Below are 72,089 nucleotides of genomic sequence, written 5' to 3' on the forward strand. Positions count from 1 at the left end.
ACATTCCAGGTAGGATTTTTAAGAAATACGTTGATTAATTTGCTGTATAAATATAGTACAGAACAATGACAGGATATTGTTGTATCAAAATAGTTACATTAAATATACATATATATGAATACACATTCACACTTTCATGTATAAACATTTCTGTCATATTTTTCATTTTAAGACAATTAGGTTATTACATATAAGAGAAAAATTGCACTCCCTGTCAATTTTTTTTGCCCTAAGTCTTAATAGGAAGATCTTATGGAAACAGACTTTCTTTTTTTCTTTTCTTTTTTTTTTTTTTTTGGTCGGGTCATGGGGCCTGAACTCTAGGCCTGGGCGCTGTCCCTCATGTCTTCAGCTCAAGGTTACCGCTCTACTACTTGAGCCATAGCGCCACTTTCGCTTTTTTTTTTCTGTTTATGTGGTGCTGAGGAATCGAACCTAGGGCCTCATGCATGCAAGGCAAGCACTCTACCACTGAGCCACCTTCCCAGCCCTAGAAACAGACTTTCTACCACTTGTAGCTAATATCTCTGAACAGATCATCTGGTAACTATGGATATCAGATGCCTTTCGATCTACTCAAGTCTCTGCTCTTAGTGGTCAATTCCCTTGAGGATCACTGAGCATAGAGGGTACTGTGCCTTTCTCTAGGCTAGCTGAAGAGTTTCATGGGAGCTAAGCCATGATATCTAAGCCTGCATATCATTGGGTCCCTGATACTGTTTTATGGGGTGAGAGCACGTGCACCCTATACTTCTTGGAGAAACAAAACTTTTACAGTGGGATCCTTCTTTCCAGTGCTGCAGAAAACATGTAATTTTTTGGTTATTACCAAACACTGAACACTTCTGTTGTCACTTTTCTTAGAAGAGCAGGCTTTATCCTCCATTTTTCTTTCCTAAAACTGTTGCCCCCATCTGGCTATTTGCATATTGCTCCCTAAGGAGGACCTTCCTTTCTAAGTCTGAAATAAAGACTGAGTGCTGAACTTGCCTTGACCTGTCAAGACTCCTCATTTCACTTCTAAAAATGAAGTTCTTGTCTCAGCTCCTGTGACTGTTAATGCTCTGGATCCCTGGTAAGAGCAATGGGAGATGAGGAATGAGAGTGGGTGGGAGGGTGAGCTCTTAGCACTCATGGTGCCCAATCCATGTTTTAGACGTGCAGGTCTTGTTATCCATGCTGGGGAAAATGAAGTAAAGGTCTTAGATAGTAAGAAATGTTCCAGAAAGTGCTAGAACTTATGCTTGGATACATATTCTGCTGGTTGAGAAGACTGTTGGTGACTCCTAGAGACTCATTTATGGTTTAAAATGTCTGTTCTTTTAATTTTTGCTGTTTTTACATCTTGAATCAAGGCATGATATGAATAAAATGCAATATATATCAAAACATATGTAATACAAAAATATAAGTGTCTCTCTATATTTGTGCATAACCTTGCACTTCTATCTTATTCTAATTTCAGGATCCAGTGGAGATGTTGTGATGACCCAGACTCCAAGTTCCCTGCCTGTCACACTGGGAGAGTCAGCCTCCATCTCCTGCAAGTCTAGTCATAACCTTCTGTATGAGGATGGACACATCTACCTCGATTGGTTCCTGCAGAAACCAGGCCAGATTCCACAACTCCTGATCTATAAGGCTTCCAACAAAGCATCTGGGGTCCCAGTCAGATTCAGTAGCAGTGGGTCAGGCACTGAAAATCAGCAGGGTAGAGGCTGAGGATATTGGAGTTTATTACTGCTTGCAACGTACACATTATCCTCCCACAGTGATACAGCCCTGAACTAAAACCTCCCTTCTGACTGGGGCAGCTGTGCTCATGCATTGGTGGTCTGGAGAGCAGCTGAGCAAATTGTCTCAGGTACTATGTCAGTGTGAGAGTGACTCTTTGTGGAGGCGAAAAGTCTGTGTCAATGTGACAACATACAATCTACAATGACCAGGAGAATAATCATGCAAGCACAAAAAACCGGAGCTATCAGATAAATCTAGTTGTTTGTGTGGTACTGAGGTTTGAACTAATGACTTCACAAGTTCTCTTCCATTTCTGCTACACATCCAGACTTTTACTTCTTGTTGTTTTGTTTGTTGGTTTTTGTTTTTTCAGGTCAGTTTCTGTGGTTTGTTTGTCTGGGTCACAAAACCAGTCTTTAATTTACTCACTTCATGTTTCTCCTGTTTGACACTAGAAGAGATGGCTGACATAGAAACATTCATGTTTACAGAGAAGTGTAATGTGAGTAGACTTCAGCTAATAGGAGAGGAAATACCTCGGCTTCTGAAGAAGAACATCTTGGAATAAGAAGGATAGAGTCATTCTAACTGGGGTGAGGTAGATTCTCAATGTTGTTTTGATTTGCATTTCTTCTATGGCCAGAGGAGTTGAGCATTTCTTCATGGGTCTATTAGCCATTCTTATTTCTCAAGTTGTTAGCCCACTCATTAATGGGTATGTTGTTTCTTTCAAGATTTGTTTTTAGGGGATTTAATTTTTGTGTTCTAATTATATTTTAGGTATGAGGTCCTAGTCTGTTGTATGGCTAGTGAAGATCTTCTCCCAGTCTGTGGGCTTTCTATTGATCTTGCTTGCTATGTCCTTTGCCATGAAGAAGCCCTGAAGTTTAATTCAATTCCATTTATCCAAACTTTCTTTGATTTGTTTTGTTTATAGGTCTTTTTAAATTTTTATTTTTCTTATGAAGATGCTGTACATAGATGTTATGGTTATATCAGTATATAGATACATTTTTTGTTGGGCATTGTTACCCCTCCTTTATTTCCCCCCCTCTATCCCTTCCCTCCCCTACCTCCCCGACTGTCCATTCCCTCTCATAGCCTCCCCACTCACCCCTACCCCAAAGCTGTAAAGTTCATTTACAACATAGCATCTTGAGAATATCATTGTTGCAATGGATCATCCTGTGTCCTTGTTTCAGCATTTTGTTACTCCCCTTCCCCTCCCCAAATTAGATTAAATGTATATACAAGATGCAAGGTACCAAAATCAAATACAATGACAACAGGTATATGCCACAGGAGGAAGAATATAAAAAAGAAACAAACAAAAATCACATAGTACATTGAAAACACCACCAACAAAGAAAAACCTCTTTTGTCCATATCTTGGAGTTCATTTCACTTAACATCATCTTATTTGGTCATATGTACATAGATTTTGAGCTTTTCTACTCATCTGATAAGCTTATCCTAGACATAAAATAATTATTGCAAACAAGGGAAATCATGGGACCTACATTTCTTTGGGTCTGGCTTACCTCATTTAATATGATTTTTTCCAAGTCTTTATTAAGAAAATTTCAACATGGGCCAAGGAGCCCTAGAGTTTCTTCTATTCCTTCCTGTAATGTTTTCAGGGTGTCTACAGATGCTGGAGAGGGTGGCCAAAAGGGAACCCTATTGCACTGTTGGTGGGAGTGTAAACTCGTGCAGCCACTCTGGAAAGCAGTATGGAGGTTCCTCAAAAGACTCCACATAGAGCTCCCCTATGACGCAGGAATCCCACTTTTGTGCACTTATCCAAATGATCACAAACAAGGCCATACTAAAGCTACCAGCACAACTATGTTTAGTGCAGCATTATTCACCATTGCTAACACATAAAAAGCAACCCAGGTGCCCATTTGTAGATGGATGGATCAAGAAAATATGTTCTCCCTCTCTCTCTCCATATATATATAAAATGCAATAATTAGTATATATCTAGCATAATCTTATCAGATCAGCAGAAAATATCAAAAGCTATGTACATTTGACCATATAAGATGATGCTAAATGAAATGAACCCCGAGATATGGACAAAAGAGGTTTTTCTTTGTTGTTTTTTAGTGTACTATATGATTTTCTTTTGTTTCTTTTGTAAGTTCTTCCTCATTAGGTATAAGCCCTGTTGTCACTCTATTTGATTTTCATACCCTGCATCTTGTATGTTCATTTATCTAATTTGGGGAGGGGAAAGGGAATAACAAAATACTGAAACAAGGACACAGGATGACTCATTGCAACAATGATATTCTCAAGACGCTATGTTGTAAATGAATTTTACATCTTCGGGGTGGGGGTGATAGGGAGTTTGTGAGAAGGAATGGATAGTAGGAGAAAAACAAAGGAGGGGGTAACAATGCTTGACAAGAAATCTACTCATTACCTTACTCATGTAATTGTAACCCCTCTGTGTAGCATTTTACTATGTATCTAGCTATGTATCTATGCATCTAGCTATATATCTTATGTCTCTATCTATCTATCTATCTATCTATCTATCTATCTATCTATCTATCTATCTATCTACTATCATCAACAATCTTAAGTTTTGTTACTATAGGGTAATTATGTTCATGATAACCCAAAAAGAAGTTCATAAAAAACAACTGATGTAGCAGGGAATCATGAAAGAATTAGTTGTACATCTCTGAAACTGTCTTTTCCTGAATGGATGGCTTTATAAAAGGCTAGCATGAAAAACACTTTATGGTTTCCCTTATTTGCAATAGCTAGTATATGTCTGATTCAAGCAGAACAGGTCAGATAAGTTGATGTTAGGGGAAAGAACCCCAAGATAAGTATTAAAATATTTTTTTTTCTTTCATGCAACTGTTTCTAACATATTTATAAGATGATTTCTTTGTTGCTTTGTATGTCCCTCCCCCACAGTATAAGCCCTGCTTTCACTGTACTTGATGTTGGTATAATTTGTGGAGGGGAAGGGAAAAAACAAATCGTTTAACTAGGGATACAGGTGGACCCATTGCAACAATGAGATGTACAAGTCGTTATGTCGAAAAATGAACTTTACAACTTTGGTGGGGGGGGGGAGGATAGAGTAGGGGAAGGTGGGGGAGGTGTTTGGGAAGGAATGGGACAGGGAAACAAAGAGGAGACAACAATGCTTGATAATAAATGTACTCGTTATCTTGCCCATGTAATTGTTACTCCTCTGTATGGTATTCTCTTAATTTTTTAAAAAAAGAATTAATCAGCAACACAAAATTCAAATGCTAATTTTTCTTCATTTTGGGTTATTTTTCTGATTCTCTTTATAGTTTCCTTATGCTGTATTATTAAACAATATGTTATTTAGTTTTATCTCATTTTAAGACTGAAATTACGGGGGCTGGGAAGGTGGCTCAGTGGTAGAGTGCTTGCCTTGCACGCATGAGGCCCTGGGTTCGATTCCTCAGCACCACATAAGCAGAAAAAGCTGGAATTGGTGCTGTGGCTCAAGTGGTAGAGCACTAGCCTTGAGCTGAAGAGCTGAGGGACAGTGCCCAGGCCCAGAGTTCAGGCACCATGACTGGCAAAAAAAAAAAAAAAGGAAAAAAAAAAAAAAAAAAAAAAAAAAAAAAAAAAAAAGACTGAAATTACATAAGATCTATTCTTATAGGAGTTTTATTTGAATTGCTTTTAGATCCAAGCATGTCATGAACAGTTCAATTGTTTGCATTAATAGCATTCAAATGGATATATGTTTTGCAGTGATGTTAGTTCTAATGTAGAGAAAACTGAGATATTTGAAGTTGTTGTGTATTCTGTTCAATTACAATGATGCTATTAAAAGAAGGAAAAACATTTTATGAACAACATGGAAACCACTATTCTCAAATCACAGGATATAAATTCATTTGGTTCTCTGGACTCAAGGCAGAACCATTTTAAGCTAGTACATTTGCACTGCTCTGGTCAGGTAGACCTTATTGTATCCTGGACTTATTGAAGACAATAGCTATGTACTAAGAGATGGCAATCTGCCAGCCTTGCTGCTGTGTGTCCCCTTTTTACCCTGGCTTATGTGCATATGCCCAGAGCACTGCCAACAGCAATTAAGACTTCATGATAGGCTTCTTATTGACTGGGCAGCAGTCAGTCACTTTCAGCACACAACATGGACATGAGGGCCCCTGCTCAGCTCCTGGAACTCCTGCTGCTTTGGCTCCCAGATAAGAGAAGACAATGCCTCAATTTATTCATTATAGCCAAAGCTTCTTCAAGGAAATCTTATAATAAGCAAATTATTATTCACTTTTGTATTTTCTGTGTCAAGTACCAAATGTGTTTTCCAGATGACCCAGTGCCATCTCTGTTGGCAACTCTAGGACGAAAAATCACCATCACTTGCAGGGTCAGACAGGGCATTAGCAGTTATTTAAATTATGATCAGCAGATATAAGAGAAATCTCCTGAACTCTTGATATATTGAACATCCAGATTGCAAATTGGGGTCCCATCAAGGATCACAGGCAGCAGATCTGGAACAGCGTTCACTCTCACCATCAGCAGCCTGCAGCCTGAATGTTGCAACTTATTACTGTCAACAACATAAGACTACCTCCAACTGTTAAACAAGTCATCATATAAACCACCCAGAGGAGCAAAAGTGGAAGTCTGGCTGCCCAGATATTCCTGTTGGTGCATCCCTCTACTGACAGTAGTACTTAATGGAGATTCTGAAATTTTTCATGGAAAGAATCAGTGAAAATCTTGTCCAGCCTTCTTCTCTCTTTTTCCTACTCAGCCCAGCAGCACAGACCTGAGAATGTACTTGCTGTCTAATCAAAGATAAACCTATACTTACAAGGAGTCTGGAAAGTGATATCCTATTGGATTCATAAAATAAAAAGAAGCTGTTTCAAATATACCAAAAATGATTTTATACTGAATTGCTGTGGTTTTTCTGGGTAATCATCTTCTGGTCCAGTGATAGACAGAAGGAAAATAGAGACCTGATATTCCTACCAACTCCTCCCATTTACGTGATTATTTAATTTCTGGAAAGGGTAACAATATAACAGAGAAAAATACATATTTTACATTTCATTGTGAAATAGCCTAGTGTTTCATAATGTTTAGGGAAATTAACAAAATGTTATGAAAACCCAAGCATAGGGTCTAAAATAGTAAAATTCTTACCAGACAACTCAATTACATCTTTGTAATTTTGTATTAGCAGTATTTCTTTAGATACACAAAATGCCAAGACTTGAAGTGAAATGAGGGATAAATTAGACTTCGTAAATTTGATCAATTTCAAAGCTATAATAGATACTTTTAAGAAAGTGAAAAGAGGGGCTGGGAAGGTGGCTCAGTGGTAGAGTGCTTGCCTTGCATGCCTGGGGCCCTGGGTTCGATTCCTCAGCACCACATAAGCAAAAAGAAAAAAGCTGGAAGTGGCTCTGTGGCTCAAGTGGTAGAGCGCTAGCCTTGAGCTGAAGAGCTGAGGGACAGTGCCCAGTCCCAGAGTTCAGGCCCCATTACCGGACCCAAAAAAAAAGAAAGTGAAAAGACAGACAATGAAAAGGGAGAAATGGTATGACAACCATCTATCTGAAATCAGGTTAGAGCTTCTATAGTTTTTTCAATGGTCATTGGAATAGGTCCACACTAGAAGACCGATCTGAAATTTCTAGGTGAGAAGTGCTCTTGTAGAAACATGAAAGACAACCCCTGCCTGTATTTCTCCAGGCTGAGAACTGATAGAGAATCATACAGGACATGAAGAGATCACCAAGTTTGCATGGTTCAATTGTGCAGTGAACACATCTTCACTCTGAGTTGCAAGCTGGTGAGTGAAGTGAGTTCAGCAGAGATCAACATGCAGAAAGGCAAATCCTACCACCCAGTCTTATAACCCAATGAAGTTTCATAGGAGATCTTCTATTTCTTCCAAGAAAAAGAGAAGGAAAATTATAGACACTTATAAACAAATGCAAAACACAAATCAGTACATCTGGAAACAATTAATTAAATAACAATCTAAACACCAGGACAGGATCACAGGGCTCAAAAGCTGTGTGCATGTGATCATATAAAATGATCCTTGTCAAAATGGACTCCAGGAAATGGAAGTAAGATCTTTTTTATTGAACTGTTTGCATTTTTTTACTTTCCTTTCTTCTTTACTTTCTTCTTTACTTTTTCTTTGGTTTATTTCCTTCTGTAGCTGTTTTTTTTTTTCTCCATACTCTTTGTCTTGGTTTGTGGTCATTTGGATAAATGTCCATAAGTGGGGTAGCTTACTATTTTCCTTAAAGGCAGGTTTGTGTGTGCCAATTTTAATTTTGCATATCCAGTTATTTAAAAAACAGTATAAAGAGGTAGTGATTTTTATCCACCAAAGAAGTGGATACAGAATGCACTTCAGGATAATCCATCCACTGCATGAAGCAATAAGGAAAGATAAATCCAGTTCATGGAAATTCCTAATCACCTTGTCCCTATGTGTCTTTCTGACCCAGACACTCCCTGTGTGTCTCTGGGTGAAGTCTTATAGACAGACTAGCCTTTCTATACTTCCTGTCACCTCAGCCTCTTGCCAGTCTCCTGATGTGAGGAGCTTCCTCCTGCAAATGTCAGTCATCCCCAAAATAAAACTGCCATTTGCTCCTGATCACTGATATCATGGGTTTTTTTGTTGATGTTGCTGTTTTTGTTTTATGTGGTCAGCCCACAAATCTAACAATCCTCCTAAAATTTCAAAACTCCCGAGCCCAAATTGTTCACTCCTATTTGATGGACACAAACAACTCACTTTGAAGAGCTTCTGGCCTGACATCAAGATACCATACATGGTTCCAATCTATGGACCCAGACCAAGAACATCATGCAAAGGAGCACGAATGGCTGAATATAAAGTGTTCTCTTTAAGTCCTTCCTCCTTTAATTGCCTCTGGTCTTTAGGAAAGACATTTAGAAGCCTGCATCCCACCTGGGAACAACAGACACTCCTCTTAGGACCTTACTCTTTTTCTTGACCAGCTTGTGGTCCCCATCTCTGGTGACCTCAGCATTATGTGGTAACATAGGACAGTGCCATTTTATGTCAGTCACCAGAGGACAGTTGCCTGCCCATATTCTCCTTTAGTTCTATAGATAGTGTACAAAAATTGAAATGGCTCCTTTCTTTTTCTGTGTGCTGCTTCTGATACTTGTATCCAGAGCCTGGGAGGCATCTTGAGCATTTTTGGCTCAAGGCTAGCTCTCTACCACTTGAGCAACAGCTCCACTTGTTACATATTTAGTAGTTAGACTGGCTTTGAATGGTCATGCTCAGATCAAGGCCTCCTGAGCAAGGAACTAGGATTACAATTGTGAGCCACTAGCACCTGGCTGAAATGGCTTGTTTGGGCCCAAGAAGAATTTTGGCAAGTTTTTATAATTTCTGTAGAATTGAAGTTCATATATTAAGGCTGAAAGCAGCCAATAATAATGACAGTCTCTTTAAAAGTTAGTCATTTATTTTCACAAAAATGGGAATATGTTTACAATAGAAATGTCTTTAAAGGATACATTTCATCTATTATATTTTCCAGCAGTAAGTTCCAGTAAGTGAGGACATGACATACTTTATATTGTTACTTGTTTTCCTAGAATTTGAATTTGGTAATTAGAGTACAGTTTTATTAGATATCCCAAACATGTTTTTTTTTCCATTTTCCTTTAAAAAATAGTATTAGCATTGGGAATTACACAAAGGGATTTCATTAGGATATTTACAACATGAATACCATAGACACTGAGCAAAAATATAAAATATATTATTCTTTATTAAGATATATGTATATGTGACACATACATATATGTCAACCATGTGTTAATAATATATCATACACATGCCACATGCATGGCACAAACATTTCACACATGCATCATATACATATATGAGTCGTCTGGCATACATATCCACATACACACCTCATACGTCATGTATGATGTACATGCCACATATATCATGTGCATCATATGTGTTATATAATATTCATATGTGTTATATAACAATATATGTAGTTGTTAATATATATAGGTATTTTAATAGCATATGTATATATTCTGTGTATATATTTTTTGTATATAATGTACTGTATGTAATATTATATAATAGTCTTTCTATACACAGAGAATATATAATACTGCATTTTACATATAATATTCTTCTATTGGATTTATTATTTATCACCATCTCCCTTTACTTTTCACCTTACATGATGGCCCTCCAACATTTACCCATTTATTTACTTGTTATTTTTGTTAATTTAGTTTAATTTTGTTATAAAGGTAATGTACAGAGAGGGGTTATATTTACATATGTAAGGTCATGAGTACATTTCTTTTTGAACATGGTTACCCTCTCCCTCATATTTCCCCACTCCTGAATCAACTCCCCCCCCCCCAAGTTGCAAAGTGCATTTCCAACTTAGTGTTTTGGGAGTATCACTATGGCATTGGGTCTCCCTTTGTCCTTTGTTTCACCATTTTGTGGCCTTGAGCTGAAGAGCGCAGTGATAGCGCCCAAGCCCAGAGTTCAAACTCCATGACTGACAAAAATAAGGAAAGAAAGACAAAAAGAAAGAAAAGTGTCAATATATTTTCAAATACAAATGTCTTCAAAGAATATTTTGAGTCCATTATATTTTCCAGCAGTATGTTCCAATCAGTGAGGACATGACATATTTCATATTGATATTCATATTTTGGGGGGGTCCAGTCATGGGGCCTGAACTCTGGGCTTGGGTGCTGTCCCTCAGCTCTTCAGCTTAAGACTAGCACTCTACCACTTGAGCCACAGCACCACTTCCGGCTTTTCTCTTTTGCTTATGTGGTGCTGAGGAATCGAACCCAGGGCCTCAGGCATGCAAGGCCAGTGTTCTACCACTGAGCCATCTTCCCAACCAAATTTGGTATTAAGTAGTAGGCCTGACAGTATTTTTTTTGAAACGTAAAAGATTTTTTTTCCTTTTAAAAATAGTATTAGCATAGAGAAACTGTACAAAGGGCTTTCATTGGGATATTCACAAGATGATTAAAATACACATTGATCAAAATTCAAAATATATACTATTCTTTATTATTCTTTATTCACATACATTTATATGACATATATGCCTAGATATCATATATGTCACATATTCCACACAGGACTCCTAGGCCACATATATGTCACATGTGTTACATACATTACATGTGTCACATATGCCACACATTTGTCACATGCATGTTACATACAATATCATTTGCACGTGTCAAATATGTCACATGTGTTATATATGTCACATATGTTTTGTGTGTCCAGTATCGACATGTGCATTATTTACACATGTTTATATGCTAACATATATGGGTATATTGTCCTATATACTCTAATGACATATGTATATATTCTGAGTATATGTTTCATGTATATATAATGTTCTCTGTATACTTCTTCATAATATTCTCTATACACAGAGACTATATAATATTGCATTATAATATATAATATATTCTATTGAATTTATTAATTATCGCCACCTCCTTTTACTTTTCACTCTACCTGATGGCCCTCCAAAATTTATCCATTTATTCACTTTTTAAATTTATTTTTTTGTAGAAGTGATGTACAGAGGGGTTACATTTACATACGTAAGGTAAGAGCACATTTCTTGTTGAACTTGTTTACCCCCTCCCTCAATTTCCACCACTTTCCTTTCCACCTGACTACACTTCCCCACAAGTGTAGTTCAACTTAGTGTTTGTGAGTATTGCTGTGGCAATGGTTCACCATTTGTCCTATTTTACCATTTTTATTCCCTTTTCCTTACACAAATGACTTGTAGTTTTAATTTAATATTTCTTCTGAATTATTTTCTGAGCACTAAATTATTTTCAAAGTAGCACTCACTTTCATTACTGTGTTGATTTCATTTCTGTGTGTGTATGTTTACATTTCTTTTACAACTCCCTATTTACTGATTCCTTTCACTAGAATGAGACTTAGGTTTAAACATTTATAAAATGATAACCAGTTTCAAGTTTGTTAACCTGAGTAATAAAAGTTAAATCTCACAGATCTGAAAAATTATTACTGAAAAAACAGTAAAAAACTTTGTGGGTATATAAAAATTTTATGTAATTTGATGTGCTCATCATAATTTGTTCTCTTTCACAGAAATCATTGCCAATAATTTTGACATACAAAGCCAAAATAGTTTTTATGCAATTATCACTTTTCAGCTTGTTAAAATGTCATGTTTAGCTAAATTTCTCAAAAGAGATTTCAAGGTTAGCTTTCTTGCAGAACACTACCTAGAGTTAGATTTGTTTGTTGGTGTTGCTTTTCAGTTAAGAATGACTTTAAAAGATCTACATTTTATTAGTGTTTATTTTTAAGAGCTGAGGTTGAACATATGACCTCTTATTTATTAGAATGGTCCTTGATTACTTAGGCCTTGCACCCAAAAATGCTTTTAGAGGTCATTTTGGAGATAAGTCTTCTGACCATTTTTTTCTTAGACTGGCCTTCAATCAGGATCCTTCAGATCTCAACCTCCTAAGCAGCTAGGGCTACAAAGCTTATCTCTGCCTCCCAGCATTAATCTATGATTCCCATTGCTCCAGTATTTATGTTCAGTTGTGTGAGCTTTGTTCTGAAGTGAACTAAGGGAAGCAATATTTTCTAGAAGTTGGGTCATTCTACCCTCAAATGCATTAGTGAGAAGTGCAGCATTATCACATTGTTTCCCTGTTGAAATGATTAGTGGTATGAGGTTCTTACTCCTGTTATCATCATTAAGTGAAGCCCAGGAAAATGCGAGGCACAAGCTAATCATAAACAGAATGCTGCATCCTGGCTTGGACCCAAGGTTACTATGCAAATCATGAGATGATGTGAAAGAAAAGTGCAAGTGTGGTACATCTTGGAAAAGGGAGACAAAAATGGAGTTTTCCCAAGAATTGTCATTGTGAGACTGTGAATGGTCAGGATTGGCACAGTAACTGCAAGATTCTTACTAATATTCACCAAAATTTTCAGTAGTTAAATACATTAAACATTAACTAAACTCTTCCAACTGATACACCATGTGAAACATGACATGGTTGGTACCAGAACAGTTGATTACAAAAATAAGGGAAGCAATACTTCTTGTGTTACCTCATGCAAAATATTTAAGTCATTGGACAGGATGAGGACAGAGTGCAGTATTTATGGCTTTGTCTTAGCCCCTTCTTTGAGTTTTAAAGTCATGTTTAAGTTCCTCTTCTTCAGTACATATCAGTTCCGGACATCAGAGCAGACTTCTGATATCTCTTTCAGTTCAAGCACCACTGCAGAACCTTGAGTCACCACATGCTCAGGAGTCACCTTTGTCACTGCTACTCAGGTCAGCCAGACTATCCTGTCCCAGTCTAAGGTTCCACACCTCCCCCTGGTGGTCAAAGGTGAAACAGCAGCAGGTCTCAAGTTGTACAGCTGTTCATTTATTCCTATCATCAACACAAAGGAATTATTTACTGTTATATACTGATAGTTATTATGAACAATCGCCAGCAATGAAGTCATGAGCACATCTAAGAAAATCAGTGATCTCACAGAATTTTCATTTTAATGAGACTGACAGAAATCAAATGAAGAAATACTGTTTCTTTTTTTTTCTTTTTTCTTTTATTTATTTTTTTATTGTGAGAAAACTGTACAGAGGGGTTACAATTACATGGGCAAAGTAATGAGTACATTTCTTATCAAGCACTGTTGCCTTCTCCTTTTCCCCTTCCCATCCCTTTCCATCTGCCCCCCACAACCCCAACGGATCCTTCCCCCCCACCCAACGTTGTAAAGTTAATTTTTCAACATAACAACTTGTACATCTCATTGTTGCAATGGGTCCACCTGTATCCCTATTTAAATGATTTGGTTTTGCCCTTCCCCTCCACAAATTATACCAACATCAAATACAGTGAAAGCAGGGGTTATACCGTGCGGGAATGACATACAAAGCAACAAAGAAATCATCTTATAAATATGTTAGAAACAATCACATGAAAGAAAAAAAAAACATTTGAACACTTATCTTGGGGTTCATTTCCCTAACATCAACTTATCTGACCTTTTCTGCTTGACTCAGACATATACTAGTTATTGCAAATAAGGGAAACCATAGGACCTATGTTTCTTTGGGTCTGGCTTACTTCACTTAATATAATGCTGTTTCTATGGCTGCTCCTAACTTACTCCTTTGGGATTCTCATCCCCATTTTCAATGTTGTTGTGGCTTTTGAACTTAAGGCCTGGATGCTGTGGCTGAGGTTTTCTGCTCAAAGATAGCACGGAACTGCTTGATCCACAGTTTCACTATTGGCTTTTAGTGGTTAATTGGAGGTAAGTGTCTCACAGATTTTTTGTGTGTGAGCACAGCTCACTTTCCTAAGTAGCTAGAATTATGGGTTTGAGTTACTGGTCCCGAGTCGTATTGTCCCACTTTCAGCAATGTCCTTAATCAGGGCACATGGTATTGGGCTTCTAATTTATCATAGTGAACAGAGAAATAGACAAGAAGTTGGACAGTTGAACAATTATTATATTTCATAGAAATTAAACTCAACTGTGTGCTCACTAGTGGCCAGTTATCCAAAGGCAGAGCTCTTCTAATCCATCATGTGTTCACAGCTTGAAGCAGTACACACTGGTCAGTGAGGATGATTACTGTCTGATGAAATCTATATAAACAAACACAGACCAATTTTTAGCAGTGTGTATATTTTTACTATATTCATCATGCGTTTCAATAAAAAGTAGCCTGTCCATTTATTTTAAGGGAAGCATTTGAGGGTAAAAAAAGAGAAAGAAATGATAGTCTCTTATATCCCCAAGATTCTCAATAACCCCTTTTAGTTCTATGACTAACCTTTTCCTTCTCTGATTAAGTCACAGCATTGGTCCTTAATTGTAGAGTGGACACTTGCTTCTCTAAAACACTGATTTTTCCTTCTTAATTCTCAGGTATCATTTGGTGTGCTGTTCAGTTTTGAGGATGTTGATTCCCATCACATTCCATAGATTAGGTTCAGCCTCACTAACTGGATTTTAGAGAAAAAAAAGTCTTAGGAGGCAATGTCATGTGGTTATCTATCCTCACGGGGCATATTACCTGTGCTTCCCTCGTAGGAAAACACTGTGTAACAAAGATTGTTGGATTTCAGTCTTTATTCACATCCCTGCCCAAGCATCCATCTCTCTCTCTCTCTCTCTCTCTCTCTCTCTCTCTCTCTCTCTCTCTCTCTCTCTCTCTCTCTCTCTCTCTCTCTCTCTCTCTCTCTCTCTCTCTCCTCTCTCTCTCTCTCTCTCTCTCTCTCTCTCTCCCTCCCTCTCTCTCTCTCTCTCTCTCTCTCTCTCTCTCTCTCTCTCTCTCTCTCTCTCTCTCTCTCTCTCTCTCGCTCTTTCTCTCTTTCTCTCTCTTAAATTCCAAGGGATTTCTAGGCTTTCATGTCATGGGCAGAGGAGGAAGAGCAAACATACATTTTTTATTGTATCAGAGCCACCTTTAGGAGACATATTTCTTTTTCTAATTCTCACCCATTTAATACATTGTCACAGTTTTCAGCCAAGTGTAAGTAAAAGTTTTCCAAATGGCCATCCAGTTTCTGCTCTTGTTTGGACATAATAATGAATAAAGTCCATGTGGGAACCCTCCTCACTTCACTCTAGCTTCACTGCCTGTGGTCTTTGTCCTTACTGCCTGGAGATGTCCTCTGCATACTGTGTGGCTCCAGTTCCTCATCCTCAATCTTGGTCATGTTGCATTTCACCCCATTTGTTTGCCTGTTTGTATCTCATTGTGTCTCATTGAAAACACCATCACTTAGACACTAGAGAATCTGGAGGGGGATATAAGGATATTCAGATGTATGGAATGGAGTAGACTAAAGTAAGTGTGAGCCCATGGTTTAGAGCACAACATAGTTTCTGAGGGGCCACGGTTTCAGATAATAAAGACAGGAGACATACTGCACTGAAAAGCTTAGAAAATGACTGGTGTTGAAAAGAATAATTGTTACAAAGCAAGAAATAGAACCAAGTTCTTTCCTTCATATGAGGTTGAAAATTAAAAAAAAAAGATCTTATGAAAAATGACTTGGAGGGAGGCTTTGGGAAAGAATATTCACAAGAGAAGAAAAGCCAATATTCATCAGGAGTACACAGGGCAGCATTGCAAACACCATGGGCTGGTCTCTACATTGCAGAGCATGAGTTTTGTTGCACTTGTTTTGTTTTAACATGGTATTTAAAAAAAATTTAAATCCATCCTGCTACCTAGGTAGCTATCTAGATTTTCCTTCCTTGTATCCTTGCTTCCTTGCTTTAATCTATTTTATTTTTTTTATTTTTTTCTACTTCCTTAACTCCATACATTCCTACCTATCTACTTCTACCTAGCCACCTACCTACCTACCTATGATCAGTGTTATCACTTATCAACTTCTGGGTAATGCTGGTTATGATTAACTACACTTTGGGGTAGGGCAGAAAAACAAAAAACTCAGATATCTCGTGCCAAGGCAGCAGTCTTCTAAAATTATTTTCATTCTGATTTTTTTTCTGAGTGACTGACATGAAAAAGCTATTGCGAATATCCTAATATAGATCATGTTGAAAGCAAAATATACTTGAAAAATTTTTTGGTCGGTCATGGGGCCTGAACTCTGGACCTGGGTGATGTCCCTCAGCTCTTTAGCTCAAGGCTAGCACTTGAACCACAGTGCCACTTCCAGCATTTTCTGCTTCTGTGATGCTGAAGATTTGAACCCAGGGCCTCATGCATGTGAGGCAAGCACTCTACTACTGAGCCACCTTCCCCAAGCACTCTACTACTGAGCCACCTTCCCAACCCATAAAAATAAACTTTTTAAAAAACAGTAAAAGAGTCATTCTGTCTTTGGAAAAACATTTTTCAAGGACAAATTTGTGATGTGCAGGTCTCATTGGGACACATGATAACTTTAGTTCTGGGCTTTGACCTTGATTTCCACCACCCTGCATCTGTGCTGGCTCTGTTGCTTTGCCTAGCAGTTGAGGATTTGCATGAGCCCAGAGCACAGCCCACTTGGCCTGAGAACTTCCTTAAGGCTGCTCAAATTCTGTGTATCAGTCAGTTCCAGTCAACACATACCATGGACATGAGGGCCTCTGCCCAGCTCCTGGGGCTCCTGCTGCTCTGGCTCCCAGGTAAGGAAGGATAGTACTTCTTCCACCCTGTGGGAGAAGTCTAGGTCTAGAAGCCTGGGTCTTCATGGAAGGTCTCACAGTATAACTAATTGGGTGGATATTTGTCTTTTGTTTCCATTATCAGGTACCAGTTGTGACATTCTGATGACCCAGTCTCCATCCTCTCTGTCTGCATCAGTAGGAGACAGAGTCTCCATCACCTGCAAGGCCAGTCAGGGTATTAGCAATGTTTTACAATGGTATCAGCAGAAACCAGGGAAAGCTCCTATACTCTTAATTTACTGGGCAAACAGATTGGAATCCGGGGTGCCATCCAGGTTCAGTGGGAGGCAATCTGGGACAGAGTTCACTCTCACAATCAGCAGCCTTCAGCCTGAAGACTTTGCAACTTACTACTGTCAACAGGGTAATAGTTACCCTCCCACAGTGGTACAAGCCATCACATAAACCTCCAAGGGAAGCAGAAGTGACAGGCTGGGCTGCCCCAGCTGCTTCTCCTTGTGGTTTCACCTGCTGACAGTGCTTTGCAGCTACAGCCAGGCTCTGAAGTTCAGTTGGGGGAACATTATATATACATCAAACATATACTCAGAATATATACATATGTCATTAATGTATTTAGGACAATATACTCATATATTAGCATATAAACGTGCAAATAATGCACACGCCAATACACATGAAACATATGTGACATATATAACACACGTGACATATTTGACATGTGTGACTATAGCATATGCAACATGCATATGGCAAATATGTGGCATATGTGGTGCTTGTAATGAAGGTAACACATGTGACATATGTGACCTGGGTGTCCTATATGGAATATGTAACATATGTGGTATATAGGCATAAATGTCATATAAATGTATGTGAATAAAGAATAATATATGTTTTGAATTTTGATCAATGTATATTATAATCATCTTGTAAATATCCCAATAAAAGCACTTTGTACAGTTACTCTAATACTATTCTTTAAAGGAAGAAAAATAAAAAATCTCATCAGAAATGACTTGGAGGGAAACTTTGGGACAGAACATTCACAAGAGAAGAAAAACAACCATTGATCAGGAGTGCACAAATACTTCTCATGCTGTCCTGTTTCCTGAGACTCCAGCCATCCCACCCCACCTGCTCCCCTTTCACCACTCTCTCTAGCAACACTATTACTCAAGGAAAGAGGGTAGTGGGCATTGGGAACACATTTTGTCTCTTCACCTCTTAGCATGATTAGAACGAGAGGAAGAAGAAATAAGTTAAAATTGAACATCTGTGGTTCATTAAATATATCCTGTGTGATCTCACTGAAGCCCATTTAACTAACTCATCTTCTGAATAAGGATATTAATTTTTCATGCCATCATGCCCATGCAATTGGAAATCAGCAAACACACAGATGAGTAACATGAACCAGACTCTGACTCTCTATTCAAAACAAACCTGGATTCCCTTGTAACAGAGCATCTTAGACCATTTTTAATATCTCTGTTAATGAAGAGAACCAATCTTCATTTTAAGTGGTTTGTTCACAGGCAAAGGGAGAGAAATTATGTTTGATCAATTATATTCCTAAGATTCATAATGATACTTCCTTCAAAATGTAACTTACTTTCCTTCTTTAATCTATAATTTATGGCCTTGGTCATAGATGAAAGAATACACATATATGTTTGCTCTTCCAATGCATCTGTTATGCACAACTATTGTTTGTATGCAGTTTGCTTTTAAGGATGTTTAAATTAACCCCATTGCAGGACAGCTGATTGCCTGTTTGAGAAGACATTCCCTGGGCAGTGATTGTCTCCTACATTTGTCCAAGTTGATCTTACCTGTCTTGACCTCATGGAGAGAAACAGATCCTAGTGGTAGATAGAAGCCTGTGGGTGGCAAGGAGAATACACAGTCATACAATTTGTTAACAACAAGGAAAATCCTTCTCCTAATTACAGAAGTAGGATACAGGAGGACAGAGGAGAGAGGTAGGAAAAAATCATATCTTGCTATAACAAATGAACCCCTGGATTAAGTTTTGTTTGAGCTCCTCCTTGAATTACCTTTTGTTTCTCCTGAATGTCTCTCAAACTAGATTCATGCAGTTTTCCTCCAGGTTATATTCAATAGTGCATATATATGTGAGCAAAGACCAGAAGTGCCACTGTGTTCTTTTTATGGTGACTCTTAACAGACCCATGGTTTGAATCATCATTAATGGTGATCTTCATTTCAATTCCAGACTAGGTGATGGCTGCCAGATTTCTCTGGTGTATAACAATTCTTTCCCTTTTGCAATTTATGAAAATGTGTGGAGAAGTTTTTGATCATTTTAGAATATCACATTCCTTATGAAAATATCATGGTGAATCCAAGGATTAACAATTGATTCCATGAAATCGGCTAGTGGGCATCCCTTGCTAGCTGATTCTCTCCACTTTTTCCTTTATCTCACACACCAGGAATTTTTTTGTTTTGGGCATAAAATGGTCCAAAATTATCTTACACTTTCCTAGTTTTGCTTAAAAAAACCGGATTATTTCCACAAGGGTCACTTGTTTCATTTACTGGAGAAAGTTTACAGGTGCATTAGTGATAGTGCTATCTTTTTTTTTTTTTTTTTTGTCGAAGTGGGGGCGGCTTGACCTCTGGGATTGGGCGCTGTCCCTGAGCTCTTCAGCTCAAGGCAAGGGCTCTACCACTTGAGGCACAGCACCACTTCCAGTTTTTGAGTGGTTTATTGGAGAGAAGAGTCTCACGGACTTTTCATCCCGGGCTGGGCAGAACGGTGACCCTCAGATCTCAGCCTCCTGAGTAGCTAGGATTACAGGCATGAGCCACCAGCGCCCAGCTTTGGTGCTATCTATTAATGGAACTAGAGCATCATTATTTCTAGGCTGTGAAAAACTATCCATCCACTCATTCATTCATCTAGTCTTACATATACATACATATATGTGTGAATTTATGGTGATTTGTCCACCTGAATGCACAGCAATAGGTTATTCTGAAATACATTCTTAGACAAAGTTCTCCTGTAGTTAGATTATAATACTTTCCCTCAAGAATTTAGCCACATGATCAACTTTTTTGGATGATGAGAAATACCAGCTGTCACTGTCACTTACATGATCACAGCATACATCCCCCCTCACATATTTGCTCATATATTACTCACACTGGATAACACTGCTGAGATGAGTCAACTTTGCATCCCATGCAGTAATGATTTGTGGGCCCTGACAACTGCACAGGCCCATAAGGATGTCCTCGTGTCTCATTCCACCTCAGCACCTTCAATGCAGCCTGCAATGCTCTTTCTCCCTGGCATAGACAATCAGCTCTCCTCACTCTTGCTTCTAAGCCCCATGTTGACTCCTCTCAATATGAATGACATTTCCATGTACTGCTGGCTCCTAGATTTTGTTAAAAAAATTCCAACATGATCTTCCTTTCCATGGTTCTACTTGCTCTACTTGGGCCCAATATCTTTAACCCAGCTGTTAAACACAGTGTTCTCTTCTCAAATAGAAGAGACTACCAAATGAAAGGAATATATGCAAGTTTAGGCAACTCAGTAGGCTTCAGCATAACCCAAGTTTATCCTTCTTTTCAAGGAGAATCTCTGATTCAAACACAGTAGCTTTGGTTAAGATGTTTAAAACCCAGAAGGAATATGAAGACCTCAATAATGGACATTATAAACTATACACACCCCTAGGATGGTGGAAAAGATTGGTCAGGTTTGAAGAGAAGAAAATGTCTTGCTTTTATGTATCTGCTGATGCAAGAAATTCAGAGATATAGGAGAAAACAAGGCTGTGCTGCACAAGTCACAAGGTTAACTATTTTCTAATCAATGTAATAGCTTTACATTCTTATTTCATCTCTAAGGATCGCATTACAGGGCAGCAGTGCTGACAAATTGCCACATAAAGATGATCAGTAAAACAGAGCAATTCCCAAAATTCCTGCTCTGGATAATAAATGCCTGTGCCAAATGAGTATTGTACAAACGTATGTAAATTTCTGGAACTAACCTTTTGATGGATAGGTCTTGTCTCAGATAAAGAAATAAAAAGAAAAGAGATTTTTATCCTCAATGGGATCAGTGGTGTGCTCCACCTACAGGAAAGAAATGTGCTGATTCTCTTCTGTGGCTACAATACAGACTGTTGCCTGACCTAAGTCTCCTGAGACTCAAATTTGTGTAGATCTACTGAGATGAGGCAGCCGTACAGTTGTGTTTAACCTTGTCCAGATGCTGATGATTTGCATGTGCCAGCAGCACAGCCCACTGCCGTCAGGACTTCTTCATAGGCTGCTCATAGTCAGTGTAGCAGTCTGTCCCAGTCAGCACACAACATGGATGTGACGATCCCTGCTCAGCTCCTGGGGCTCTTGGTGCTCTGGCTCCCAGGTAAGGATAAAGAATATTGGGCATTAAAATTCCTCAGTGTGATCCATGATGCTTTACTTTTCAGGAGAGCTTTCTTATAATTCAGTTAATAATGTGGATATTTGTTTCATGTTTCCCCTGCCAGATGCGAGGTGTGGCATCCAGATGACCCAGTCCCCATCCACCTTGTCTGCATCTGTAGGAGGCACAGCCACCATTACTTGCAGAGCCAGTGGAAACATTTATAGCAATTTAGCCTGGTACCAGCAGAAACTAGGGAAAGCCCCTAAACTCCTGATCTATGGTAGTAGTAATTTGGCATCGAGTGTTCCATCCAGGTTCAGTGGCAGTGGATCTGGGACAGATTATTCTCTCACCATCAGCAGCCTGCAGCCTGAAGATGTTGCCACTTACCTCTGTCAACAGGATCTCTACTTTCCTCCCACAGTGAGATAAGCCATGACAAAAACCTCCCAGGGTAACAGAAGTGAGAGTCTGAGCTGCCCCAGCTGCTTCTCCTGGTGCCTCCACCTGCTGACAGATCTGCTCATATATAGACAATATAGACTTGAAGAGTGTGAATTGTGTCAACACCTGAGATGCATAAAACAATAACACAAGTAATAGATGTCTAAGCAGCAATGGTTTTTGTTATTGTTATTGCAATCTTGGTGTTTGAGTTTTTTTGTTCAAGGTTAGCACTCCAACTTATTGAGACACAGCTCCATTTCTGGTGTTCTGGTGGTAAATTGTAGCTAAGAGTCTCACAAAGTTTCCTGCCCAGGCCAGCTTTGAACTAGGATCATGAGAGTCAGTTTCCAGAATAGCTAGTATTAGATGTATGAGTTACCATCAGGAATTATTTATAATACAAAGAACAGATTCATTGTTTCAGATTTAGTCATTACTTCTCTGATATCTATTGTATTAACATATTTTAGCAGTATCTATTAATAAGATTCTGGGATTCTCCATATACATCTATTATGTACATTGATCACGTCCTTCTACTTTTCCCCTGTGCTCACCTTCCTGCCTCCTGAACTGGAGCCCGTTTTTGGCCCACATAATTACTCTTCTATTTTAATTGCTTTAAGTTTGTTTGAATGAGAAAGACCATACATAATGGCCTTTTGTTTTACCTGTTTTTTTTTAATTTAATTTTATTTTATTTGAGAACATACTGTACAGAGGGGTTACAATTACATGGGCAGGATAATGCATACATTTCTTACCAAGCATTGCAGCCTCCTTGTTTTACCTGTTTTAACAGAATGTCCTCTTCCATTCATTTTGCTGCGGATTACAGGATTTTCTGTTTCTTTAAATATGTTGTATACATGTATATATATACATATATATGTACATAGAGAGATATATGTACATATATACGTATATATATGTATATATATATATATAAATATATATACACACAGACATATATACATATATGGACCAGTTCATTACTACTTTTAATTGATTCTAGGACACTTGATCAATTTCAAATTTTCTCTAGTGCTAACAGTATCACAATAAATCTATATATGTAGAAATTCCTTTATAAATATCACTTTTGTGTGTTGGCTTTATTTCCTTCAGATGTTTCCCGGGAGTGAGGTAGCCAAGACATCTGGTATGTCTCTTTTTTGTTGTTGTTTTTTAATTTTATTTTTTTTATTGTGAAAATAGTATACAGAGGGGTTACAATTACATGGGCAAGATAGTGAGTACATTTCTTGTCAATTATTGTAGCCTCCTCCTTTGATTACCCTTCCATTCCCTTCCCAGCCTCCCCCCCTCCCAACCCTCCCCTCCACCAAAGTTGTAAAGTTTGTCTTCTACATGACAACTTGTACTTATTGATGCAACAGGTCCACCTGTATCCTTATTTAAATGACTTGTTTTTCCCCTTCCCCTCCACAAATTATAACAACATCAAATAAAGTGAAAGCAGGGGGTATACTGTGGGGGAGGGACATACAAAGCATCAAAGAAATAATCTTATAAATGCATTAGAAATAAATGTATGAAAGAAAAAAAACATTTAAATGCATATCTTAGGGTTCATTTTCCTAACATCACCTTATCTGACCTTTTCTGCTTGACTCATCCATATAGTAGATATTGCAAATAAGGGAAACCATGGGATTTATGTTTCTTTGGGCCTGGCTTACTTCACTCAATATAATTTTTTCCAAGCCTTTCTATTTCCTAACAAATGGGGCAATGTCATTCTTTCTGATGGAGGCATAGAATTCCATTGTGTATATAGACCACATTTTCTTGATCCATTCATCTACTGAGAGGCATCTGGGTTGTTTCCATATCTTATGGTATGTCTCTTTTTAGGTATTTTAGTAACTTCCTTACTGTCCTGTAGACTGGCTACGCTAACTTGCCTTCTTACAAACTGAGTTTGCCTAGTGTTGAAAGGAAGTTTAAAGGCAGATGGGAATGTTGTCTTGTGTACTAATCTGCTCAACCTTCTCTATTGGATCACATCATTCCACTTTTTTTCTGTTCTGTTCTAATTTATCCACAGGCAACAAAGTAACAGTGTATTAAATCACGTAGTTAAACATTTACAGATTTGGTCTTAAAGGAAGATCTGGAGAACCTAGATTGTGGAGATTTAGTAAGGAAAAACATGGGTCCCATATGTAATCTGTCAGTAGTCATCTTTTTTAATACATTTTTATTGTAAAAATACTGTAGAGAGGGGTTACAGTTACATGAGTAAGGTAATGAGCACATTTCCTATTGAGCATTGATGCTTCCTCCTTTATTTTTCCCTACCATCCCTTCCTTCCCCAAGTCCTCAACTAATCTCCCCCACCCCTCCCCACCCTTCCACTTCCTCCCCTTTGCCATTCCCCCCCACCCCACCCCGGCCAAGTTGTAAAGTTCATATTCAACATAGTGTCTTGTACATCTCATTGTTACAATGGGTCAACCTGTATTCCTATTTAAACATTTGTGACCCTATCTTGGGGTTTATTTTACTTAATATCATTTTATATGATCATATGTTCATAGCTTTTGATCTTTTCTGCTTTTCCTAAACTTATAGTAGCTATTGCAAATAACAAGATTATTATTTTCTTTAAAAGTCTATAAATGAAATACTACTTTGGATTCATCATTATAATTTAGTCCTGGGATTACACTTGAGACTTCTGAAGGAGAACAACCAAGTGGGTTTGGGTTTTCCCATCATCTGAATTGAGATAAGTAATTTTTGTTTGTAAAGTATATGGTTGCAATGTATTCTGTGGTCATGTATTTCTCCTGATGTTTCACAAAATGTGAATTTGTATATGGGACAATATGCATTGCATCTATATCCAAGATCAAATTGGTGGTTTGAGATAACAGAATGGATGAATCTTCAAGAAATACAAATGGTGATATAGTCCATACAGGAAAGGCTGCAGGCCAAGAGCCCTGGTCTCTGGTATCTGTACTGCTGCAGAGTTGTAATCCTTCTGAGTTACAGGAATATCCTTCTTCCCTAGGGAGTTGCCTGAAACTGAAACCACAGATGTTGGGGTCCCTTCCACAGGCTTAATGAACAGTGGCCTTGTTGGATCTGTTTCTTGAAGCTTTGCAGGAATCTACTCCATAACAGTTCCTAAGACTGTGTACTTTGATATTCCAGATTGTGCACTTTTCTGCCTGTTATCCATATTTAAAATTATCAGCAAGAGTAGCCACTCCACACAGGAGCGAGGGAAGCCAGTTTACTCCAAGAACATCACCTAAACATTTTGTTGCTAATCAACATACTATCTAGTGGTCCTGCCAAAAGTGGGCAGTTTTGCAGGCTTTCAAACCTGAAGTGAAACAAGAATAGAGGAACAACTGAGCTCTCTTTCCCTGCAGCAGGGTTGGCCCCACTGTGGACCTAGGGAATGGACTACTGCTGTGATCTATCCTCTGAACAGGATAGATCCAATGAAGAAACACACAGAGTCCACATCCCCTCCGGCATCTGTTCTTATTAGAGTTCTTACTACATTGTTGGTGGGAGCGTAAACTTGTTCAACCACTTTGAAAAACAGTATGGAGTTTCCTCAAAGACTCCACATAGAGCTCCACTATGACCCAGCAATCCCACTTTTGGGCATTTACCCAAATGAGCACAAACAAGACCACACTAAAGCTACCTGCACGAGTATGTTTATTGCAGCATTATTTACATAGCTAAGATATGGAACCAACCCAGATGCCCCTCAGTAGTAGAATGGATCAAGAAAATGTGATATATATACCCAATGGAATTCTATGCCTCCATCAGAAAGAATAACATTGCCCCATTTGTTAGGAAATAGAAAGATTTGGAAAAAATTATATTAAGTGAAGTAAGCCAGGCCCAAAGAAACATAGGTCCCATGGTTTTCCTTATCTGCAATAATTAGTATATATCTGAGTCAAGCAGAAAAGGTCAGATAAGTTGATGTTAGGGGAATGAACCCCAAGATAAGTATTCAAATGTTATTTTTTCCTTTCAGGCAATTGTTTCTAACTTATTTATAAGATGATTTCTATGTTGCTTTGTATGTCCCTCCCCCACGGTATAACCCATGCTTTCACGGTATTTGATCTCGGTATAATTTGTGGATGCGAAGGGAAAAAACAAATCGTTTAACTAGGAATACAGGTGTACCCATTGCAACAATGAGACGTACAAGTCGTTATGATGACAAACAAACTTTACAACTTTGATGGGGTGGTGGGGGGAGGTTCGGGTGGGGCGGGAGTATGGAAAGGGATGAGAAGGGGAAAGAAAGAGAAGGCAACAATGCTTGATAAGAAATGTACCCATTATCTTGCCCATGTAATTGTAACTCCTCTGTACGGTATTCTCACATTACAAAAAAGAAAGAAAGAAAGAAAGAAAGAAACACACAGAGGCTATGAAATTTAGGCTTGAACTTTTTAGTTTGAAACTTTTGTTGCCACAGGGTAATGATGATGAAAACAATTGTAAATTATGTTTTTTTTTATTATTTTAAACTTTTGCATAAGAAGGTATCATTCTCCAAATCAGTTTATTAGTTCAATACATCATGTCAGCCCCTCCATCATTCTCCCTCATTCCCCCAAGGAAATTTGATATTTGAATTGTCCACTCTGTCAGAATGACTGAAGGAGCACTATGTGAGAGGTCTAATTTCTGAGAGCAATGAAATATATCAAAGGGTTATACCACTTTTTCTGGGTCTCCAAATTCTTTCTTGTTGACAAGATGCTCTGATTATTGTTGTGACATTATAAGGCTCCAATTGATTGAAATATAAGATAGGGACTTGAATGAAGACACTGCCTTTTTCATAGGGTCCTTTGTGATTCATCAGGTGTCAGGACTTTCTGGCATTCTTACATTCCTAGTGGAACTTTTGATCTCTTCTTCTCTCTTCCTCTCTATGTTTCCAAACTCAGTGATGTGATGTTGATTTGAATCTTACTTGGGAGTCATTGTTTTGTAATAGATCATGACTAGTCCAGGGTTTTAGGTCTATCCTAATCCTGGTTCCTTCTTGCTTGGCTGAAGAAGTGAAAATTAATTTCTCTTTGACAAATATGTTTAGCATTACTGGTAAGAACTTCCAGGTTGCTGAATAAGGCCATACTCAAGGGACAGAATATGGAGTTCCCTAAACCAAGAGCAAGACTTAGGCAATTATTAGGTGGGCATTAAGAAACATATGGCTTTTGTAAGGGTCATATACATCAAGAGGGAAAGGCTCCAACAGCACTGGTATTGCAAAGTCCCCCTTTCATTTTCCCTAGAATGCCAGAGATTGGCATGTAGGATATAGAGAGGTGTTAGCTACTATTGACTTCATGCCTTCATTCAGTGGGCTCTGGTGGGAATGTGATGGCTGTCAATGACATGAGAGCAAAAAGAGGTCAAGGGTATTTCTTGTGAGCAATGAATGATGAAGAGGCAGTAGTCTGACTCTCATATAGTGTCTGAACATCTGCAAGATTCACAGGAGTGTAATGCATTGTAGCTAACAATGTCCTGTGCTGATCCCATGCAAAGAAACCTGATACTCTGTCACTCCCCTCACTGCAGGTAAAAAGAGCTTCCAAATGCTTTCTTCTTCAAGGGGTGGACTAGCACAGCCCACACAGCTGGGTTTATAAACATGCTGCATGCATGCTGTGACATGATAACTGAAGATCCATCAGGGTTTTCCCAACATGGAGCAGAGGCAGTAGAAATCCATGTTCATCAGTCAGATCTGCATTAGGAATGATCTGTGTAACCATAGGAAGCAAAGACACCTGAGCCTGTGCAAGATTCTATCTTTCTCCATAACCACCAGCAGCCTTCTTGCACACTGTCATTAGTTAATATCCCATAGCAGACACTGACCCTGTAACAAAGCATATACTGGATTACGGCTCAGATGTTTCCTTTTACCTTTACCCCCCAGAAGTTTCCACACCAAATGTAACCTTGTGTCGAATATAAATTTATCAAATAATTGGGGAAAATAAAAACTTAGTGACCATCAGCTTAAATAGAACCAATGATGTTTACTGTGATGTCTTAAACTCACTGGTCCTTTTTCTTCTGCTTTCTGGTTATGACATTAATATACAACTTTATTTTATTCTTTAAATATTTTGTGTAGGCAGAGTAATTAGTTGCTACTTCCATGACATCAGCGTTATAACGGGGTTAAAAATCCCTTTCAATAATGGTTTAAAGTGATTGCATTTTTTATGATCATCACAAAAATAAAAATGTAATCAAACAATATATCAATACATTATTCTGACAATATTACCATCCGAATTTGAAAATAAATAGGATTTGTTTATTTGGTAGGAATTTATGCAAATATATGCTTTCTGTTTGATTTCTTTTAAAATAGTGCTGTGTGATGAGTTCTTAATAATGCTTGTCATTTCAAAAATTTACAGGGTATAATGAAAATAAAGGAACACTTCCATCACCATGGTAAGATAAAGAAGACTTTGGTCAAGACAGTAAATTAGTTTAGAGAAATATGTCAAGATAATGGAAATTCCTACTAATTCTAATTGAGAAGAACTGGAATTTGACAGTATAGCTTCCTGAATTCAATGGTATTTACAATCATCTGGTCCTTATACCAGCAAAACACTAGGGGTCACTCAAGTCATATATGTCCAGACATTTTTCTCATTAAAACTTCTGGACTAACTTTTTCAGACTTCATTCAAAGGATAGGAGGAGAAAAACAAAGGTGAGGCTAATAGTGCTCGACAATAAATGTACTCATCTACACAGCATATTTGCAATAAAATAAAATTTTAAAAGGCACCAATGGCTCCCACTTCTAATTCTACCTAATTGAGGGTTGAGAATATTTGGTTTGAAGGCCATCCTGGACAAAAAGTTCACAAGACCCCTTCTAAGCTGATACTGGTGCACACAGTGCTGTGTAGCTTTTTTCCTAAGCTATGGAATGGGGGGTGAGATTTGGAGGATTGCATTTCCAATTGTGTTATTTGGAGCTCATATTCACCTTTTGTTGCAACCTTATTTTTGTAAATTTTATTTTATTGTAAAAAATGCTGTACAGATGGGTTACATTTACATGAGTAAGGCAGTGAGTATATTTCCTGTTGAGCATTGTTACCTTTTCCCAAGTTTTATTCCCTCTATCCTTTTCCTCCTCCACCACCCTCACCCCTTCCCCCACCCCTTCCCCCCGCTCCCCTGAAGTTATAAAGTTCATTTCCAATAAACTCTCTTGTGAATATGTTGCAATGTGTCATCCTATGTCTTTGTTTCACAATTTTGTTATTCCCCTTCCGGTCCCCAAATTAGACAAATGTATATACAAGATGCAGGGTATCAAAATCAAGTACAGTAACAACAGGGGATATACCATAGGAAGAAGAACATACAAAGGAAACAAAATAATCACATAGTACATTAAAAATAACAACAATAAAGAAAGACCTCTTGTGTCCATATCTTGGGGTTCATTTCGCTTAGCATCATGTTATATGGTCATATGTACCTGGCTTTTGAGCTTTTTCCTGGTCATCTGATAAACTGTCCTCTACACACATGAATTATTATAAATGAGGGAAACGATGGGACCTATATTTCCTTGGGTCTGGCTTACTCCACCTTAGATCGCTGGGACTGCCTGTCTTTTTTTGCCAGTCCTGTACTTGAACTCAGGGCCTGGATGCTATCTCTGGCCCTCTCTGTGCTCAAAGTTAGTGCTCTACCACTTGAGTCACAACATCACTTTTGGCTTTTTCTGGGTATGTGGTACTGAGGAATTGGACTGAGGGCTTCATGCATACTAGGCAAGCACTCTACCACTAAGCCACATTCCCAGCCCAGGACTGACTGTCTTATTTCATAATTAGTGGGGTGATTCTTTCTCCATCCTCATATCCACTCTTCTTCCACCTGCAACTGAGAGCTATTCATCTAATTGCTCTTCTCTCAAACCCACATCAGAGGAATGATAATCAGGAGACCTTGTCTGCACCAGGAGTGCATGTTTACCATAAGCCAGGTCCAGCATCAAAGCTCTACTCATTATGTGGAAGGGGGAGAGGAAAACAGAATTTATTTCTATAATCTGCTTTGACTCCAATAGTGTGTGAAATAGTGCAGTTAGCAGGGTTGCTATAGGTACCTGTCATGTAGGGCCTGGTACAGATGGACTCTGACTTTGGCAATGCCTGGTCTGTGAGCTACTGGCCTTTGGGGAGCATTGCTATCTTCGTGCACCTGCAGCAACTGCTTGGACTCACAATAAGATGGTGGATTCATTGTCAAGCAAATGTCCTGTCCCTGTCTTCCCAGTTGTGACATCCAGCACTAGGATGAACAGCTTCCTCACATGCTGGACTCCAGGTGGGAGCCTTCCTCATCATACTCTGGATTCATCACCTGTTGCATTTTCCCTTGTCTTCTCTGGGCTTTGCAGCTCCGGTGTCCCACTTCATACTTCACTATGCTACATGTCATCCTTTCAGAGCTTGTTTATATCATAAACTCTAAGTTCAATCACTGAAAACTTCTTTAATTACAAATTCCATTAAATGGGAGGTACTGTAGGAATTTACAGAGTAAATTGAAGTTTAGTTCAGCCTTGGTTTAGAGAATAGCTCAGGTTCTGAGGAGGAATAAGTTAGATTAAGAACAATAAGGCATGAATGTCATCAAGACTTCAGGAGACTTTCAGCTCAGAAATGTACAATGATAATATGGCTATGCCTGTAGCCAGGTCTGATGTTAAGTCTACTGGGTGATGGTGGTGGGAAAGTGCATTCAGAAACAGAGGACAGCAACCTGGAGTTGATAGCAAAACCCAATGGCTAGCCTGTACATTGTACATCATAGCACAATACTGCACATACTTTAATATCGTACTTTTCATTGTCTTTCATTAAATCTTAGTTGATACTTGTCTATCATCTATTTATTTAACTGTCAATCTCTCTATCAACCTAGATACCCATGTAGCTTGAGAAATTGAGTGATTGTGTCCATGATTAACAAATGGGTTCAAGGAAATCAAAGACTTAGAAAATCCCATGTAAATCATTAATTCCTCATTTTGGAACTGTTTTTGCTTGAAAAAATGACTTAGATAAAATGCTATCATGAAAAGCATGTCATGACCCATGTATAAATTAAAGTTCATTGTATTTAACCCGAGAGGTATTCTGTCCCCTGAACCCCAGAGAGGAACATTCTCTTCAGGCACATCAGTGCTACCCTGGTATGGTTTTTTGTATTTGGGACATTATGTCTGGGCTGAGATACTGAAATCTGGCATGCTGGTGCAGCTGCCCTGGCCCCTTCCAACCCCTACTGATTTGCATGTGCCCAGAGCACAGCCCACTGCCCTGAGCAGTTCTTGAAAGCTACTTACATACTGTGCAAGAGTCAGTCCTAGTCAGCACACAGCATGGACATGAAGGCCCCTGCTCAGTTCCTGGGGCTCCTGCTGCTCTGGATTACAGGTAAAAAAAGACTATGAGGTTCTCCTCAGTCTGCTGTAGTCAGTGATGTGTGGCTGTTTATGAAGTTTCTTATAACATGCTTGATTCTTTGTATACTTATTACTTTTCCAATGGCAGGTACCAGATGTGACATCCAGATGACCCAGTCTCCATCCACTTTGTCTGCATCTCCTGGAGACAGAGTCACCATCACTTGTCGTTCCAGTCAGGACATTAGCAGTTGGTTAAGCTGGTACCAGCAGAAACCAGGGGGAGCTCCAAAGCTCCTGATCTATGATGCAAACATTTTACAATCCGGAATCCCCTCCAGATTTAGTGGCAGTGTATCAGGGACAGAGTATGCTCTCACCATCAGTAGCCTGCTGCCTGAAGACATTGCCACTTATTACTGTCAACAGCATTTTATCCCACCCACAGTGATACAAGCCATAACATAAAACTCCAAGAAGCAGAAGTGTAAGGCTAGGCTACCCCACCTGCTTTCTTCATGCTTCCTCTTGCAAGAGCTGTCCTAGAATCATAGGACATGAATCCTGCCCAGGATATCCTGGACCAGTGAGCTTCTATGTCTCAATCTTTAGAGTAAGTATAATTATAGATGTGCGATACTGGCACTGGGCTGAATGTTGAAATATTAAAATGACATTCCAGACTATAAACAAGGAAATACTCCGCCTTTGTTCTGGTTTCATTTAATCTCGAATTGATTTTCACAATGTGCAGAGAGACACTCGGAAGTTATTTCAAAATTTTATTTGAGATTTTTAAATACTTTATGCACAAATTTCATCAGCAAGTAAAGACAGCTTGCCACTTCATTTTTCTGCTTCATGACTTTTGTGCTTTTTTTCCAGTTAGTTTTAGATTTTCTTATTGCATTTGGAGAACCTCAGTACAATTTGAGGTACAAAAGGTAATAGTGTACATTTCGTTCTTGATTTCTAGATGTTTCTTATGAACTCTAGAAGTGACTCTTTGGCCACTGAGGAAGATCAAACAAAATCCATGTCAAAGGCAAGCTGAGTGACCTTCAACACAAGAGCTCCAGTCAGATCACCAGTCATTAAGAGTGTGACTAGTCTTGAGCGGGTGGCTCGTTCCTTTAAATCCTAGCTACTCAGAAGGCTGACATCTGAGGATGTCAGCAGGAAAGTCCATGAGACTCTTATCTCCAATTATCACTGGAAAACCAGAAGTGGACATGTGGCTCAAAGTGGAGAGTGCTACCCCTGAGTTCAAGCTCCATGAGTGACCAAAAAAAGTATGAATTGCTGATGAATATACGTACTTGTGTTGTATGTCAAAAAGTTTTCGAGTAGTTCATTGCACACTATTTTTGTTAAAAACCAATTGCTTCACTATAGATATTTATAAAACAATCGGAAACAGGGGAAATGAAAAAAAAATCTACAAAATATATGAATAAATAGAATACATTATGGTTCATTTATGGAAACATCCAAGGAATAGCTAGTACTATTACAAATATTATGGAATTATATAATGTAATATACAGTAATGTATGGTAATATATAAATGGAGCAATAAAATGTTACTTTATATGTACAATGAAGACTTATCAAATATCATTATGTTCACAGTTTAAAAAATGAGTGGCATATATCCTTTGGGCCATATGTTTTAAAACATGAATATAGACTTATTTATTGCTGCATACATACATACATATGTCTTTATATTCATAAATATCAAGAGAAAGATGCATCATGTGTAGATATACACACACAAACACACATACACAAACACAAATTATGAGGCATTTGATGAAACATAGTTTAGTTTGTCCAGAGCCTGTCCTAAAGACAGAAATGTAAGAATGCAGAGCATGGAACTTTTGAGGAAACCTCTATATTGCTCACCTATATTTTGCTAAATAATCTTATTTCTACACTTACCATTTTCATGAAAATTTCAAGAAAACAGAAATACTTTGGATGACCTTTTGTAGTAGTTCTTCTGCATTGACAAGTGGGTAGAATAGCTTGCAGATTAAGAAAGTGTATTTCTGAACCTGTCTGTGAGAAACTCTCTAGAGAGAATTGAGTGAGACAGGAAGATCCACCTCATAGTCCACAGCTCCTTTCAATAGGATGCAGTCTCTTGTGCAATAAAACAGCAAGGAGGAGGAAGGAGAACATTCACTTTGCTTCTTGGGTGACATGATGTGAGCTCCACTGGACTCTGCCCATGTGGCAGAGTAAAATTTCTAATCTAAGATTAAAATAAAGAATTCTTCCCTTCAAGTTGCTTTTTATTAAGGTCTTGTCACAGCAATTAAAAGCTAAGTACACATCTTTATAACATGTTCTAACTAACGTTGACCAATGATATAAGATGAATGCTGTACTGAGAGCATTTGGCATCACCATCTCTGGGTTGAGAGGGATGGCTATTATTGTAGTGGAAACTATGGCAATTTGTTAGATAACAATGTGGGGAAGTAGATTTTTTTATAAGTGTGGGAAAATAAGTTTCTAAGCTGAGGATGTAGAATAACATACCAAACTCATCTATTTAGCCTCAGGAGGATGAAATGTGGTTTGAATAAGGCAGGAGTGCTGAGGCCAGGACGTGGGGTCGTACTCCATATTCTGGGAGTAGGAAGAGAGTGGCAGCTCTTCTCTGCAGGAGGCAAGTGAGTATAGAGCAAGGTTTCCCCCTATGGCTCCATGTACAACTCAACTGTTAAAACTGAGTTTCTAGATCCTTTGCCTTAAACTTCTCAATAATTTGTGAACAAATCCACATCCCATGATAAGTCCATTGGCACTGAGTGCACTTGACATCTGTAACTAAGAATAATGATGAAATCACACAGAGAATAACAGGCTCCTTTTTTATAATTATAATACTTTTCCAGCACACTGGCTTCGGGAAGTCAACACTAATAACCTTGTAAGTTATCGGGACTCAATGACAAATAGACAAAAAAGAAATGCAAATCAAAACAACATGGAGATTCCCCTCACCCCAGTTAGAAAAGCTATCACCAAAACCTCTAATAACAACAGATGCTAGAGGGAATGTGGACAGAACCATACTGTACTGCTGGTGGGAGTGTAAACTTGTTCAACCTCTTTGGAAAGTAGTATGGAGGTTCCTCAAAAGACTGCACATAGAGCTACTCTATGACCCACCAGTCCCACTTTTGGGCATTTACCCGATTGATCACAAACCAGACCATACTAAACCTACCAGCACAACTATGTTTATTGCATCATTATTTACCATAGTTAAAATATGGAACCAACCCAGATGCCTCTCAGTAGATGAACGGATCTAGAAACTGTGGTATATATACACAATGGAATTTTATGCCTCTATTAGAAAGAATGACATTGCCCCATGTTTTTAGGAAATGGAAAGACCTGGAAAAATTTTATTAAGTGAAGCAAGCCAGGCTCATAAAACATAGGTCCCATAGTTTCCTTTATTTGTAATAACTAGTACATGTCTGAGACAAGTAGAAATGTTCAGATAAGTTGATGTTAGGCAAAATGGACCCCAAGATAAGGACTCAAATGTTTCTTCTTTTGTGCTATTGTTTCTAACATATTTATGAGAATTTATTTTGTTGCTTTATAAGGTCGCTCCCCATTAATATAACCCCTGTTTTCACTGTATATGATGTTGGTATAATTTGTGGAGGGGAAGGGAAAAAACAAATTGTATAAATAGGGATACAGGTGGACCCATTGCAACAATGAGATGTACAAGATGTTATGTCAACAAATGAACTTTTTTGGCACAGGGCAGGGCACGAGGGGTGGCAATGGGGGTGGTGCAGATGGAAAGAGATGTTAAGGGAAACAAAGCAGGTGGTAACAATGCTTGATAAGAAATGTACTCATTACCTTGACCATGTAATTGTAACCCCTCTGTACAGTATTTTCACAATAAAAAAAAACTAGCTCAGGGGGAACCACTGATTCTCCCCATTTGGACCATGTCATGCATGAATAGTGATAGATTTTCCTTTACCACTTAAGCCTTCCACATGCCATGGGACCTATGTTTCTTTGGGCCTGGATTACTCCACTTGATATAATTTTTTTCCAAGCCTTTCAATTTCCTAAAAAATGGGGCAATGTCATTCTTTCTGATGGAAGCATAGAATTTCATTGTATACATGTACCACATTTTCTTAACTACTCATTTGTTGAGGGGCATCGGGATTGGTTCCATATCCTAACTATGGAAAAAAATGATGTGATAAACATGGTTGTGCTGGTAGCTTTGATATGACCATGTTTGTGTTTGTTTGGGTAAATGCCAAAAAGTTGGGATTGCTGAGTCATAGTGGAGCTCTATGTGGAGTCTTTCGAGGAACCTCCATACTGCTTTCCAAAGTGGTTGGACAAGTTTACACTCCTACCAACAGGAGGGTTCCCTTCTGTCCACATCCCCTCCAGCATTTGTTATTAGATTTCTGGATTATAGCTATTCTAACTGGGGTGAGGTGGAATCTCAACATTCTCTTCAATGATCTTGAAAGCAAAAATTCAATATCACACTCTTTTTATGAAGCCAGCTTAACCCTCATCCAAAACCAGGCAGGGACTCATCAAAGAAAGAGAACGATAGACTCATTTCTTTGATGAATATGGTCGCAAAACTTCTCAACAAAATATTGGCCACTTGACTTAAACAACTCATCAAAAAAATCATACACCATGATCAAACAGGATTCTTTTTAGGGATGTAAAGCTGGTTCAATATATGCAAATCAATTAATAAAATTAAACAAGAGCAAGGATAAGAACCACACAATTATCTCAATAGATGCAGAGAAAGAAATTGACAAGATCCAACACTCCTTTATGATGAAAGCTCTGGAAAAACTAGGAATCTACAGAACATCCCTCAATACAATAAAGGCTGTATATGACAAATCTACAGCCAGCATTATACTAAATGGCCATTTAGGTCATACCAAAGACATTTCCTCTAAATTCAGGAAAGAGACAAGGATGTCCACACTCTCCACTTCTTTGAACCAAGTATTAGAATGCCTAGATCATGGGCCTCAAGCAAGAAAGCTCAGGCATCATGTCCATGTCCTGGAGCTGTGCCCAGCTCCTGAGGATTTGCATGTGCCCTCGCACAGCCAACTTCCTGACCCATTCTTCATGGTCTGCTCACACCCTGTACATCAGTCCGTCCCAGTCAGCACACAGGATGAGTGAGGGCCCCTGTTTAGCTCAGGGGATCCTGCTGCTTTGACCCAAAGATAAAGAAGGACAAGACTAGGAATTTATTGAGCCCAGGGTAAACAGAGATGCCTTACTCCTCATGGAAACTCCCAGAATATAATTGATTCTGTGGATATTTGGTTGATGTTTTCAATATCAGGTGCCAGATGTGACATCTCCATTTTCCAGTGTCCATCCTCTCTGTGTGCATCTGTAGGAGACAGTCTCCATCACTTGCAAATCCAATCTGGGATTAGTGATGATTCACAGTGGCATCCTCAGAAACAAGGTGATGCTCCTAAACTCTTGATTTATTGGTCATCCAATTACAGTCTGGTGTGACATCCAGATTTAGTGGCAATGGATGGGGAAGAGAGTCTACTTTCACTATCAGCAACCTGCAGTTTGAAGATATTGCTACTTACCACTGTCAAATGAGTAATAAATAGTTCAACCCCCATGGTGATATAAGACCAAATATAAACCTCCCTGGGGGAGTACAAACATGAGAGGCTGAGTTGTGTCAGCTGCCCCTCCTGGTGGGTCGGCCTGCTGACAGTGCATCTCAGCCACAGCCAGGCTCTGAAAGTCACTGGGGGATTTGGTAGAGGGGGGGTCATTGACAACCCTCTCAATCTCGTCTGTCTGGCTTCCATCTGCCTCAGGAGCACCAACCAGATAATGCTTCTGATTTCTAATAAAAAAAACACAGATCTGTCCTTCTGAGCCTCTGAAATATAATATCCAGGTGGATATAATTTGCAGTTTGTCACACAAGAGGCCTTTGCTCTTCTTGTGCTCCCTTTACACTGCTGCACCCACCTGCTAATTTGCATAGTGCTCCCTAAGGAGGACTTTCCCTTTTGAGTCTGAGATGAAGGCTCAGTTTGCCCTTGTCTTGTCCTATCAGGACTCTTTAAAAAGAATTCTTTTAGTAAGCTCCTGGGCTGCTAATGCTCTGGCTCACTGGTAAGGACAGAGGGAGAAGAACAATGAAATCAAGTAAATTGCAAGGAAATGAAAAGAACTAGATCCTCATATTGAGTGATATAGGTCAGGAAGCAAAAACAAAATAGTGTGGTCCTACTCACTTGTGGATTCTAGATTTAATGATGGTAGTGATGATGGCATTGATGATGATGATGATGATGATGATGATGATGATGATGATGATAATAATAATAATAATAATAATAATAATAATAATAATAATAATAAAACATGAATTCCAAAATGGAAAAAATCTGAAGGGCGACAGGTGAGGGTGAAAGAAAGGGACAAAAGCACACTAAGTGTAGAAGATGCATTGGTATATAAATAAATAGATATACATGTATATACACTCACATGTGCATTTGAGATATGAAGTTCCTTTAAACAGTATGAAAAATGATGGGAATGGGAGAGGAAGAGTACAGCAATAGAAAGGAGGTGGTGATTTTTTCAAAATAAGCTGCATTCAGGTAAAGATTCTCATCTAACCTCGTGTTGTTAATATATGACAATGACAAGTTATCCAACAATAAAATAAGTAAAATGCCATGATTATGCATATAAAACTCCTGGGAATTTGCACAACTATTAACAAAGAACGGTAAAACTCCTAATGAAAATCTTGTCAGCTGCTATGTCATAAAAAGGCCACTAGATGGCAAACAAACCTCACAAAGAAAAACCTGAAACCTAACCTTGTCAATAGGAGCTTGAAGCCAGGGAGTTCATCTCATGCTTTCATGGCACACATGGCATGTAAGACCATGGTTACAGAAGGTATTGTGTCTCCCCATGTCCACTTTGTAAACTGTTATCAAACCTCACAAAGATGACACACAAGTTTCTTGTAGTGAAGTCATTAAGGGCAGGTCAGAAAGGTGAGGGGAGGAGGGTGGGCCCTGCAGATATGCAGCCCTGAAGGGAACATGTGCACACACCCTGTCCAGCTGTGGGAGGTGAGAGGGGGCTGCAGTGTCAGTGCTGTCCCCAGCAGTTCCCAAGAGTCCTCTGCAGTGATCAGGCCACTGATTGTCCTTAAAGGCACAGATGGTGTCCTGAGCTTCATGATGTCAGGCTAGAAATATAACTGCTCATTGTTCCTAGCATTCTTTTTCAGTGTCAGAATTTAAAATGCTGAGTTAGAACTTGTGACTTTAAATGAGCATCATTATTCCACAATACTGTGAATTTCCGGAAATTAAGTAATCACTTAATCACAATCAAAAAAAAAAAAAAAAAGAACCTTGGGGAAGGGAGGGAGGGAGGGGATGGTAGGGGGAAAACAATGGAGGGGGTAACAATGTTCAAGAGGAAGTGTACTCATTACCTCACTCATGTAACTGTAACCCTCTGTATAGTATCTTTACAATAAAAAAATTAAAAAAAAAAAGAAAAAGAAAAATTGGCAGCTTGATCAGAAAAATAAAAAAATAAAAAAATAAAATGCTGAGTTAGACAATTAGAATTATATTAATTAATGTGCTAGTTTAATATGTAATTTACTACATATGAACAATAGATTTATAAATTCTACATTCATTTGTGAAGTGCTACTCTCTATTCTGAGAGGAATAGACTTTTTCCTTGGACCCAGGCCTCACTCAGGTCCATGGTCCAGACCATTAACACCTTTCTTTCCTGTATGCTCTTTCTTCTTCCAGGAAGATCCCCAGAAATGTTTTCCTATGTCCTCCTTGGTCTTCATCTCTTTCCTTAGTTTTCAGCCTCATCTCTCTGTCAGGTGGCTACATTCCTCACACCTCAGGGCAGTGTAAGTCTACCTGCAGCTTTGATATGAGCCTAGTTTTCCAACTCTTCCATGTATTTCAGTACCTAAAGTCTGTGCAGATTTCAAGTTCACAAGTCCCATGCCACATGGCCACACATGCTGAAGGCAGCCCTGGAGTGTGGATCTGGAGAATGTAATGTGTTATCCCCAGAGCCTGGCTGATTTTAACCACACTGAAATAGATACTCTTGGGGTCTCTCTTCCTCATCCTATTATTATGGCCCCTTGAATTTACCAGATGGCCTTCACAACTATAGCAGCCAGCTGCCTTCTCCTGGTTTTATTTAGTACCAGCTTTGTCCTTCAGTGCATGTAAGAGACAACAGATCTCTCCCAGCAAGGGCAGTAGGAGTTATTCATTGGATCATGTAATAAGATTGGAAGTGATATTTCAGAACAGTGAAGGAGGTGGACATATCATTTAGGGAAGCTAATAAATCATCATCAAAAGAGGGAAAAGAGCATTGTAGAAGAATTATGTGAGCATGTGGTACAGAGAACATTAATTTTTTTAAAAGATGGAGGTCATAAAATCAAGACTCAGATGGAGTTATGGTAGTAAATGATACTGAAGAAAACACTGATTGGGTATTCAGTTACTCATGGTCTATTGGCTTTTAAAGAGCAGTGTTATCTTTGCACATCATCTTCTTGGACTTTCAGTGTAAGTTCCATTGGATCACCCTGTTCATCTAACTCTGGTATGACAATCTATACAATGGGATGAAGTATATCTACATGCTAATCTCTATGTGGGGACTTTCTTCACTTCACTTTGGCTTCACTGTCTGTGATTCCCCAGGTTGAAGATGTTCTTTGCAAACTGGGTGGCTCCAGTTTCTCAACCCCACCCTTGACCTCATTGCAATTTATCATTTGTGTACCTATATGAATCACATTTCCTAAATACAACTTGTGAAAACTGCTTTATTGGTGTTCATGCATATAAAACTAGCCACACAGGAGGCTGAGATCTGATGATTAGCGTTGGAATTCACCTTGGACACAAAAGTCTATGAGTCTCTGTCACCAGTTAAACACCAAAAGGTTGGAAGTGAAGCTGTGACTCATTTGGCACACTCTCACCCTTGAGCACAAAAGCTAGGGACATAGTCAAGACCCATGCCAATACACAAAAAACTGCTTGACTTAGGAACTAAAAGACATGTAATTTGAAGGACTATGCAGCTTAAGGAGCATAATGAAGTATAAGTAAAGTTGAGTCCTCGGTCTAGAGAACAACTCAGCTTCTGAGAAAGAAGAGTTTCCATTAATAGATGAAACAAATGTCCTCTAAAAGTTCAGAAATATCTGGCACATACATGCATAATATCCACAAAGCTAGATATGATTCCAGGTATTATCCTAAAACTAAAGAAGAAATACCTGAGGTGAACTGTTCCAGAGGGAGATGATAGGTAAGAATATTCAGAAGAGAAGCAATCCAGTCATTTATATGAGTTCACAGGACACCAATGAATGTACCAATGGATTGTCCATATACCTCGATCATGACACCTTATTGCACATATGTTTTTCAGTACTACTTTCCATTAAAAACTTTGAAAACTGTCCACTTCTCTCTATCAATGCATCTATCTGTCTTTCTACCTACACAGATATTATTACTTTTATAATACACATGTCTGAGTAATAATGATCATTATTAAACCATTTAACAAGGTTCAGGCAAACAACCTGAATATTCTTAAGAATTCTGTGTCACAAACTCCACTGATACCAGAGCTAGGGGCATTTTAAAATTAATTTTCTTTGGAAATGTTTGTCTTTGAGTGACTACTTTTAGTGAAGGAAAAACGAATCAAGTCATGAATAAGTTGAAAATGTTAAAAATTCTATTTGGGGTTGGGAATTGAGCTCAGTGGAAGAGTGCTTACCTGGAAAGTGCAAGGCCCTCAGTTCAGTCCTCAGCTCTGGGAAAAAATCTATTTTTATTACAGGCCAACAGAATCATAATGTTTTCTTGTCTCTAGAAACACAATGTGCTTGTCTCTATAAGCACATTGGACATCTGGGTTCTTCAGGTGTGTGCTTTGTCACTGAGATCTGCCAGCTGAAGCTCTGACTCTCACTGCCCAAGCCATGTTGATTTGCATGTGCCCAGAGCACAGCCCACTACACTGGGAACTTCTTCATAGGCTGCTCACACTCTGTGCAGGAGAAGTTCCAGTCAGCACACAGCATGGACATGAGGGCTTCTGCTCAGCTCCTGGGGCTCCTGCTGCTATTGATTGAAGGTAAGGAAAGATGATACTGGGGAATATTCGTCCAGTATTCAGCTGAGCTACCTGGCTGTTCATGGAAGTACTTGGGCAGCAGAATTAATTAAACTGCTAATGGCTTTATATTTCCAATGTCAGGTGCCAGATGTGACATCCAGCCACCATCCCTGTCATCATCTCTGGGAGACAGAGTCATCATCACTTGCAGAGCCAGTCAGGGCATTAGCAATTATTTACATTGGTACCAGCAGAGAGCAGGGAAAGTTCCAAAGCTTCTGATCAGTTATGCAACTACTTTGCAATCTGCGTTTCCACCAAGGTTCAGTCGCAGTGGATCTGGGACAGAGTTCACCCTTGCCATCAGCAGCCTGCAGACTGAAGTTGTGGCAACTTATTTCTGTCAACAGAATTAAAATTTTCCTTCCATAGTGATACAAGCCATGACAAAAACTTCCCAGAGAAGCAAAAGTGAGAGGCTGGGCTGCCCCAGCTGCTCCTCCTGCTCTACCTGCACAACTGCCTCTACTCTACACAACTTCTCAGATGCAGCCAAACTTTAAGGTCACTGGAGAGAGAGAGGTCATGGAGGCATTTGCACACCCTAACTCTGTCCTCCTGCTCATCCCATGCAGCACACACCTTACAACGACTCTTCTGACTTTAAAAATCACTAACCTTCAAAAAGGGAGCTAAAAAAAATAGAATGGAAGAAAGACAGCCTCTTCAGTAAATGGTGCTGGCAAAATTGGTTAACTACTTGTAGAAAACTAAAGCTAGATCCTTCACCCTGCACCAGAATCACCTCTAAATGGATCAAAGACCTTGGAGTCAAAGTAGACACTCTGAAAACATTACAGGATGGAATAGGCGAAACTCTAGGTCTCCTTGGGACAGGCCAAATTTTATTAATAGAAACCCAGAAACACAACATATCAAAGAAAGGTTGGACAAATGGGATTGCATGAAATTGCAGAGCATCTGCATGGTAAAGGACATAGCTATCGAGATCAATAGAAATCCCACAGATTGGGAGAAGATCTTCACTAGCCATACAACGGACAAAGGTCTCATATCTAAAATATACTTGGAACACAAAAAATTAAATCCCCCAACAACAAATCCTCAAAGAAACAACAGCTCAATAAATAAGTGGGCTAAAGACTTAAAGAGAAACTTCTCTGAAGAAGAAAGAAGGATGGCCAATAGACACATGAAGAAATGCTCAACCTCCTTAGCCATAAAAGAAATGCAAATCAAAACAACATCGAGATACCACCTCACCCCAGTTAGAATGGCTATATTCAAGAACTCTAATAACAACAGATGCTGGAGGGGATGTGGCCAAAAGGGGACCTTACTTCATTGTTGATGGGAGTGTAAACTTGTTCAACTACTTTGGAAAGTAGTATGGAGTTTCCTCAAAAGACTCCACATAGAGCTCCCCTATGACCCAGCAATCCCACTTTTGGGCATTTACCCAAATGTTTACAAACAAGACCACACTAAAGCTACTAGCACAGCAATGTTTATTGCAGCATTATTTACTATAGCTAAGATATGAAACCAACCAAGATGCCTCTCAGTAGATGAATGGATCAAGAAAATGTGGTCTATATACACAATGGAATTCTATGCCTCCACTAGAAAGAATAACATTGTCCCAGTTGTTAGGAAATGGAAAGACTTGGAAAAAATTATATTAAGTGAAGTAAGCCAAGCCCAAAGAAACATAGGTCCCATGGTTTCCCTTATTTGCAATAACTAGTATATGTATGAGTCAAGCAGAAAAGGTCAGATAAGGTGATGTTAGTAAAATGAACCCTAAGATATGTATTTAAATCTTTTTTACTTTCATGCATTTGTTTCTAATGCATTCATTATTTCTTTGAATGTGGTATGTATATACAATGGAATTCTATGCCTCCATCAGAAAGAATGACATTGCCCCATTTGTTAGGAAATGGAAAATCTTGGAAAAAATTATATTAAGTGAAGTAAGCCAGACCCAAAGAAACATAGGTCCCATGGTTTCCCTTATTTGCAATATCTAGTATATGTATGAGTCAAGCGGAAAAGGTCAGATAATGTGATGTCAGGAAAATGAACCCTTAGATATGTATTTTAATGTTTTTTTCTTTCATGCATGTGTTTATAATGCATTTATAAGATTATCTCTTTCTTGCTTTGTATGGCCCTCCCCCACAGTATAACCCCTTCTTTCGCTATATTTGTTGTCAGTATAACTTGTGGAGGAGATGGGGAAAAACCAGTTGTTTAAGGATACAGGTGGAACTGTTGCAACAATGAGAAGTACAAGTTGTCATGTCCAAAATGAGCTTTACAATGTTGGTGCGGGGGTGGGGGTAGTGGAGGGGGGGAAGGAGAAGGATTGGGATTGGGGTGGAGGGGGAGGCTGGGAAGGGATGTGAAGGGTAAACAAAGGAGGAGGCTGCAATGCTTGGTAAAAAATGTAAGCATTATCCTGCCCATGTAATTTTAACCCCTCTGTACAGTATGTTCACAAATAAAATTAAATTAAATTTAAAAAATACAATTACAGCATTTTTTAAATTTTATTTTCTTGTAAAGATGCCATCCAGAGAGGTTACAGTTACATCAGTAAGATGATGAGTCCATTTTGTGCTGGGCATTGTTTACAATATTTAATGTACATATGTGAAAGAGAAACTACGCAACTTAGTGGGGGATGGATGGGGTTGAGCGAAATGCATCCAGATGAATTGTACTCATAAAGTGATATGTGAAACTCCTTTGTACAACTACTTAAAAGATAATAAAAACTAAAAAATGAAAAAAAAGATTATTTCTTTGTTGCTTTGTATGTCCCTCCCCCACAGTATAACCCCTGCTTTCACTGTAATTGATGTTGTTATAATTTGTGGAGGGGAAGGGGAAAAACAAGTCGTTTAAATAAGGATACAGGTTGACCGGTTGCAACAATGAGAAGTACAAGTTGTAATGTCAAAAATGAACTTTACAACTTTGGTGGGGGGGGGAGGATTTGGTGGGGGGCAGGAGGAGGCTGGGAATGGATGGGAAGGGTAAACAAAGGAGGAGGCTACAATGCTTGATAAGAAATGTACTCAATATCTTGCCCATGTAATTGTAACCCCTCTGTACAGTCTTTTAACAATTATAAAATGTTTTAAAAAAAAGATGTCAGTGAGACACAAAATGTTTAGTAGAAGTGAGCACAAATATATTGAATACTAAGATACCAGCATTGCCTGATAATCCAGGGAAAAATAGTATAGAACTTTACATTCTCCATGCAACAAGATTCTGGCTGGATTCTTCATAGCCAGATCCCATCAAAGCACAAGAGATACAAACTCACACCTAGAGATGCCTACAGCAAAGCTGGGTCCTGGGTCATCTCCTTACTAGAACACATGGGAACAAACAAATAAACACCAAAAACCTAAACAACAAGGAAAAATAATAGGCATATATGGTGAATGGAGAGGATAAGCAGAGGGTATAGAGATGTTTGCTAATGTGAACAGATCTGGTATCAGTAGTCAGAATTTCATGGTGACAACTAGAATCATCACAAATGACAGACATGGCACAATATAAACAATTCCAAATTAAGTGAAAAATGTTGCTCATTTATTATGGAACAGTAAAGAAACCTATAGTTCCAAAAGCTGGTGAGCCTGTGAGTGAGTCACATTGGAAGAATTAGGCAGTGTGCTGCCTCCCCTCTATTACTTCATCTGATGAATTATCATTTTACATAAAAATGAACAAGACTTTTAAATGCATAAAATCCTTGTAAAACGCAAACTAGAAACTGGAATTATGTGTAGAGTGTGGCAGTGATAGGATGTTGCTCACTTGCCAAATTGATTACAAAATGCAGAATTTTACTTTGGGTGTTATGGAGATTGAAACTCAAAATTTCCTGTCTGCTACACAATTACATGGTCACTCTGAGTTATTCCTCATCTGCTTTTGTTTTTCTGACAGGGTAACATGCTTTTACTTTAGTTGGTCTGGCAATGCACTTTCAACTTCAGACTTTGTGTTTGTTCATCATAATATGTAAGAATGTTTGGATTTTTTTAACAAATATTCACTGAATCTTAAAATCAAGGATTAATTTGGTTTGGAAAGGGGTACAAGATGTCCCCTTCCTCCATGACCACCAGTCAGTCACCACCTTGAATCCCAAAGATTATAAATCCATTCAAGTTGAAATTCGGATGGAATTGAGACCGCTGTAACTATCATTTGTTTATGCATTATACAGCCCATGGATGTCTACAAACTCCATTGGGATTTCAAGGCTTTCTCTGGAAAGCCCTTGAGAATTTATTTTGCCATTAAGATGTTATTCAGAGAAACATCAGGTCTGGAAACAAGTTCCTACAAACACCATAAGTAAGGAAGTAAGGCTGAATAGCAGTTGAAAATACATTTAATGGTCACATAGATCTCAACCGCTCGCAGATCTGACCCTTTTCTCTTCCCCAGGACCAGAAAAAAAGCACAGTACCACTGAGGCAGTGTGGCATTGGTTTTGGTCCTGTCTTCAACTTGATTCCAAGTTACAATAAGTGAAAGTCATGAGCATTAAATTAATAGCCCTCATTTCCCAAATTGCCAAATTTAGCAGTCTCATTGAAATAATTACAAATTTGCCTTCATTGTCATCCTGAAGGCCTATCTTCTATCCCAACCACTTCAGGAATTTCACCCAGAGATCTGTGCCTCCCACCATCACACCTAGATGAATTGAGAAACAAAGTGATATTTAAAATGAGACACAATGCTACTAAATCTTTAAAACAGCTATTTTTTCTTCACCCTTGAAGTTGCCCAGTGCTGACCAGCTGGTTTTAAAAAGTATGGATGACCCTCTCCATTCTCCAGGTAGTAGCAGAAATTTGGACACATGTATCAAGAAAGAGATACATGAGGACTAGGGAGTTTGAAAGTAAGTTATTTGCCCTGAATTTGATGTGGAATGATCAGAGGGTAATGGATATATGAATGTACTATAGTTCTTGGATAATATGAAACTGTAAGTCCAAGTAAAAATTGTACCTGGTGATGTGGCAAATCACAAAAACTTAAGAAATTTTGTACTTTTCTAGTAGCAACATGTTTTTGCTTCAGCCCTCTAGCCATCTAACCACATGACATGCTTACTAAAACCCTTGGTATAGTTGTTTTCTCTCATTTTGAAAATTTTCCTCTGTAGCAAAATTTTTTGTTTATGCAGTAAATTCAGTAAGGAAGAGTTGGACTCAGTCTTTATACCTACTCTTGGGAGGAATCACATTTTACTTTGTGTATATGTTTGTTTTAGAAGAGCCTGAATTATAAATTGCTTGAAAATTTAACAGCTTATATATGTCTTGCTATGCCAGTGAGAAGGTTTCAATGCATAGAGATATTAAACCAGTTAAAAATATCCACAAGGGCTGGAAAGGTGGCTCAGTGGTAGAGCACTCACCTTGCATGCCCTGGGCTCGATTCCTCAGCACCACATAAGCAGAAAAAAAAGCCAAAAGTGGTGCTGTGGCTCAAGTGGTAGAGTGCTAGCCTTGAGCTGAAGAGATGAAAGACAGTATCCAGAGCCAGAGTTCAGGCCCCACAACCCAACCCCTCCCCCCCACCCCCATCCCCACAAAAAAAATCCACAAATTCTATTCTTTTCATATCTTCACTTCTCTACATGTCCTGAATATGAAGCACTCAATTATTACTTTACTCTTCTACCTTTCAAGCGTCATGACATAAGGATTGAAAAACTCAAGAGAAATGTTCATCATCCCTGAATGAACCAATAGATCTATTCAAAGGACAGTAGACTCACCACAGCTTCTGCTGTATTGGTGAAACAAAGTCTCTGGGCTAAACTAAAGTACGTAGGCACCGTGGAAATATGAGGATTTCCTGAGTTGAGCTGGTCCTATAGCTATTATCAGCTTTACCGACCTTTGCTGATTTGCATATGCTCAGAGCACAGCCTTCTGCCCCAATGACTTCATAATAGGCAGCTCACACCCTGAACACAGTCAGACCCAGTCAGCACACAGCATGGACATGAGGACCCCTGCTCAGCTCCTGGGGCTCCTGCTGCTCTGGCTCCCAGGTAAGGAAGGACAGCACTCCTCCCATCCTGTGTTCAGTGCTGCCTGGGTCTTCAGGGAAGTCCTCCTATAACATGACTAACAGTGAGGACATTTGTGTTTATGTTTCGAATGCCAGGTTTAAGATGTGACATCCAGATGACCCAATCTCCATCATTCCTGTCTGCATCTCCAGGCGACAGAGTCTCCATCACTTGCCGGGCCAGTCAGGGCATTAACTATTATTTACACTGGTATCAGCACAAACCAGGGAATGCTCCAAAGCTTCTGATCTATAATGCAAAGAATTTAGCCTCTGGAATTCCATCAAGGTTCAGTGGGAGTCAATCTGGGACCGAGTTCACTATCACAATCAGCAGCCTACAGTCTGATGATTTTGCCACTTATTACTGTCTACAGGGTAGTAGTTACCCTCACACAGTGATACAAGCCATAACATAAACCTCCCAGGGAAGCAGAAGTGAGAGATTGGGCTGCCCAGCTGCTGCTCCTGGTGCCTCTATCTGCTGATAGAGCTTCTCAGATGTAGCACGGCTATGAACACTTTTGAAGTTTTCCATTGAAATGTGAAGGCTCCCCTGAATCTTTGTCCCTTTTCTCCTTCTCTAGCAGAAGCACAGACATGGCCATGTGTCTTCTCATATAAAGTCATTCTTTCTGATTCACACAGTAAAATAGAAGCTAGACAAGAATCTCTAAGAAGGAATTCTTTTAATTCAGGAAATGAGTCTAATCATTAGGTTCTTTAATCCTAGGTCATCAGAGAATTTGGAAGGAGGATTGTGGCATTCTCTGGTTGAGTGAGGCTGTCCTAGGGTTTTGAGCACATAATCCTGTGACTCTCCACCCTGTGGAAAAAGCCAGGTTGAGTGGCTGATGCTCTCACCTGACCCAACTGTCTCTCCAGGGGAATTCTCCAGGCCTCAATGATGATCAGATGTCAGGCAGCTTATGTCAAAAATTATAGAAGTCTCGATTTTCTGGGAAGTTGGCAGAGGAGAAGCTGGAGGCTAAACAAGCTCTCCCATAGAAAGCAGTTTTAGTGTTCCAGTGAACAGTCCTAGGCCAGAGAATCACACCAAGTGGACCATTACAGTACAGAGAGTTTGGCCAGAGAAGGAAAATCCAGGCAAGAAGACAGATCTGAGCACTTTCAGGTAGCCAGGCTGTGGCAGCTGCAGTAGCATCCATAGCCACCATACCTACAACACAGAAAGTCCGGGACAAAGGTGCCAGATACAGTGGATGAGTAGATTCTACTCAACACCAGCAAGAACTGACAAAGAATCAATACTCTGGCATGAGTAGAACTCTGACATCCTCACTCCTTCTCAGGGAGCAGAGGAGGGAAGGCTGTCCCTCCCCAACCCCACCATGGAGATCTCCATCTTTGATACAGACAAGGGCCTGGCTGAGCAGCTAGCTCCCACTCAGGCCTTGGAAGAAAACAAAAGCCATTTAGCCTATCACAGAAACCTGTCCAGACCTGCCAGGCTCAACTCCACCCAGGGGAAAGTCACCCAGACCAGGCAAAGGAGGCCCTGCCCCCAGAGGAGTGGCTTTCTTCACTGGGTAAACAGAGCCAGAGGATCCCCCTCCCTACAGCAGCCTTGACAATCAATTGAAATTCAGTAAACATAAGCCCTGAGAATGGCTCCAAGCTGGGCTCTGTGAGTTTCTCTGGAGCTAGACCCTCAGGGAAAAGCTACTATTTGCTGAAAGGCCTCAGCACTACCCAGAACCTAGATTCATCATAGAATCTCCAAACTAGAGGAAACAACCATCTCCCTCTTTTGTGATACTCAAAGCAGATCTCTCTCAAACTGAACTAGCCTGGGAGGAGAATCACAAAATCTTGGGAAAAGCAGAGCATTTTTCTGCCTCCTCAAACTGACTTAGGAAACCAATCAAGCCACAGGAAACCCTAACACCACAAGCAGACCAGAGACTCCACCAAGAGACTGGTTACGGACACAAGGGACATACAGGATCTTTCCATCACCCCCACGCCCCCCCAAAAAATCCAAGAACTCTTTTTGTACCTTTAAACTTTTTTTAAATTTTTTTCCTCTTATAATTTTTATTTTAGGTTTATATGTGTGTCTGTGCTTTATTTTTATTTATCTCTATTGACCTTTTGGTGCCTTATTTTTTCTGTATTTTTTCTTTTTTTCATTCTTTTCAATTTTTTCTCTTTCATTTTTGCGTGACTTAATTTCTGTTCTGTTCTTCCTCAGATATATCTGTCATCCATTATTAGACCTTATCCCCCATTGTGTTCACATTTAATCCAGAAATTTATTACTCATTTTACAACCTCTTATGCTTAAATTCTTTAATAGCAGTATTATCTCTTTATCTCTATATAATTTTTTAAGAATTTTTGTTTTTCCATTTTTTCTTGTTTTTTTTCTTTTCTTTTTAAATCTCTCTCATACATTCTCTCCATTCCCTCTCCAAGATTAGGACTTGGTTAAATTCACTCTCCTTTTACCTCTCCATACCCTCTAATCCTATTTTTCCCACATTTCTCCCTAAACCTAATAATTTCTGGTTTTCCAAATTCTTCCTTGCTTTTCTTATCCCATTAATCAATAGTTATTTGATGTTGAGCAGGTTGTATCTGTTGAACTATATTATATCTGCAGCCTTGTGACTGTGCAACTACAGGACTTTAGTTGATGGTTGCCTTAAAATAGTGTTCTTGCACAAAATTGATGCTACTTTCATGCCAAATGGGCAGAACAATCCGGAAAAACAAGAAAAAAATGGCAAGTCCAGGTATCTCAACTTCCTCTCATGATAATCAGGTGACAGAGCAGTTAATGAAAAATCCAGAGCAGAGTTCCCAATGAGCTCTACAAACACTTCTGGTAAACATATAGAATGAAAAGAACGAAAACCTGGAAAGGACTCAGTGTGAGCGTGATAGGGAGAGAGAGGAGGCAAACCAAAGATCAATACAGGAATCTCATGAGCGTGAGGAAGCTATTCAAAGATTGATACAGGAATTGCATGAGCAGCCTGGGAACAGACAAATAGAGACACAGGAATTGTGTGAGCAGGCTGAGAACACTCAAAGAGAACTACAGGAATTGTGTGAACGTGAGGAAGCTAATCAAAGAGTAAAACAGGAAGTGGGAGAGAGGGATGAGAATAGACAAAGATCAATAGAGGCATTCATGGAATCCATAAACAGCTGAAAGAATTCAGGGGGACTACAAAGGGAATGCTGAATGGAGCCTGACAGAAGGAAGGGGAGTCCAAGGAAACCATAACAAATCAACTAAGTGATTTGAGAATAAACATTGAACACCAAATTAAGGAAGTTCATACAAGATCTAAAACAAAGCTCCAACAAAAAATTTGAAGCTATTAAAGCTGACCAATTAGAAGGATAAGAAATAAAAAACAAAGTAATAAGTCTTGACAGTAGGTTAGACCATGCAGAAGATCGACTCTCAGGGATTGAAGACAGCCTAGATATTATAGAGAAAGAACATGCAACTATCCAAGACAAATCCAAGAAATATGACAGATCTATTCAACATTTGGAAGACACAATCAGAAGGCCTAATCTGAGGATAATGGGTGTAGAGGAGCACCTAGAGACAGAAGTTAATGGTCTAGGAAATTTGTTTAACAGGATCCTAGCAGAGAACTTCCCAAACATGCAAAAAAATAGGCCTAATCAGATACAAGATGCTCTTAGAACCCCAAATAGACCAGACTAGAACAGGACATCCCTAGGTCAGGTTATAATCCACACAGGATCAATTCAGACCAAGGAAAAGATCCTTAAAGCTGTCAAGGAAAAAAGATTAATCACCTATAAAGGGAAACCAATTAGATTCACCTCAGATTTCGCAGCAGAGACAAAGCAAGAAGAGCCTGAAATGATATATGCCATTCCCTAAAGACAAACAATTATCAACCAAGAATACTGTACCCAGCTAAACTCTCCTTCATAACTGAAGGTCAAATAAAAACCTTCCGTAGCAAAGAAAAATTGAAGCAATATATCTCCACCAAACCAGCCCTACAAAAGATACTTAAAGATGTCCTACACATAGAAAACCAACAAGATCACAATAAAGGACAACAAACCTCACCCAAACAGAATCCAAGAACCATAGGAAGGACCCAGTTGCCGCAGCCCTAAAGAAGATGGATAACATGGAAGGAACTCCCAAATACCTCTCAGTCTTATCTCTCAACATTAACAGACTTAACTCTAAAATTAAGCGAATAGACTGTCTAGTTGGAATAAAAAGTAAGATCCTTCTCTCTGCTGCGTTCAAGAATCACACTTTGCCCATAAAAAACAAACACACTTGAAAGTGAAAGGCTGGAACAAAATCTACCAAGTAAATGGCCCCCATAAACAGGTGGGAGTTGCAATCCTAATATCAGATAAAATAGGTTTCAGATTAAAATTAGTGAGAAAAGATAAAAAAGGTCGCTACATACAAGTTAGGGGATCTCTCCTTCGGGAGGATATTACAATTCTAAATATCAATTCACCAAACAACAGAGTACCCAAATTTATCCAAGAAACACTACTTTCCTTCAAATCTCACATAGATCCAAAGACATTAATTGTTGGGGATTTTAACACATCACTATCCCCACTAGATAGATCAACTCAGCAAAAATTCAACAGAGAAACTGGAGAGCTAAAGAACTGCATAGATCAACTAGATTTAACAGACATATACTGAATATTTCATCCAGTAGCATCAGAATACACGTTTTTCTCAGCAGCACATGGAACATTTTCCAAAATAGACCACATTTTAGGTCATAAAGCAAACTTGTCCAAATTCAGATACATTGAAATTATACCTTGCATTCTCTCAGACCACAAGGGAATAAAAGTAGAACTCAACACCAAAAGCCATGAAAGAAAGTCCTGTAACACATGGAGGCTGAACAACATACTGCTGAATCACCACTGGGTCATGGAAGAGATTAGAAAGGAAATTCAAATCTTCATGATATTCAACAAAAATGAACATACAAATTACAAGCTCTTCTGGAACACAGCAAAGGCAGTACTCAGAGGCAAGTTTATAGCTCTGAGTTCCTACATCACAAATTGGAGAGATCTGAAACTAACAATTTAATGAGATATCTGAGCCTCCTTGATAAAGAGCAATAAAATAAAACCCAAACCAGTAGATGGAAACAAATAAAATTAAATCAGAATTAAAAAAATTAGAATCTAAAAAAAAACCATAGAAAGAATCAACAAAAGAAAGAGTTGGTCCTTTGAAAATATTAACCAAATTGACAGACCCTTAGCAAATCTTATCAGAAAAAGGAGAGAACACACCCAAATAAATAATCTCATGGATGAGAATGGAAACATCACCAGAGATACAACCATAATTCAGAACATTAAAGGGAATACTTCTCAAACCTTTATGCTAAGAAGTTTGAGAACTTGGAAGAAATGGACCTTTTCCTAGCAAATATCCACATGTCAAAACTAAACCAAGATGAATTAAACCATCTTAACAGGCTCATATCAAGCATTGAAATAGAAACAGCAATAAGAGCCCTCCCATCTAAAAAAAGTCCAGGACCAGATGGATTTACAGTGGAATTCTACAAAGTCTTCAAACAGAGCTAACACCAATACTCCTCCAACTCTTCAATGAAATTGGAAGAGAAAGTTCACTACAAACTCATTCTATGAAGCCATCATAGCCCTCATCCCAAAACCAGGCAGGGACTCATCAAGGAAAGAGGACTATAGACCCATTTCTTTGATGAACATTGATGCAAAACTTCTCAAAAAAATTTTGGCCAATCGATTTCAACAATTCATCCAAAAAAATCATACATCATGATCAAACAGGATTCATTTCAGGGATGCAAAGCTGGTTCTATATACAAAAATCAATTAACATAATTCATCACATCAACAAGAGCAAGGATAAGAACCACATAGTTATCTAAATAGATGTAGAAAGTATTTGACAGGATCAAATAACTTTTTCTATTTTTTTTTTGTTTTTTTTGGGGGGGGTCCGGTCCTGGGACCTGCACTCTGGGCCTGGGCGATGTCCCTCAGCTCTTCAGCTCAAGGCTAGCATGCTACCACTTGAGCCATAGCACCACTTTTTTTCTGCTTATGTGGTGCTGAGGAATCGAACCCAGGGCCTCATGCATGCAAGGCAAGCGCTCTTACCACTGAGCCACCTTCTCAGCCCATGATCCAATAACTTTTTATGATGAAGGTTCTGGAAAAATTAGGGATCCATGGAACATTCCTCAATACAATAAAGGCTGTATATGAAAAACCTACAGCCAGAATTATACTTAATGGTGTAAAACGAAAGCCATTTCCTCTTAACTCAGAATGAGACGAGGATGTCCACTCTCTCCAATTCTCTTCAATCTAGAATTAGAATGCATAGTTACAGCAATAAGACAAGAGGCAAACATGAAAAGGATCCAAATAGGGAAAGATGAAATACAACTCTCCCTCTTTGCAGATGACATGATTTTGCATCTAAAGAATCCCACAGACTCCACTCCCAAATTACTCAAGCTGATTCAAAACTTTGACAAAGCAGCAGCATATACAATTAATCCTCAAAAATCAATGGCTTTTCTGTATGCCAACAATGAGATAAGCATGGCTGAAATCAGAAAAGCAACTCCATTTGTAAGAGCCCGACAAAAAATAAAATACCTAGGAATTAACTTAACCAAAGAAGTGAATGACCTCTATGATGAAAATTTTAAAAACTTGAAAAAGGAAATCACAACAGAACTTAGAAAGTAGCAAAACATCCCATGCTCCTGTATTGGAAAGATCAACATCATGAAAATGGCAATACTTCCCAAGGCTATCTACACATTCAATGTGATACCTATAAATATTTCAACCTCATTCTTCAAGGAAACAGAAGAGGCAAGCCAAAAATTCATATGGAACAATAGAAGACCCCGAATAACAAAAACGATCCTTAACAGAAAGAACAGTGCTGGAGGAATATCAATACCAAATTTCAAACTCTACTACAAAGCCACAGTAATCAAAACAACTTGGTTCTGGCACAAGAACAGACCTCAGGACCAATGGATTAGAATTGAAAACCCAGAAATGAACCCACAGATCTATAGCACTCTAATCTTCAATAAGGGAGCTAAAAAATAAAATGGAAGAAAGACAGTGTCTTCAGGAAATGCTTCTGGTAAAATTGGTTAATCTCTTCTAGAAAACTAAAGCTAGACCCTTTTGTGTCACGGTGCACTAGAATCAACCCCAAATGGATCAGACTTGGAGTCAAAGAAGACACTCTGAAAAGATGACAGGATGAACTAGGAGAAACCCTAGGTCTCCTTGGGACAGGCCAAATTTTCTTAATAGAGACCCTGAAACACAACAAATCAAAGAAAGGTTGGACAAATGGGATTGCATGAAATTGCAGAGCTTCTGCATGGCAAAGTACATAGCTAGCAAGATCAATAGAAAGCCCACTAGCCATACAATGGAGAAGGGTCTCATATCTAAAATATACCTGGAACTCAAAAAATAAATCCCCCAAAAACAAATCTTCAAAGAAACAACTGCCCAACAAATAAGTGGGCTAAAGACTTAAAGAGAAACTTCTCTGAAGAGGAAAGAAGGCTGGCCAATAGACAAATGAATGCTCAACCTCCCTACCCATAAAAGAAATGAAAATCAAAACAACATTGAGATACCATCTCACCCCAGTGAGAATGGCTATGATCAAGAACTCTAATAACAATAGATGCTGGAGGGGATGCAGACAGAAGGGAACCTTACTGCATTGTTGGTGGGAATGTAAACTTGATCAACCACTTTGGAAAGTAGTATGGAGGTTCCTCGAAAGTCTCCACATAGAGCTCCCCTATGAACCAGCAATCCCACTTTGGGGCATTTACCCAAATGATCACAAACAAGACCATACTAAAGCTACCAGAACCACTATGTTTATTGCAGCATTATTTACCATAGCTAAGATATGGAACCAACCCAGATACCCCTTAGGGAATGAATGGAACAAGAAAATGTAGTATATATACACAGTGGAATTCTATGCCTCCATCAGAAAGAATGACATTTCCCCATTTGTTAGGAAGTAGAAAGACTTGGATAAAATTATATTAAATGCAGTAAGCCAGGCCCAAAGAAACATAGGTCCCATGGTTTCCCTTATTTGCAATAACTAGTATATGTCTGAGACAAACAGAAACTGTCAGACAAATTGATGTTAGTTGAAATGAACCCCAAGACAAGGATTCAAATATTTTTTTCTTGCGATTTTTAACGTATTTCTAAGATGATTTCTTTGTTGCTTTGTATGTACCTCTCCCATAGTATAAGCACTGCTTTCACTGTATTTGATGTTGATATAATTTGTGGAAGGGAAAGGAAAAAGCACATTTTTTTAATTTAGTTTACAGGTGGACCAATTACAACAATAAGATGTACAAGATGTTATGTGGAAAAACAAACTTTACAACTTTGGTAGGGTGGTGGATGGGAGGAATGGAGGTGGTGGGTGGAGAGGAGAAGGGATGGTATGGGGAAACAAAGGAGGATGCAACAGTGCTTGATAAGAAATGTACTCACTATCTTGCCCGTGTAATTGTAACCCCTCTGCATTGTATTTTCACAATAAAAAAAAAGAATTATAGAAGTCTATCCAGTTCACCAAATCTCGTCAAAGAATGATCTAATCAAGAACTCTACAGGAAAGCAGAGAAGGAATAGGGATTTGAGTTTCCACACACAATCATAATGATCATAATGATGTATTGTAGCTGACTGTCAACGATGATCACTTTTCCCCAACTGTCAGAAATAGTCCACCTAAGTGAAGGTATTAGGACTCACTTAAATTTGATTCTAAGTTGTTTCTACAAATGTGGGAATATAATTTTTTAACTAACAAACTTCATTAATTCTTTTACATGAAACTCAGACTCTGGAAATTGTATGAAACCTTACAAGTTGTTCATGATCTTACACATCAACAAACAATTGGAAGAATTTCTTGATAAAGCAAATGAGATACAAAACAATATTATAATATATAAAAAGGGAAAATACATTAATTGGGTTAAGATTTCTTTTCCTTCTATTCACAAGTGACTCAAGCCTGCAATCCTAGCTACTCTGGAGGCTGTGATCTGAGGATCACGGTTCAAAGCCAGCACGGGCAGGAAAGTCCTCAAGACTCTTATCTCCAATAAACCACCAGAAGTGGCTCTGTGGTTTAAGTGGTAGAGTGCTTGCCTTGGGCTTAAGAGCTGAGGGACAGTGCCCAGGACAGTGCCCCATGACCAACAATAAATAAATAAATAACAATAAAAAAGAAAGAAAGGAAAGGAGAGGAGGAAAGAAGAAAACTAAAGGAGGGAAAGTAAGAAAAGTTTCAATGCATAAAAAAACACAGGGATTTTAAAAATAAGTTTTGTATTGTGAAAATACTGTACAGAGGGATTACAGTTACATAGCAAGGTAATGAGTACATTTCTTATCCTGCATTGTTGCCTCCTCCTTTGCCAGCCATATGGCAAGAAATCCAGGGTTTGGAGGAGTTCAGGTCTGGGTGGAGCTGAGAACCTAACATGGGCATAATGCTTACAATATCAAGATTGGCTGATAACCCAGCTAAAAATAATGTAGAACTTTACATCCTTTGTGCAACCAGATTCTAGCTGGATACTTTACATTCAGTTGTCATGAAAGTTTGGCATTAATTAGGTACCACTGTAATATTCTGGCCACACATCAGTAAGAAATCCAGAGTGTCCAGGCTCCAGGGTGTGGAGGTGTGGAGACTGAAGACACTCACAGTCCCTGTTCCCATGTTGATGACCTTGGATAGGATATCCAAGTCAAGGGATAGATATGACATTTGAGTTGATAAAGCTATGTCCAAATTTTACCCATATGCAAGACTTTTCTAAATGCTTTTCTGCCTTCACTGGCTTTACAAAAGATTCAGAACTTCACTCCTAGAGATGCCCACAGCAAAGCTGGTGTCTGGGTAAAGATAATGTGCCTAGTACACTACAGGGAAAACAAAAACATAAACAAGCAAAAATAAGCAAAGCATGTATGGTAAATAGATAGGATGTGCATCAATTATGGAAATGTTTGCTAAATTGAACAAATCTGATGTTACTAGTCAGACTTTCAGGGTAATAACTGGAATTTCACAAATGGCAGATTTGAACAATATAGGAAATTCTGACTTAGAATATGATGTAGGCAATTTAACATGGGACAGAAAAGACATCCCAAAGAAGAGAAGGTGACAGACTGGTGAGTTATATTGGAACAATTATGCAGTTTCTTCTCATCATATAACTTCTTCTAATAAATGATGATCACTGCACTTAAACATAGTAAGAATATCTAAACACATTGTAGTAGAAAGACCCCCTACTCAGGCAGGCAAGCCCACCTAGTCGTCCGGAGTGAGAGAGCCCACCGCAACAAAGTTGTTATTAAATAAGCAACTTTATTGAGAAAGTTCCTACACTGACCAGCCAGGGCCACAGCACAGGCTTGGGAGCTGATACTGAGACCCGAGCGGCCCATGTCCTTACGTTTTTAAAGGCAAAAATCACAAGGTGAAGCCTGGTCACGTAGGCAACCAATGAGATTTTCACACATCCAAAAGATTGCACAGACATACCAGACCACACACAGGTGGCCAGTGAGGTTACACTTTGTCACATAATGGCTGTTTAAACCAGCCTGTCACTTTTGGTTTAAATGACTCAGGAATTCAATGGTAAAGCAGAGCTTAAAGTAAACATACACAAAGGAGTTTAGTGGAGTTTAACATAAGCATGTGAAAAAGGTGGAGTTTATCATAAACTTGGGATGTCACCAGCATGCCAGCATGAGCCAATTACTGGCTACCTGTTTAGTGGGTCAGTCCTTAACAGAACAATGAAGGTGGGTTAAGTTGTTAAGGGGAGGGGGACCTAGAGGCATTCTTTTCATTCCAAGAACTGGGCCGGTTGGAGCCAAGGTTTTTGTTTTGTTTTGTTTTGTTTTTCTAAAATCCCTAAAACAAAAACAAAACCTGTAAAGAAGCTGTCCCAGCTCCAGTCTCCTGTCAGGGCCTACTTCAACATAAACACTTTATAAGAATAGATATTTTTTCCCCATTATCATTATATGATGAGAAGAAGCTTTGGCTTACATAGTAGAACACCTCACTTGGGTGAAAAAGATTAGAGACTGAATCCAACCCTAAGCTACAGCCACAGTTTCAGAACAAAACATAAGTGTTAGGTTTTTAAAAAGAGGTAACCGAGTAAGAACAGCACCAGCACGCATGTGGTATTCAGGTAAGGGGTAGGTTTATTCAGTAGACCTGCTGGGACCAGGCAAGGGTGGCACTCCACGTGGCTGGGAAAGGCCTGGGAATGAGAGAGAGCTGGGAAGAGAGGAAAGAGAGAAAAGAGCAGAGAGGGGTAAGAACAGTAGCACTCACGTGGTATTCAGGTAAGAGGTAGACCTGCTGGGACCAGGCAAGGTTGGCACTCCACGTGGCTGGGAAAGAGAGAGAGCAAGAAAAGAACAGAGAGTGAGCTAGAATAGAACAGAGAGAGCAAGAAAAGAGCAGCAAGAGCAAGAGCTAGAAACGAACAGAGAGAGAAAAAGGGAGAGAGAGAAAAAGAGAGAGAGAGAGGGGTCTGGGCCTGGGCTAGCCCTTATCTAGGGTATGGGCGGGGAAAGGTGTGGCCAGGTAAAGGGAAGTGGGATCAGGTGGGAGAAAGGTGTGGCCACATCAGGTTAGGATGTGACCTCAGCAGATGCGGACGTGACCTCTTCCAGGTATCCCAGTTGCCTAGGTAACGCAGGTACTGGGTGGAGACTTCACTGCGAGGAGGGTGGAGTCTGCTCGCCATCCAGGAGCGGACCTTACAATAAGAAGAAATAAAAATAAAGGAATTACATGAGAATGAATTTAAAAGTCAGTAGTTCAAACCCTAAGAATATTATGTGTGCCTCCTTGAAAATAAAGATTATGTTCTTCATGGTATTATGCTAAGAGTTAAGTTACCCTAGCTAATGCTTATGTATCATGCATTTCAACTATAATCTTCAAAATATCTACTGTAATAAAATGGTGTCAGGGAAGAGAACTCTGCCTGCAAAACACTGTTTGCCCTGGTGCAGCCTGAGACACCAGCATACACCAGTGTGGGAATATTGAAGTGAGCCATCCCTTCAGTTGCACCCAGCCCTGCCCAGCACCTGTTGATCTGCATGTGCGCAGAACAAAGCACACTTCCCTGAGTATTTCTTCCTAGGCCATTCACACTGTGTGCAGTCAATCCCAGACAGCACATGGGAAATCAGAGAGGGAGAAGGGTTCAGGGAAATAGAAGTTGAGAGCTGGCTATCTTTTGTGGTCATATGACCCAAAACTCAAGGATTTGTTCATGATTTCATTACCCAAGAACATTTCCATGATTCTAAGTATCATCAGCATATTGCAAGCAAAGCAAGAAAGTTTCATTAAGTCACAGATCAATGGAAAATGAAATTTTTGCATGAAATATGTAAGAATCTCTTCACAAACAAACCAAATTCTTTCTTAACAATATATAAAGAAAACTCAAATAGGGATGCAGTATTATTTCTTTCTCTTCAGAATTTGTACAAAATTAAACATCATTAACATCATGAAGACCATGTGACAAAGGCAAAATTATAAACCATCTCAGATCTACTGAATGTGAATATTCAATTCAGCAAGATAAGTATTCCTTGTTAGGTCTAAGAAGCTTTGTGCAAGCCAGGGTCTGGTGGCTCACAACTCTAACTACAGCTACTCAGGAGACTGAGATTTGAAGATTGTGATTCTAAGCCAGCCCAGAAAGGAAAGGAAGACTCATATTTCTAATTAACCAAAAACATCTGGAAGTAGAACTCTAACTCAAGTGGTAGAGCACTAGTCTTGAGTTCACATAGTGCAAGGAAAATGCCTAGGCCCTGCATTTCAGCATGAGGACTGGCAGAAAATAAGTCAGCTATGTTTACAGGATGAGTAACAAGGGTAAGATATTCTCCTTACTTCTCTATTAGCCCCATTTAAGAACATGTCTATTTAACTGACATGTTAAACATACACAGATGTGCAACTGCATATACATGCAGATGCACACACACTTACACATGCCTTCATTAGCTCATTCCCAGTTGTTAAAACAAAGTACCTATGCACTGTAGAAAAAACAGTTTTGGTTAATCCACACTTTTAGAGTTAGAATGTCCTAGGTGCAGTGTCCTTATTTGTCTGTTCTCAGGTGAGGGCTGTCATGTCTGTATCAGGACATGGTGTGTTATTAGAAAGCCACACGTTGAAGAGGCTGATTATTTGGTTGTCCTCATGTCATAGCAATTGACTCTTAAGAGATCTGACTTACTCCTTTAACCCTCCCAAAGGCAGCACCTTCAGTGATCTAAGCACTTCCCACAAGTCACTGACATTTTTGGTCTTCTAGTTATTAGCATAGACACACAGGGGTCCACTGAGAAAAATCCTTCTTTCACAGACTTTGTGGAAAAGGCACATCAAAATGTTAGTAGTGCCTGTCCATATGCTAATACATTTGTATTAACACACAATTAAATTGGAAACATGTAAAGTTACTGTCCTCAAAGAAAGAATAATATACTTAGTACTTGCCAGTACCATAATGATGCATTCACTTCTACAGCTTGAGTAGTCACTGGGTTGGGAAAGTTTCACATTTATAAATGACATCATAACATTGTGATCTGAGTGTTCATGGTTCTTCAGCCTTAGCTTAGATATAATATGGGGATCATCCTAGTGTACTGCAGGGCAGCCACAAAGAGGCTCTGTCAGCACCAGGTAACTTTGCACATGAAAATGTATGGCATTAGTTTTAAGATGCTGGTCTTTGTTTTTTCGTTTTTTTCAGTTATACTAAAGATTGAACTCAAGACTTCACAAGTACTCTTCTACTGCTGCAACATATCCAGATCTTTTTGCTTTTGGTCATTTTTTTCAAGTAGAGTTTTTGGGTTATGCTTGTCTGGGTCACAAGCCAGACATTAGTTCAATCACTAAAGTTTTCTTCATTTTGAAAGTAAAAGAGATGGGTAACATAGTAATGCATATGTTTATAGAGCAGAGTAATCTGAATAGACTTCAATTTATAGGATAGAGAATATCTCAGTTTCTGAATGGGAACAATGTCATCCAAAGGTGAAGGAGACTTCTACCTCAGGCATGTGGAATGATCACAAAGCTGTTCATGAATCTATGTCCTTCCTGAATATAGAGAGCCAAAGTCTGATGTTAACTATTCTAAATCCTGGTTATTGAAAAGTTCATTCAGGAGTGGAGGACAACAAATGGCTTATGTCTACCCAATACGTAGACTGTACTTTGAGAATGTAACAATATATTTCACAGAGTGTATTTTGACATATGTCTTCATCATTCACTGAAATATTTTAGGTTTCCCTCTAATCATCTATCTATCTCTCCATCTATCTTCAGTCTTAAGTCTCATTCTGTCAAGAGCCCTGCAGGGAGTCTCTCTGCATGATACGCTTGACTATCTCTCTGGAACATATCTCCAGGCTATTTACAGAATCTGGTCTTTGCATCCTGTCCCAAACAAAGACCAGGTAGCTGCTATTGACCACCTTTTCACATTGCCCTAAGCAAACATCTTGCAGTTTTTACGGCCAATGAAAAAGCTTCCTTATTCTAAGCATATAAATACCCCTGCGTGAAAAATAAAATTTGGCAGCTTGATCAGAATCCTTGTCTTGCTGTCCTTCTTCGTGTCTCTTGTCCCTTCATTCCTTCTCGCTTAGGTTCATTGCCCTGGTTGAAGTCCTGCGGGTCGGGACAACTGGCACCCAATGTGGGGCACGAGCCTCTGACTAAGGAAGGAACGCTGTCCTCCGGGAAAACTTGGCCAAGTACAGTCTGAGATCGGGAGATCGCCTCGACAATCTGGACAACTGGCGCCCAACGTGGGGCACGAGCCTCTGACTAAGGAAGGAACGCTGTCCTCCGGGAAAACTTGGCCAAGTACAGTCTGAGATGGCGAGATCGCCTCGACAGACCCCGCCCAGAGACAGATCCAGGAGGAGAGTGGGGAGGGCGCATGGTGAGTGACCCATTATGGGACAAGCAATATCGCCACATGATCTATTTCTGTCAGACCTCAAGAAGGCCCTCAAGACACGGGGAACTCAGGTTAAGAAAAAGGATTTAGAATTATTTTTCTCATTCATAGAGGACTTGAAGGAATCATAGATGCAAAAAGCTGGCAAAGAGTAGGAGATTGTTTAAAAGATTATTATGAAACCTTTGGTTCAGAAAAGGTTCCTGCTACGGCCTTTTCCTATTGGAATTTGATTAATGACATTTTAAAATGTTCTCTGTTTGATAGTGGAATTTTAAAACTTGTAAAAACGGGAGAGGAGGTTCTCCAAAATGCCTCTCAGCCCCCCCGCGGCTTTGCCCATCAGTTGTATTAGATATGCCTGATGGTCAATTTACTGAAAATCCCTCCCTTTTGTGACCTAGCCTTTCAAGGGCCCACTGCCCCTCCAGATCCAGATGTTCCCCCACCCCTTTACCTAACCTGGCACCTTTACGCGAGACTCTTCAACATAGGCGAGAACACCTTCAACTTTTAAAAGAACTGCAGTCCCGTGATTATGAACTCCGCATACTGGCCTTGGCCGATACGCCAAAACCGCCTGATAAAATTAAGGTTAGATCAGGCCATCAATCAGTTCTCACCTTTCCAGTAACTCGGAGCCAGACAGATAGGATCTCAGAGGGTGAGGAGGATGAATCAGTAGAGGAGGAAAAGGAGGATGAAGAGCAGGATACTGGGGATGAAGAGGAACAACCCACCCAGGGAAAAGGCCAACAAGAGTATAACAGGCTTAGCCTTAGGTTTGTTGAAAAGCTTAAAAATGCATGTGCCCAATATGGCCCGACTGCCCCTTATATGTTAGCCTTGTTAGAAAACCAAAGTGCGCGCTGGCTCACCCCTAATGATTGGAAGTTTCTAGCCCGCGCCACTCTTAGTGGGGGTGATTTTGTTTTATGGAATGCGGACTTTAAGGAACAATGTAGAGAGACCGTGCAAAAAAAATTTGGCTAAAACATCTTCAAAAACCTGGACCTATGCTAAACTTTTGGGTAATGCGCCCTTTGATACCAATGCTAAACAGGCGCACTTCCCTGCCAGAATTTTGGCACAAATTCAAAATGCTGGAAAAGTCTCCCTCAAAAGGGATCGGCTACTACTTCCCTGGCAAAAGTTAGACAGACAGGGGCCAGATGAACCCTACAGTGACTTTGTCTCGTGGCTTTACTTGGCTGTGGAAAGGCTTCTTGGGCCTAGTGAAAGTGAAAGTGCCTTTGTTAAACATCTTGCCTTTGAAAATGCTTAACCCGGCATGTCAAGATGTCCTCCGACCACATAAAAACAAGAGTGACCTCTCTGAGTTGTCTTTGTGCTGGAGTAGGGACTGCTCACATCATAGGCGCTGCTTTTACCAAGGCATTTCAAAGTTCAGTCCCCAGCTCACTCGCTTACTTGCTTTAATTGTAAACAACCTGGTCACTTTGCACGGGAATGTCCCTTCGGCAAACAAAGCCAAGGGGCAGTGCCCTCCAAAGCTACAGGTAGACCACTCCCTGCCACTCTTTAGATCAAGAACAAGTGACCCCAAGGTGGCTGCCAGAACGCTTGATAAAACAGGTTAATGGCTTACCACAACCCAGGGGAAACCTTCCCCCCCCACCCCCAGGATGATGCCTTTTCTCTTACAGATGCAGCTAGAACTCCAGACATGGACCTTCCTTTTTGAATTTATTAAATAACAGATTAATCTCTTGGTTTCTAAGCCCATACAGTTTCAGCACCATAGCCTTGATATGGCAGACCACGGCATTGGATCTAGGATGACCCCAGGCTTTTAATTAGTGTTTTGCCATGAGCTTGTTCCAGTGGGAAACAGCCCCCCTTCTTTTTCTTATTTAGAAAACCCTTCTTCTTATTCATAACTCCTGACCACTCAACGGGCAAGACCTATTGCCATAAGGGATAGGTTCGCCCCTCTTCCTATAGGCCCCTCCGCTTGGGGGAGGATGCACCTATGGGAGGAAGAAAAAATGCTCAAATCAAGGGTGCAGGTAAGACTGCAGGGGGATGGATCCGCGAGATCCCCAAACCCAAGACCCCTGAGTGGCAAGCTCTGGTGCATGACGATTGGCATGCATACCCACAAGCCACATACCCACAAGCCGTCTCCTCAAAAAACATGCCAAGGCCTGTAAAAATTCTCCTCCCCGAGTGAGGACGCTCGCTCGGAAAAAAACCCTGGGCCCTTAGAGGAACAGAGCCTCTGCCACCCCCTCAAAAAGAGCACCAACAATTGATGGTCAATTTTCTAAATAAGAAAGGGGGAGATGTCGAGAGCCCTGCAGGGAGTCTCTCTGCATGATAAGCTTGACTATCTCTCTGGAACATACCTCCAGGCTATTTACAGAATCTGGTCTTTGCATCCTGCCCCAAACAAAGACCAGGTAGCTGCTATTGACCACCTTTTCACATTGCCCTAAGCAAACATCTTGCAGCTTTTACGGCCAATGAAAAAGCTTCCTTATTCTAAGCATATAAATACCCCTGCGTGAAAAATAAAATTTGGCAGCTTGATCAGAATCCTTGTCTTGCTGTCCTTCTTCGTGTCTCTTGTCCCTTCATTCCTTCTCGCTTAGGTTCACTGCCCTCGTTGAAGTCCTGCGGGTCGGGACATCATTCTATCTCTGGGTAATTGGGTAATTCTATTCATGAACACTAACCAATAAAGTTTGTTTAAAAAAATCAAGCTAATGGGTCAGTGAATCTGGTAAAAAAAAAAATTACTTGTATATCTCTGGAGCTGTCTTTTCCTGGAAGATTGGCTTAGGTAAAAAGCTACCAAAAAAGTGGTCTCAGGTGACCATATAACCTATGATGTCTAGGAGATCTTCCTGTCTTCTGTGGTTATATCTATTCCAAAGGAGCGCTTTCTCAGAGAAAGTGGGTTGAAGCTAATCATTTACTGCCTTTACTACCTGAGCCTATTGTTACCTAGGAAAAAAGCATGCCAAGCCAGGAGAGAGGAGGCTTCTGGGCTAACAGAGCAAATAATCTGATGTTAACTGTCCTAGACCTTGGTGGTGGGAAATCACATTCAGGAGTGGAAGACAGCAATTCATTTATATGGAGTTGATAGCAGATATACACTGGGTAAATTGTAAATTGCAGACCATGAAACTATAGCTCACAAACTATATTGTTATAGTTTACCTTGTTATTCAATTTAATATGATTAGGGTTCTATCATCATCTTTTAATCTATCTAGCTTGCTAGCTATCATCAGGCTTAAATATTGTTACATCTCTGGGCAAAGGTGTAATTGTGTTCATAGTTAAAAATTAAAAAAATTACAGAGGGCTGGTAAGGAGGCTCAGTGGTAGAGCGCTTGCCTTGCATGCCTGAGGCCCTGGGTTCGATTCCTCAGCACCATATAAGCAAAAAGAAAAAAAGCCGGAAGTGGCGCTGTGGCTCAAGTGGTAGAGCATTAGCCTTGAGCTGAAGAGCTGAGGGATAGTGCTCAGGCCCAGAGTTCAGGCCCCACGACCGGACCCCACCCAAAAAAATAATAAAATAAAATAAAAAGTTTATAGGAATTAAATAGGAAATCTAATCAAAATAATGAATTATACATTTCTGGATCTATTTTTCCCTGAAAAGATTGGCTTAGATAAAAAGTTAGTATGTAAAGCATGTCATGAACAACAATTAAATCACAATTCACTCTATTGATAGGATATGAATTCAGTTGGTTCTCTGGACTCCATGGAAAAACATCTTCTGCAAGCACAGCTGTGCTACCCTGGTCATGTCTAGGGCACCTTGAAGAATACAGGTCTGTGCTGAGATACTAAAGTCAATTAACCTTGCATCTGTGCTCCTCCCTCCGAGACCCTGATTTGTCCATGCCCAGAGCACAGCCCACTGCCTGGAACACTTCTTGTAAGGCAGCTCACACCTTATGCAGAAATCAATCCTCCCAATCAGCATACAGCATGGTCAGGAAGGCATCTGCTCAGGTCCTGGGTCTTCTGCTGCTCTGACTCACATGTAAAGAAAGAAAATGCATAGCTTCACCAAGCTCATTGTAACCAACACTGCTTCAAGGAAGTTCTCTAAGTAATGCATAATTATAGGTTGTTTTTTAATGTTTTCAGTGCCAGGTGTTAGATATGACATCCAGCTGACCCACTCTCTATCCTTGTCTGCAGCTCTAGGAGACAGTCATCACTTTCAGGAACAGTCAGGGCACTGGTAGTTACTTAAGCTGGAATCAGCAGACATCAAGAAAAACTTCTGTTTGCTTTAATCTAAATGTAATATGAATAAAATGGCATAATTTTGCATATAAAATTCCTGAGACTCTCTTGCATAATTATTGAGATAATCATTTAACATAACAAAACAAAACCAGAACTTCAAATGAAAATCTTGCCAGGTGTTATGTCATGACATTGCCATTAGTGGGAAATAAAACCCCACAAAGAGAAGAAAAAAAAAAAAAAACTGATCCCTGACTTTAGAAACCCGGGAAAAACATGGGTGATCCTGCCCAGCTTCAAACTCCTTTTTACATGGGGAGCATTCTGCCATGATTTCATAACACTCATGGCAAGTGGGACTATCATTATGGGGGAGAGGTCATGTTTCCTAATGTACAGGTTGCTGACTATTCCATATTTTATTTTGTAAAGTGGAATCACTTTACAAGGTTGACACTTCCACCCAGATTCTTATAGGGAGCTCATTAAGTACAGGTCAGCAAGGTGAGGGAAGGAGGGTGGACTTTGTAGATATGCAGCCCTCAAGGGATCATATGCACACACCATGCCCAGTTGTGGGAGATGAGAAGAGGCTGCAGTGTCAGTGCTGACCCTACTGGGTTCCCAGAGTCCTCTGCAGTGAGCAGGTCACTGCTTGTCCTCAAGGACACAGATTGCATCCTGATCTTCATGATGCTCAGGATGAGAGTGAGGAAAGGCCATGTGGTGGTGACTATCCATTGTGCCCTAGTGTGTTTTCTCAGATCAAAATTTAAAATGACCGATTATATGATTAACATTAGTATTATAAATATATTAATAACTAGTTTATTACATATGACATAGTCATATAGCTTCTGCATTCATTTCTATGTAAAGTCCTCCTTTACATTTTATTATAATTTTTATTGTGAAAATACCATACAGAGGTATTACAATTACATGAGCAAAGTAATGAGTGCATTTCTTATCAAGCATTGTTGCCTCCTCGTTTGTTTCCCCTTACCATCTTTGCCTTCCCATTCACCCCCCTCACACACACACACACATTCAAAGTTGTAAATTCCATTTTTTGGTATAGCATCTTGTACATTTTATTGATGCAATGGGTCCACCTGTATCCCTATTTAAACAATAATCCTCCTTTCTATTCTGCTAGTTACATTAATTTAAGTAAGCCAGCCCAAAGAAACATAGGTCACATAGTTCCCCTTTTTTGCAGTAACTAGTATACATCTGAGATAAGCAGAAACGGTTAGATAAGTTGATGTTAGGCAAAATAAACTACAAAATAAGGAATCAAATGGTTTTTCTTTCTTGCTATTTTTTCTAGCATATTTATAAGATGATTTCTTTGTTGCTTTGTATGCCCCTCCACCACAATATAACCCCTGTTTTCACTGTATTTGATGTTGGTATAATTTGGGGAAGGGAAGGGACAAAATCAAATTGTTTAAATAGGGATACAGGTAGACCCATTACAACAATGAGAAGTATAAGATATAAGACCTTATGTCAAAAACCAACTTTAAAATTTTGGTGGGCAGGCAGGGGAGGATAGGAAGGGATGATAAAGGGAAACCAAGGAGGAAGCAACAATGCTTGATAAGAAATGTACTCATTACCTTGCTCATGTAATTGTAACACGTCTGTATGGTATTTTCACAATAAAAAAATTCAAAAAAGAAAAAGAAATCCGCCTCAGTGGATTTTGGATCTTCCTGAAGACACTGAAGACTTTTCACCTTATCCCAGTCACCGCCCCCGCCCAGCATCCTTCCCACAGAGTCAGCCCTTCTCTGAAGTCTGGGACTCTCAAACTTTCACCAAGGTCCCAGACCTAATCAGGTTCATGGCTCAGTCTATAAGCACTTCCTTCTTGCCAATAAGCCTCATAGAAAGGAGTCTTTGTCTCCTTCTGTTCCCACATCCTTACCCTCGCTTTTTTTCTTTAGGAAATTAGATCTTTATAACAACTTATTTCCCCTCATTTCTCAACAATACATCCAACATTGTAATCTAGCTATCAGAAAATTAACCTCTTTTTCATGCTGAATATCACATTAATTATTATTATTTCTCAAAGCCACTGTCAGACCACTTTTGGAAGTTGAATGGAATCATGAATTTGTTATTAAAGTAAAAAATACAAAGACAAAATAATAAAGATTTTGTACCTCTATTTTGGAAGGTTAGGACGTAAATTTTTGTTACTTGATTTTCTCAAAATAAACTACTCTCTTATTATTTTTCACTTCTTATTGATATTGTATAGGTGATGTACAAAGTGATTACATTTACATAAGGCAGGTAATAAGTACATTAATTTTTGAACAGTGTCACCTCTTCCCCCATTTTCTCCCTTTTCTTCCTCCTGATCCTTGACCCAATAGCTGTGTAGTTCATTTTCAACAGTGTCTAGTAAGTATTACTGCTGCATTTGTTGACCATTTGTCCCACCATTCCTATGGCACCCCTTACTCTCTTCAAAATAAAACAAAACAAAATTTATATACAAGACAAAGGGTACAGAAAACAAAAACAGCCAGAAAGGAGATAAAAAATAAAAAGCAAAAAACAAAAGAAATAAACCATAATTTTAATTGATGATATATATGCATCCATTGAGGCTTTTTTTTGTGTGTGTGTGAAAATATCGTAAAGAGTACCTTTCTTATCAAGCATTGTTGCCTCCTCCTTTGTTTCATTTGCTCATCTACACACACACCCCTGACCCCTTCCCTCCTAGACCCTTCCTCCCCAGCCAAAGTTGCAAAGTTCTTTTTTTGCCATAACATGTTATACATCTCATTTTTGCAATGGGTCCACCTGTATCCCTTCCCCTCAACAAATTATATCAACATCAAATACAGTGAAAACAGGGGTTATACCGTGGGGGAGGGACATACAAAGCAACAAAGAAATCATCTTATAAGTATGTTAGAAACAATCACAAGAAAGAAAAAAAACATTTGAATCCTTATCTTGGGGTTCATTTTGTCTAACATCAACTTGTCTGACCATTTCTGCTTGTCTCAGACATATACTAGTAATTGCAAATAATGGAAACCATGGGACCTATGTTTCTTTGGGCCTGGCTTACTTCACTTAGTATAATTTTTTCCAAGTCTTTCTATTTCCTAACAAATGGGGCAATGTCATTTTCTGATGGAGGCATAGAATTCCATTGTGTATATATACAACATTTTCTTGATCCATTCATCTACTGAGGGGCATCTGGGTTAGTTCCAAATCTTAGCTATGGTAAATAATGCTGCAATAAACATAGTTGTGCTGGTAGCTTTAGTATGGTTTCATTTGTGATCATTTGGGTAAATGCCCAAAAGTGGGATTGCTGGGTAATAGGGGAGCACTATGTGGAGTCTTTTGAGAAATCTCCATACTGCTGTCCAAAGTGGTTGAACAAGATTACACTCCCACCAACAATGCAGTAAGGTTCCCTTCTATCCTCATTCCCTCCAGCATCTGTTGATGTTAGAGTTCTTGCCTCTTTTTTTTTTTTTTTTTTTTCTTTTTTTTAATTTTTTATTGTGAAAATCCCATACAGAGGGGTTACAATTACATGGGCAAGGTAATGGGTACAATTCTTTTTTTTTTTTTTTTTTAAATTGTATTTTATTTTATTTGAGAACATACTGTACAAAGGGGCTACAATTACATGGGCAGGATAATGCATACATTTCTTACCAAGCATTGCAGCCTCCTCCTTTGTTTACCCTTCACTTCCCTTCCCCGCCTCCCCCCTCCCCCCACCCAATTATACCCCCCTCCCCCCCCCCACACCGACATTGTAAAGCTGGTTTTGACATGACATTTTGTACTTCTCATTGTTGCAACAGGTCCACCTGAATCCTTAAACGACTTGTTTGTCCCCATCTACTCCACATGTTATATTGACATCAAATATAGTGAAAACGGGGGTTACACTGTGGGGGAGGGACATACAAAGCAACAAAGAAATAATCTTCTAAATGCATTAGAAATACATGCATGAAAGAAACGAAAACATTAAAATACATATTTAAGGGTTCATTTTCCTAACATCACATTATCTGACCTTTTCCGCTTGACTCATACCTATACTAGATATTGCAAATAAGGGAAACCATGGGACCTATGCTTCTTTGGGCCTGGCTTACTTCACTTAATATAATTTTTTCCAAACCTTTCCATTTCCTAACAAATGGGGAAATGTCATTCTTTCTGATGGAGGCATAGAATTCCATTGTGTATATATACCACATTTTCTTGATCCATTCATCTACTGAGGGGCATCTGGGTTGGTTCCATATCTTAGCTATGGTAAATAATGCTGCAATAAACATAGTTGTGCTGGTAGCTTTAGTGTGGTCTTGTTTGTAAACATTTGGGTAAATGCCCAAAAGTGGGATTGCTGGATCATAGGGGAGATCTATGTGAAGTCTTTTGAGGAACCTCCATACTGCTTTCCAAAGTGGTTGAACAAGTTTACATTCCCACCAACAATGAAGTAGGGTTCCTTTCTGTCCACATCCCCTCCAGCATCTGTTTTTGTTAGAGTTCTTGATTTTTGCTGTTCTAACTGGAGTGAGGTGATATCTCAATGTTGTTTTGATTTCCATTTCTTTTATGGCTAGGGATGTTGAACATTTCTTCATGTGTCTATTGGCCATCCTTCTTTCTTCTTCAGAGAAGCTTCTCTTTAAGTCTTTCGCCCACTTATTTATTGGGCAGTTGTTTCTTTGAGGATTTGTTGTTGGGTGGTTTAATTTTTTGAGTTCCAAGTATATTTTAGATATGAGACCCTTGTCCGTTGTATGGCTAGTAAAGATCTTCTCCCAATCGGTGGGTTTTCTATTGATCTTGCCAGCTATGTCATTTGCCCTGCAGAAGCTCTGCAATCTTATGCA

The 72,089-nt window shown here is 39.2% G+C and overlaps 4 gene segments (V, D, J or C); all 4 read left to right on the forward strand.

Moving 5' to 3' along the window:
- Positions 1–16,935: 16,935 nt before the first annotated feature.
- LOC138804377 (immunoglobulin kappa variable 1D-13-like) lies at positions 16,936–17,437 on the forward strand. The segment is given in 2 exon segments: positions 16,936–16,990; positions 17,115–17,437. Coding segments are annotated over 2 exon segments (378 nt in total).
- A 3,909-nt stretch (positions 17,438–21,346) lies between these two features.
- Positions 21,347–21,890, forward strand: LOC138804226 (immunoglobulin kappa variable 1D-13-like). The segment is given in 2 exon segments: positions 21,347–21,410; positions 21,535–21,890. Coding segments are annotated over 2 exon segments (366 nt in total).
- Positions 21,891–31,333: 9,443 nt separating this feature from the next.
- On the forward strand, positions 31,334–37,826 carry LOC138804378 (immunoglobulin kappa variable 1-39-like). The segment is given in 4 exon segments: positions 31,334–31,388; positions 31,506–31,804; positions 32,243–32,301; positions 37,706–37,826. Coding segments are annotated over 4 exon segments (534 nt in total).
- A 9,855-nt stretch (positions 37,827–47,681) lies between these two features.
- On the forward strand, positions 47,682–48,192 carry LOC138804379 (immunoglobulin kappa variable 1-9-like). The segment is given in 2 exon segments: positions 47,682–47,753; positions 47,870–48,192. Coding segments are annotated over 2 exon segments (378 nt in total).
- Positions 48,193–72,089: the final 23,897 nt, after the last annotated feature.

Source organism: Dipodomys merriami, unplaced genomic scaffold (genome assembly GCF_024711535.1).
Source record: "Dipodomys merriami isolate MVZ:Mamm:240054 unplaced genomic scaffold, mDipMer1.0.p SCAF_36, whole genome shotgun sequence".
NCBI classification, from domain to species: Eukaryota; Metazoa; Chordata; class Mammalia; order Rodentia; family Heteromyidae; genus Dipodomys; species Dipodomys merriami.